Raw genomic sequence first — 70867 nt, 5'->3', positions numbered from 1 at the left:
GAAACACTTTGACAGTAGAAATATTATAGAAGAAGTGAGTATTTCAAATTTCTATACATCCCTGTAAATAGGGCACATGTAAATATGTTCAGAGGACAACCCTAAACAAGTCCAAAATCTAAAAATTAAAGTTGTACATGAAGTTATGAAAGAAAACAAGCACACTGTTGAGATCAGAAATGCTGCATTTCCTCAACAATCTATTCCAATCGACAATTGCGAAGTAAATAATATCCCTCCAGCCACAACTACCATATGCTATCGTGTTGCCACCGGATGGTTTCCGCAAGTGTTTTGCCTCCGCCATCCTGTGTTGTGTCCAACATGCCAACAGTCAAACAGACACACCAAGGCGGCGAAGCCATCAGTGGGCGTACCTCATAAGCAATGGAGTACAGTCAGTGGGACTTGTCTCCCTGTGCATACAAATGGTATCTGCCAGAAATGGTACAACCTGTTGGAAGAAATTCACTGAAATATTTCATACACAGAAAAACAATGGAATGGCTCGTTTACATCTTCGAATTTGCTGGAAGACACAACTTAGGATGATATTACACAGTAGACTTTACATAGCTTGTACCATCTAATAATAAATCAAGGTACAATAGTATGTGATAGATTTGATTGCAGGCATACACGCAATGTGCAGTGCGCTGATCACTACACCACACCAGCATGGTAGAGGGTGGGGCAGTATAACACAAGTCAACCTATTAAAAATCGAAATTTATAGGGGTTGATAATTTTGATATCGACCATGCTAGATTGCTAATAGCTTTACTTTCTGGTTTTCCAACCAAATAGAATCCATGTTAATGTAGTATCAAGAGAAAACCTCAGTATCGCGTGGTACACGTGATAAGCTACTCTCAAACAAAAAAACAAAAAGAGAAACCCTCAGTTTAGACCCCTTTAAAAAAATGCTGAGCATACTTTCGTACAATAGGACAAAGCATGACATGATGCAAATATCAAATTTTTAGGTTGAGCTACTCCTCCCGCACGCAAAGGTGTAAGTTGACAATAATACATGACAGAACTAACTGAATACAGAACTTGCTATACTATTCCTTTTTATACCTATACTATCACAAAGCTAATGCCTGCTATCTTGCAAAACTGGAAAGGAGAAAGCGGATGCTTTGGAAAGTTGAGAAAAACTCAGATTTCATTTTTCATACTTAAACAAATAAAGCCTAACTTCACATCTTTCACTGTTGGTGATTAATTAGAGTAAGCTGATGCTTTGGGAATGAATATGCATCAAAATGGAGGTAATGTTGTTTGCACAAAAACTCACCTTTAGCCTTTAGGAGAATACTTAGGAGGTACTGCTTGATAGGTGCTGTTGTGATACCTCTGATGTCATTTGAACTTGCACATTTGGGTTAGTGCTTGAAACAAAGCCCCAAAGATTTTGGTAAGGGGGGCTCATTCGATGGTCACAATTTTGTTCAGAGATCAGCATTAGTGGCAAAAAGCAAGCAGTTAACATTGGTAGAAAATAATTTCAGATCAAAAAAAGATATTGGAATAACTTGCCTCCAGCCATCATGGTTAACTTCCACTGCATTTGTCAGCCTAAAATGCCCTTTAATTCCACCAAGTTCTCTTGCAAAACCTAGAAGATGTGTTAATTATGGATAGGTCAAGATATAATTTACAAACATAATGTAACTTCAAGAATAAGAGATGCACTATTCACCATATAAAAAACTAAGCTAGCCGCATCATACGAAATAGTCTGGCCGTGTAATTATCTGTCCTTTAATATATATAAAAGTGTAGACAAAGAATAATTTGTTTACGCTCTATTCTTGAAACAAATATTTTATGAAAGCTGAAGGCATAAAAAAATCAAGGTTTGAAACGTGAGAAAATATAGGCGGGGCAGATTAGCTGATATCAAATACCATAGCATGTACACAAAAAATGTATCCAATCCAACTTCAAAAATAAATATCAGAAGGCACATTGCAAATACACCATAGCATAAGGGCATGTAAATGATTTCAAGATAAACACATGAGAATGATATGGTTTTCTCAATATAGCATATCTATATAACTCAATTACTAATACAACCATGTGTGAGCTCAGATCAAATTGTACATAGAACTTCTCACAAGAACTTAAGAACATGAGTGCATAGCTATGAATAAAGCCTGCGATAGAATAGAAGAGCATTGATAAACAAGCAAAGATGGTCGAAACCGGTAACATCATCTCATTGGATTAATTATTCCTAATTGATCGAAGAAACCATAAAATATACTAACAGTATCAGGACAAACCTTGGCAATGAATCGGGTGCACGACGAATGGGATCACGGACAACTTGCCGCCTAAACCAGAGCAGTCTTCTATCCTACGTCCATCCAGGAATAGATGGGAAAATAGGAGTTTCTTCTCGTGGGTGTAGAGTATACTGAAATTCAACTACATGAGTATTCCACAACACTGTCAGATCAACAGTGCCATCCATGGGAGGTGATGAAGACTTGGACTATGCAATAATATTTGCTAAACAGAGATTATGCAATAATCTACAAAAAACGAACATAAAAATGGAATGTGTTACAACTTAAATTCCCTTGCATTGGAAATCAGCCTGAAGTCCTGAACGTGAACTCGTGTCCTACAATATCCAATTGATACTATCCATCCATGGTGTTCAAATCGTGAACCTGTACCTATCTCGTACTAAAGGGCAAAATCAAAAGCATGTCTACACCTACGCAATATAGATCTTGATTTCATTAAAAAAAAATACATCTTCAATTGACAGGTAACATGTACGGTGTACCCAGACGGGGAAGCAGCCGGTGGCAGTCGACGACGTCGATGGCACGAGGGCGCCGGCGAACTGGTTGCAGGGACAGCAACTGGAGCCGAGAGGCATCGAGTAGGATCACTGATATGGGCGGCAAACCTGTGTCTAGACTCTAGAGTAGTGGCGACCTGGAAGTGGCCATCATGCTAAATTAAGTCACATGAAGCAGCAAAGGGTATGAGAAACCACGAGACTAAATTAAGTCCACAAGCTGACCAGCAAACTGGCGGTGATGTCGCTCGGGTACGCCTGAAAAATTGAGGGAGAGAGAAAGCTCACCGAGGCTGCGAGGAGAGCTGGAAAGCACGGTGCTTATTGCGAGCTGTTAGGTGAATAATTCCCCTATCCAACATATCAAAAAGAAAAAAAAGAAAAAAAAGGAACGCGCTCCAGGTCACTGCCCCGTCTCGTTCCCCTCGCGTCGCCCCCTCCAGGCGACCGAGGGGGCGAAACCCTAAGCGCGCCGCCGCCCGCCCCCTCCTCCTCCGCCCCTCCTTGTCGCCCCCAGAGGTGACGCCGGCCGAAGGCCGCGTCGCCGGTGAAGGGGGCGGCGGGGATTCCTTCCTCGGCCCGTCTCGTCCTCGCTCCGCGGCGCAGCAGCATGGGGGCTGGTTGCTGCGCGGCGGCCGCCATGGCTGGGGCGCTGCTCGGCGTATCCCTCCTCCACGACCTCGGCCGCGGATCCGGGGGCGGTGCGGCTGGTGGTGACCCCGGTGGGGATCTTTGGACACCGGAGCGGCGGCTCCGGATGGTGGCAACGGCGCTGTCTTCTACGCGGCGAGCGGCGGCCGTGGGTGGTGCGGGCCTGTGTCCTCGGCCGTGCGGGCGGCAGGGAGGCGGCGAACGTGTGGTGCGACGCTCGGGGCCCTCCGCCGGCCTGCGGCGTCAGATCTGGGGAGATCTCCGTCCCCGAACGATGAAGCTCGCAACTCTCGGCCAGATCTGCGGGTTTGTGGCCGGGTAGTTGGTGGTGGGGCTGGTCGGGACCGGGGGAAACCTCTGGCCGGCGGTGGCCACGACGTCGTCGACGCCCCCGGCGCCGATTCCCTCCTTGGAGGCTTCGTTGAGGTCCCTTCTTCCTCCCCACCCAACCCCCTGCCCAGGGTGAAAACCCTAGTCCCTGCGTGGGCGGTGGCGGCGTCCCGATGTCGTTCCCCTTCCTGAAGGCACCGTCCGGGGCTGCTGGGGTGGTTGGCAAGGTTCTTCTGTTGTCGGTGGTGGTTCTTGGCGGTGCTCCTTGCGCGGCGTCGAGCCAGGTATGGAGGTTGCTCCGTGATACGTCTCCGACGTATCGATAATTTCTTATGTTCCATGCCACATTATTGATGTTATCTACATGTTTTATGCACACTTTATGTCATATTCGTGCATTTTCTGGAACTAACCTATTAACAAGATGCCGAAGTGCCAGTTGCTGTTTTCTGCTGTTTTTGGTTTCAGAAATCCTAGTAAGGAAATATTCTCGGAATTGGACGAAATCGAAGACCAGGGGCCTATTTTCTCACGAAGCTTCCAGAAGTCCGAAGGAGAGACGAAGAGGGGCCACGGAGGGGCCACACCCTAGGGCGGCGCGGCCCCCCCCTTGGCCGCGCGGCCCTGTGGTGTGGGGCCCCCGTGCCGCCTCTTGACCTGCCCTTCCGCCTATAAAAAGTCTCCGTGACGAAACCCCCAGTACCGAGAGCCACGATACGGAAAACCTTCCAGAGACGCCGCCAACGCCGATCCCATCTCGGGGGATCCAGGAGATCGCCTCCGGCACCCTGCCGGAGAGGGGAATCATCTCCCGGAGGACTCTACGCCGCCATGGTCGCCTCCGGTGTGATGTGTGAGTAGTCTACCCCTGGACTATGGGTCCATAGCAGTAGCTAGATGGTTGTCTTCTCCCCATTGTGCTATCATTGTCGGATCTTGTGAGCTGCCTAACATGATCAAGATCATCTATCTGTAATTCTATATGTTGCGTTTGTTGGGATCCGATGAATAGAGAATACTTGTTATGTTGATTATCAAAGTTATGCTATGTGTTGTTTATGATCTTGCATGCTCTCCGTTACTAGTAGATGCTCTGGCCAAGTAGATGCTTGTAACTCCAAGAGGGAGTACTTATGCTCGATAGTGGGTTCATGCCTGCATTGACACAGGACGTGACGAAAGTTCTAAGGTTGTGTTGTCTTGTTGCCACTAGGGATAAAACATTAGTGCTATGTTCAAGGATGTAGTCACTAGTTACATTACGCACCATACTTAATGCAATTGTCTGTTGTTAGCAACTTAATACCGGAGGGGTTCGGATGATAACCTTGAAGGTGGACTTTTTAGGCATAGATGCAGTTGGATGACGGTCTATGTACTTTGTCGTAATGCCCAATTAAATCTCACTATACTCATCATGATATGTATGTGCATGGTCATGCTCTCTTTATTTGTCAATTGCCCAACTGTAATTTGTTCACCCAACATGCTGTTCGTCTTATGGGAGAGACACCTCTAGTGAACTGTGGACCCCGGTCCAATTCTCTTTCTTGAAATACAATCTCTTGCAATACTTGTTCTACTGTTTTCTGCAAACAATCATCTTCCACACAATACGGTTAACTCTTTGTTACAGCAAGCCGGTGAGATTGACAACCTCACTGTTTCGTTGGGGCAAAGTACTTTGGTTGTGTTGTGCAGGTTCCACGTTGGCGCCGGAATCACTGGTGTTGCGCCGCACTACATCTCGCCGCCATCAACCTTCAACGTGCTTCTTGACTCCTACTGGTCCAATTAAACCTTGGTTTCTTACTGAGGGAAACTTGCCGCTGTGCGCATCACACCTTCCTCTTGGGGTTCCCAACGGACGTGCCAACCACACGCATCAAGCAAATTTCTGGCGCCGTTGCCGGGGAGATCAAGACACGCTGCAAGGGGAGTCTCCACTTCTCAATCTCTTTACTTTGTTTTTGTCTTGCTTAGTTTTATTTACTACTTTGTTTGCTGCACTAAATCAAAATACAAAAAAAATAGTTGCTAGTTTTACTTTATTTGCTATCTTGTTTGCTATATCGAAAACACAAAAAAATTAGTTTACTTGCATTTACTTTATCTAGTTTGCTTTATTTACTGTTGCTAAAATGGCCAACGCTGAAAACACTAAGTTGTGTGACTTCACAACCACAAATAATAATGATTTCTTATGCACACCTATTGCTCCACCTGCTACTACAGTAGAATTCTTTGAAATTAAACCTGCTTTACTGAATCTTGTTATGCGAGAGCAATTTTCTGGTGTTAGTTCTGATGATGCTGCTGCCCATCTTAATAATTTCGTTGAATTATGTGAAATGCAAAAATATAAAGATGTAGATGGTGATATTATAAAATTAAAATTGTTCCCTTTCTCATTAAGAGGAAGAGCTAAAGATTGGTTGCTATCTCTGCCTAAGAATAGTATTGATTCATGGACTAAATGCAAGGATGTTTTTATTGGTAGATATTATCCCCCTGCTAAAATTATATCTTTGAGGAGTAGCATAATGAATTTTAAACAATTAGATACTGAACATGTTGCTCAAGCTTGGGAAAGAATGAAATCTTTGGTTAAAAATTGCCCAACCCATGGACTGACTACTTGGATGATCATCCAAACCTTCTATGCAGGACTAAATTTTTCTTCGCGGAATTTATTGGATTCAGCTGCTGGAGGTACCTTTATGTCCATCACTCTTGGTGAAGCAACAAAGCTTCTTGATAATATGATGATCAATTACTCTGAATGGCACACGGAAAGAGCTCCACAAGGTAAGAAGGTAAATTCTGTCGAAGAAACCTCTTCCTTGAGTGATAAGATTGATGCTATTATGTCTATGCTTGTGAATGATAGGACTAATATTGATCCTAATAATGTTCCGTTAGCTTCATTGGTTGCACAAGAAGAACACGTTGATGTAAACTTCATTAAAAATAATAATTTCAACAACAATGCTTACCGGAACAATTCTAGTAACAACTATAGACCATATCCTTATAATAATGGCAACGGGTATGGTAATTCTTATGGGAATTCTTACAACAATAATAGGAGTTCACCCCCTGGACTTGAAGCCATGCTTAAAGAATTTATTAGTACACAAACTGCTTTTAACAAATCTGTTGAAGAAAAGCTTGGGAAAATTGATATACTTGCTTCTAAAGTCGATAGTCTTGCTGCTGATGTTGATCTTTTAAAATCAAAAGTTTTGCCTAATGAGAATCATCATAATAAAATTGTTACTACAGCAAATGCCATTCAAGTTAGAATTAATGAGAATATAAGATTAATGGCTGAACTGCGTGCTAGGTGGGATAGAGAAGAAAATGAAAAACTAGCTAAAGAAAAGAATATAGCTAAAGTTTGGACTATTACCACCACTAGTAATGCTAATGCTACACATGTTGCTGCACCTCCTACTCATACTAATAAAAGAATTGGTGTTAGCAATGTTTCCACTTCTAATGCAAAGCGCGAAAAACTGCTCGAAAGCGCTAAAGCTGCTGAAAGCGCCTTTGATAAAGCTGCTGAAATTTTTTCCAACATTGGGGATGATGATCCCATTGCTTTAAATTATAATGGTTTGAATTTTGATGATTGCCACATCTCTGAAGTTATAAAGTTCTTGCAAAAACTTGCTAAAAGTCCTAATGCTAGTGCTATAAATTTGGCTTTTACACATCATATTACAAATGCTCTTATAAAAGCTAGAGAAGAGAAACTAGAGCGCGAAGCCTCTATTCCTAAAAAGCTAGAGGATGGTTGGGAGCCCATCATTAAGATGAAGGTTAAAGATTTTGATTGTAATGCTTTATGTGATCTTGGTGCAAGTATTTCTGTTATGCCTAAGAAAATTTATAATATGCTTGACTTGCCACCGCTGAAAAATTGTTATTTGGATGTTAATCTTGCTGATCATTCTACAAAGAAACCTTTGGGTAAAGTTGATAATGTTCGCATTACCGTTAACAATAACCTTGTTCCCGTTGATTTTGTTGTCTTGGATATTGAATGCAATGCATCTTGTCCCATTATATTGGGAAGACCTTTTCTTCGAACTGTTGGTGCTGTTATTGATATGAAGGAAGGTAATATAAAATATCAATTTCCTCTCAAGAAAGGTATGGAACACTTCCCTAGAAAGAGAATGAAGGTACCTTTTGATTCCATTATGAGAACAAATTATGATGTTGACACTTCGTCTCTTGATAATACTTGATACACACTTTCTGCGCCTAGCTGAAAGGCGTTAAAGAAAAGCGCTTATGGGAGACAACCCATGTTTTTACCTACAGTACTTTATTTTTATTTTATGTCTTGGAAGTTGTTTACTACTGTAGCAACCTCTCCTTATCTTAGTTTTGTGTTTTGTTGTGCCAAGTTAAGCCGTTGATAGAAAAGTAAGTACTAGATTTGGATTACTGCACAGTTCCAGATTTCTTTGCTGTCACGAATCTGAGTCCACCTCCCTGTAGGTAGCTCAGAAAATTAAGCCAATTTACGTGCATGATCCTCAGATATGTACACAACTTTCATTCAATTTGAGCATTTTCATTTGAGCAAGTCTGGTGCCATTTTAAAATTCGTCAATACGAACTGTTCTGTTTTGATAGATTCTGCCTTTTATTTCGCATTGCCTCTTTCGCTATGTTGGATGAATTTCTTTGATCCATTAATGTCCAGTAGCATTATGCAATGTCCAGAAGTGTTAAGAATGATTGTGTCACCTCTGAATATGTCAATTTATATTGTGCACTAACCCTCTAATGAGTTGTTTCGAGTTTGGTGTGGAGGAAGTTTTCAAGGATCAAGAGAGGAGTATGATGCAACATGATCAAGGAGAGTGAAAGCTCTAAGCTTGGGGATGCACCCGGTGGTTCACCCCTGCATATATCAAGAAGACTCAAGCGTCTAAGCTTGGGGATGCCCAAGGCATCCCCTTCTTCATCGACAACATTATCAGGTTCCTCCCCTGAAACTATATTTTTATTCCATCACATCTTATGTGCTTTTTCTTGGAGCGTCGGTTTGTTTTTGTTTTTGTTTTGTTTGAATAAAATGGATCCTAGCATTCACTTTATGGGAGAGAGACACGCTCCGCTGTAGCATATGGACAAGTATGTCCTTGGTTTCTACTCATAGTATTCATGGCGAAGTTTCTCCTTCGTTAAATTGTTATATGGTTGGAATTGGAAAATGATACATGTAGTAATTGCTATTAATGTCTTGGGTAATGTGATACTTGGCAATTGTTGTGCTCATGATTAAGCTCTTGCATCATATGCTTTGCACCCATTAATGAAGAAATACATAGAGCATGCTAAAATTTGGTTTGCATATTTGGTTTCTCTAAGGTCTAGATAATTTCTAGTATTGAGTTTGAACAACAAGGAAGATGGTGTAGAGTCTTATAATGTTTTCAATATGTCTTTTATGTGAGTTTTGCTGCACCGGTTCATCCTTGTGTTTGTTTCAAATAAACCTTGCTAGCCTAAACCTTGTATCGAGAGGGAATACTTCTCATGCATCCAAATACTTGAGCCAACCACTATGCCATTTGTGTCCACCATACCTACCTACTACATGGTATTTTCTGCCATTCCAAAGTATATTGCTTGAGTGCTACCTTTAAAATTCCATCATTCACCTTTGCAATATATAGCTCATGGGACAAATAGCTTAAAAACTATTGTGGTATTGAATATGTAATTATGCACTTTATCTCTTATTAAGTTGCTTGTTGTGCGATAACCATGTTCACTGGGGACGCCATCAACTATTCATTGTTGAATTTCATGTGAGTTGCTATGCATGTCCGTCTTGTCTGAAGTAAGAGAGATCTACCACCATATGGTTAAGCATGCATATGTTAGAGAAGAACATTGGGCCGCTAACTAAAGCCATGATCCATGGTGGAAGTTTCAGTTTTGGACAACAATCCTCAAATCTCAAATGAGAAAATTATTAATTGTTGGTATATGCTTATGCATAAAAGATGAGTCCATTATCTGTTGTCTATGTTGTCCCGGTATGGATGTCTAAGTTGAAGAATAATCAATAGCGAGAAATCCAATGCGAGCTTTCTCCTTAGACCTTTGTACAGGCGGCATAGAGGTACCCCTTTGTGACACTTGGTAAAAACAATGCATTGTGATGATCCGGTAGTCCAAGCTAATTAGGACAAGGTGCTGGCACTATTAGTACGCTATGCATGAGGCTTGCAACTTATAAGATATAATTTACATGATGCATATGCTTTATTACTACCGTTGACAAAATTGTTTCATGTTTTCAAAATCAAAGCTCTAGCACAAATATAGCAATCGATGCTTTTCCTCTATGGAGGACCATTCTTTTACTTTCAATGTTGAGTCAGTTCACCTATTTCTCTCCACCTCAAGAAGCAAACACTTGTGTGAACTGTGCATTGATTCCTACATACTTGCTTATTGCATCTATTATATTACTCTATGTTGACAATATCCATGAGATATACATGTTACAAGTTGAAAGCAACCGCTGAAACTTAATCTTCTTTTGTGTTGCTTCAATACCTTTACTTTGAATTATTGCTTTATGAGTTAACTCTTATGCAAGACTTATTGATGCTTGTCTTGAAGTGCTATTCATGAAAAGTCTTTGCTATATGATTCACTTGTTTACTCATGTCATATACATTGTTTCGATCGCTGCATTCACTACATATGCTTTACAAATAGTATGATCAAGATTATGATGGCATGTCACTCCAGAAATTATCTGTGTTATCGTTTTACCTGCTCGGGACGAGCAGAACTAAGCTTGGGGATGCTGATACGTCTCCGACGTATCGATAATTTCTTATGTTCCATGCCACATTATTGATGTTATCTACATGTTTTATGCACACTTTATGTCATATTCGTGCATTTTCTGGAACTAACCTATTAACAAGATGCCGAAGTGCCGATTCTTTGTTTTCTCGCTGTTTTTGGTTTCAGAAATCCTAGTAAGGAAATATTCTCGGAATTGACGAAATCAAAGCCCAGGGGCCTATTTTCTCACGAAGCTTCCAGAAGTCCGAAGGAGAGACGAAGAGGGGCCACGGAGGGGCCACACCCTAGGGCGGCGCGGCCCCCCCTTGGCCGCGCGGCCCTGTGGTGTGGGGCCCCCGTGCCGCCTCTTGACCTGCCCTTCCGCCTATAAAAAGTCTCCGTGACGAAACCCCCAGTACCGAGAACCACGATACGGAAAACCTTCCAGAGACGCCGCCAACGCCGATCCCATCTCGGGGGATCCAGGAGATCGCCTCCGGCACCCTGCCGGAGAGGGGAATCATCTCCCGGAGGACTCTACGCCGCCATGGTCGCCTCCGGTGTGATGTGTGAGTAGTCTACCCCTGGACTATGGGTCCATAGCAGTAGCTAGATGGTTGTCTTCTCCCCATTGTGCTATCATTGTCGGATCTTGTGAGCTGCCTAACATGATCAAGATCATCTATCTGTAATTCTATATGTTGCGTTTGTTGGGATCCGATGAATAGAGAATACTTGTTATGTTGATTATCAAAGTTATGCTATGTGTTGTTTATGATCTTGCATGCTCTCCGTTACTAGTAGATGCTCTGGCCAAGTAGATGCTTGTAACTCCAAGAGGGAGTACTTATGCTCGATAGTGGGTTCATGCCTGCATTGACACAGGGACGATGGCAGAAAGTTCTAAGGTTGTGTTGTGCTGTTGCCACTAGGGATAAAACATTAGTGCTATGTTCAAGGATGTAGTCACTAGTTACATTACGCACCATACTTAATGCAATTGTCTGTTGTTAGCAACTTAATACTGGAGGGGGTTCGGATGATAACCTGAAGGTGGACTTTTTAGGCATAGATGCAGTTGGATGACGGTCTATGTACTTTGTCGTAATGCCCAATTAAATCTCACTATACTCATCATGATATGTATGTGCATGGTCATGCTCTCTTTATTTGTCAATTGCCCAACTGTAATTTGTTCACCCAACATGCTGTTCGTCTTATGGGAGAGACACCTCTAGTGAACTGTGGACCCCGGTCCAATTCTCTTTACTGAAATACAATCTACTGCAATACTTGTTCTACTGTTTTCTGCAAACAATCATCTTCCACACAATACGGTTAACTCTTTGTTACAGCAAGCCGGTGAGATTGACAACCTCACTGTTTCGTTGGGGCAAAGTACTTTGGTTGTGTTGTGCAGGTTCCACGTTGGCGCCGGAATCACTGGTGTTGCGCCGCACTACATCTCGCCGCCATCAACCTTCAACGTGCTTCTTGACTCCTACTGGTCCGATTAAACCTTGGTTTCTTACTGAGGGAAACTTGCCGCTGTGCGCATCACACCTTCCTCTTGGGGTTCCCAACGGACGTGCCAACCACACGCATCACTCCGCAAGCTTGGGTCTGGTGGTGGTTGTTGCTTTTTGTCTGCCGATCCTCCTAGTGCGCCTTCGTTCATCAGCGTGCGTCCTCTGGACGGTGATGTGGGTGGCTGTGGCCGTGGCGTGGCTTCTGGTGCGGCGGCTGGTCTTGATCTCTCCTTTGAGCTTTGGGTAGTCTCAGCGATGGTGCGTTCTTGGGGGAACCTCTCTGCCTTTCGACGGTGCGGCGCCCTGCGATCCGGGGCGAGAGGGAAGGGATCCCTCTTCGGAGTCAGAGACCGTGTGCTGGCCTCCTTTCGTTCTTGTGGTAGAAATGCTTGCAATGTGCCTGCGGATGATGCTCCCTACTGCCCCTGCTTCTCCTGGTGTCGGCGTTCGTGAAGACGATGGACACGGCGTGTCAAGCGAAGCTCGTAGTTTTTATCCTTTGTTTGCTTGTGTTTCTGTGTCCTGTTCGCTGTGTTTGCTATGTATGCACCCTGTATCTGCCGGTTTCGCGGCTTTATTAATTTAAAGCAGGGCTTAGGCCTTATGTTTAAAAAAAAACATATCAAAAAGACCTAGGAACTTCTCGAAGAAACTTACCGGAATAAGAATGAAACATCCACCGATTGGCACCTTGAAACTGAGAACGACATTTAGAAGAACATTGAACAAAATAGAATCGCTGGGAGGAAGAGAGGACTGCTGGGCCCGAAAATCTACCCAAAATATGAACAATATATAGGCAGGAGTAAGCAGCGAGAACGAGACAGTAACGTATCTCCACAATCCGTGGCCGGTGCACCTCATCAAAATCCATTAAAGGCAATGAGAAACGGATGCTTTACTACTTCATCCGCGACGCGAGCGGAGGATGGTCGGCGGCGCAGGAGGTCGAAGGAGAAGGAAGAAGGAACGCAACCGGTAATTGCTGGAAGCCCAAGCCCGTTCAGTATTTTTTGGGCCCAATCAACGTCGTAAGGCCTAGAACAATCCTGGGAGTAGAAGCCCTACAACGAAACTTGGCCTTTAAAACGTTAAAAGGCTGTACAACAAAATCTGTAAGGCGTGAGTTCGCGAGATGGTACCGATTCGGTAAGGGCAAACATATGTAGACCATTAGATTGTTCGATCCAACGGCTCAAAACGTCCAAACGCTGTGGTAAGTTCCTGGTGGTTCCATTATACTGTTAACTAATTAAGGCATTGGAAGCTCCCTGCACTCCCAACGCTAGGGATGCACTGCCCTTTGCTCTTGGTGGTGGCTTCCAAAAATATAGTTTTCATAAATATAATGATAGAGATTGCATCTTGACTTTGGGATCTAACCTCTTTGATCCAAGGGCTTTTGGAAACCTCCAGAATCTTACTAGATTATCATCTCCATCCCCAAAATTTCACAAAGTCATGGCTTGGCTGAATCCATTATATATATGGCAGGATTGTAATCAATAATGTCACCAACTTTCGAAATCTCAAAACTACTTCTGAACTCTTTAGTAAAAACATGATTTTTAGAGCATGCGGGAGGGAGGGGCAGGAACTTCCCTCGCACCAAGGGCACGAATTTAAAATGCACAAAAAATAAATGCTTGTACATTAGAGCATCTCCACCGGCGCCCCATAGCGGTTCCGATAGTGTTTTGGGGGCCGGCAGCGAAAATGGGCTCACACCGGCGCGCTCCAAATAGCGTTAGTGCTTTTTCAAGCCAAATAGAAGCGTCGGCAACCCCGTGTTGGCCCCTTGGCGAAGAGTGCGAATCGGGCGCGCTGACGCCTCGCGAGGCGGAAAATTTTGGGCGTGGGAGCCGCCTGTCAGCCACACATCCCAAATGTCGACGCCAGCGGGGAGTGGCGGGGCCAACGGGTCAGCGGCACATTCAATTTTAACCTAACCGTCGCCTACCTCGCGATGGAAGTTATTGGCGCGCAGTGGAGGTGCAGTTTCCGCAGACGCGCAGCGAACCGTCTCGTCGCGTCTAGCTCTCTGTGCCGGCGTTAATGAGCCCCACCGCTCCCCCGCCTCTCTCCGGCCTATAAAAAGGGCGCTCTCGCATCGTCCCTCCCACACAAACTCTGGCGCCTCTCTCCCCAATCCTAGCCGCCACCATCTCAAGAGATGACGCCATGGCTGGTAGAGGCAGAGGCCAAGGCCAAGGTCGCGGCCGTGGTCGTAGTCGTGGCCGCGGCAAGCTGCACGCTCGTCGTCGCCTGCGACACGCCGTCGTCTTCGTCGTCGGACCTGCAGGAGGAGGAGCGGGAAGTGATGTTCGAGTTCGTCGTCATCCTCAAGGGCGACCCACTCGGCATCCAAAGGCTGCCGGACAAGTTCGCCGACTTCGTCCCCGACAACGAGCCGGCCACGCTGCATCTGCGAGAGTGTGGCTGCGACTGCTGCCGGTGGCCAGTGGACGTGCTTTTCGACAGGCGCGTCAAGATGTACCTGCACACCGGCTAGGAGAAGTTCGCGCGCTACCACGACCTCGAAGCTGGCTGCGTTCTCACATTCTCCTACCTTGGCGAGGTCGATATGAGCGTCAAGGTGTTCGACGAGACGCGCTGCCGCCGGCACTACCACGGTGGCACCGACGAGGAGGACGATTGAGTGTTGTTTCTTCGCAATGAAAATAGGCACGGAGGTTTCTGGATGTTCTTCCTCGAAAGGACCAACAGGGCTATCATCACCAGCTGAATTTTCCAGTTTGGGTGACTGAGAGTGTCTGGGAGTGTTCTTTCTTGGCAGCGAACACACGAAACCTGCGATGCCAACACTAGTTAGTTTTTCTTATTTTCTATTTTTTAATTTAATTGTGTCAACCATTGTCAACACCCGAATTTTTAAGTCCAGATGCCTATTATGCCATTCATCGCAATCCCTGGAATATTGTTTTTGCGAGACATAATAGATTGATATCACAACACATCATTCATTACAACACATAATCGTCTTACAACAAAGGATCACATGATCCAGTCTTAATACATCATAGGGGATCTAAGGATCCAATTACAAAACACACAGCGGAAGCGAAGTAGCGGTTGTGGTCCATCTGTTCCACAGGCAACTGTTGACGTCAGGAGTGGTCCTAGTTGTCGTAGACGTCCTGCTGTCCATCTTCCTCGTACTGTTGTTCCTCTTCATGGTCTGGCCATTTGAATAGCCGGAGACAAAGCCATGAGTACTTTAAAGTACTCGCAAACCAATACTAATGTAAGTACTATCAATTTTAGTAATGGGGTGCTAAGCTCTAAGTTTATTTGCATAAAGCCAATTTTATTTCACAAACATTCAGTAAAAGCCTCTTCACTTGCTAACTAACTCAAGTGGAAACATTAGTGTCATTCCCACAACTCTGTTGTAGTTCAAGTCAAATTCACCATTCACCTTTCAAGTTCAAGTCACAAGTCATATGTCACATTTTTGAAAATGGTCTGATGACGGAACAGTATGGCCTTTCCAACCGTCCATAACCGTGGACGCGGCTATTCGAATAGTTTTACACTCTACAGAGGTCGTACACCTGTGCCACAACATTTGCAATAATCCGTCAGGGTTAACTGGCCCTGATTTATCACACTCCGTGTGCGGACTACCAACCATAACCTTTCACTTACATACCCTAGTATAGGCACCTCTCCCCATGAGCTTGGCCTCCCAGTGAAGACAAACCGTCAGCCACAGGAAGCTGCAGGGCTTGGGCCGGACATTCACCTCATTTCACGTCATTTCACATCATTTCACCTGTAACGGAGGCAGCCTCGGCATAACCCCTATGACGCTTGTTTAGAGGGAACCCATACTAAGATACATAAACTTCCAGTTAAGCTCTTACCCATAATCAGGTATTGTGGGGGTACTTGCAAAATTGGAATGGTATCGCATCCGAACCCAACCATCAGTTTTTGTAAAGTTCACCATGTCATTCACAAGTCACATTCACCTTCAAAATCTTTCAATAGAATGACTCATCATTCCAAGGTTTTCAAAGTCATTTCATTTCACAAGTTCCCATCTAGAGTAGTCAATTTTATTTGTAAGCACTAGCAACTAGTCATGAGGGGTGCTAACTAGCTTATAGTTTTCTAGGCTAAGTTTGATGCTCTTGTTCTACTCTATATCTAGACCAAGTGAATCATGAATCAAAAATTAACTTTGATAAATAAAAATCAATAAAGCTTGTAAAATAAAAACTTGGGATAGGATCATTAAGCATAAAGTAAAATGTGGTGATGCCTTGCTCTTGTAGAGCTTTGCACTTTGCAAGAATATTAGCTTGCAACAATATTACTTGCATTAGTCTAGCTTGCAATAATATAGCTTGCCTTCAGTGGTATACTGATCAAAGTGATCTTCTTCTTCCTGTAAGTAGACCTCCTCCTCCTGGTACTCCTCGGTACTAGCGTCTAAAAATGAATACGATGTACACAATCACCAAACAAAACTTAAAGGCTAGACTAAGCACACACCTGAGTCACACAAGCTAGGCTAGCATCACAACCTTATTATTATTTTGGTTGACTTTGTTTTCTTGTTAAGAAAAATAATTTCCTCTCATTAAAAATATTGATTAGGGTTTCTATTTAATTCTTTGGAGAAATAATTTCCTCTCATTGAATCTTGTTAATATTTAATTTCCTCATATGATAATATATGAACTCATGTTGACTAAGGTCAACACTTCATAATGATCATTTGGGAAAATGATTTAAATGAGGTGAGGCACCTCATGCAATTTAATCCTAACATGGTAATGATTTAATGTCCTCAAATAATTCAATATGAAATCAATTAGACCATGGTCACTACTTCATATTGAATTACTTGAGACAAAGATTTAAATGAGAAGAATACCTCTCATATGATTTAATACATAGTTTTGAAAAATTTAAATACTACTATTGAAATGATTTAATATTCTCAAGAAGAACATATGGGGTCATGAAGACAAATATCATCACCTCACCTTGAATCAATTGAGAATGTGATTTAAATGAGGTGCTATACCTCATAGATTTAAAATCCTAAATTTGGAAAAAAATTAAATGGGCTAGTATTAACTACATAGCCAATTTTTGATTCTAACCCATGATCATACAAGGTAACCATGTGATATTTTTGCATAAACAATTAGAGTTTTTGAAATGTGAATTATGAGAATTTGAATCATCTCAAAATCATTTAGGGTTGATTTTATAAATTTATTTGAATTCTGAAAACTCTCTGACTTGTTATTTTTACTATTCAAATTCTACAATAGATCTTGATGTGAATCTAGTGGGGTTGGATATAACATTTCATGAGCTTTCCAAATATATAAGGTTCACGAAATTTGGTTCAGCCGATTTGAAACTATTTAAGTTTTAGCAAAGCATCTGCAAGCAATTCCACTAAAACCTAAATTTGAATTTGAATTACTGGGCTTCGGCGGGAAAGCTAAACAGGCCAGAACGAGTGAGAGGGAATTGGGCCCCCAGCTACGCTTGCGATGCTCGCGGGCCGCCTGACAGTGGGCTCCACTGTCAGCGCCACTTAACTCGCCGAAGCGGTAAGAGTGAAGGGGGCCGCACGATTAGAGAGGGATCGGACGGTGCCGGTGCACCATCGTCTCCGGCGAGAGGGGTTACTGCCACGGCGAGGCTAGGGGGTGGGCGAGCTAACCAGGGTCGGGCGAGCAGCGGCGTTGACGCGAGGCGACGTTGTCGACGACGGCGAGGCGAACGGTGGTCGTGGGAGCGGCGGAGGTGGACGAATTCGTCGGCTTGCCCTGCGACGGTTCCGCGGACTCCGGCGAGCAATTGGGCAGCTCTGGCGGCTAATGTGGAGCGGCGAGTGGACGAGGAGGTTGAGAAGAGAGAGGGGGTGCGATGGTGTGAAGAACTTGTCCAGGGGGCGTCGATATTTATAGGGTGGAGGGGTGCTGCGGGCCACGGCTATGGCAAGGACGGATGCGACGCCACGGTGACGGAGGGGCGTGGGCGAGGGTGCTGCAGTGTTGGCGATGTCGAGGCGGTCACGACGAGCGTCAGAGCGCTGAAAACGGAGCACGGGAGCGGGTTGTCGACGTCATGTACTGGCAGTACGGTGGTGGGTGATCGGCGACGATGTCATCGTCTACAGGGCACGGGCGGACCAATGGCGATATCCAGGAGGTTGCTGACGTCGAGGTGAGCAGGTGGGTGAAGGGAGAGGTCGAGAGGAGGACGGAATCGTCGGGGTGAGGAGATGTCCTGGCGCGTCCAGGGCGTCCTTGTGCGCGCGCTGGCGTGTCCTGGGCGTCGTGGGCGCGTCTAGGCACGTCGGTCCCTGGCCAGTGTCGACGTCTCCTCAACCCAGGGCTCGTACCAGCACATGTGTGGGAGTGAGGGAGAGTTACTGGACATGATGATAGGGACCAGGGGAGAATGTACTTGATGATGGCATGGTGATGTCCATTTGAGTGGCATGGTCATGTTTTTGATCATGTCACTCCTTGTACTGAGGTACTATGGTTTTGTTTTGATGCAGAGGTGTATGGAGAGGCCAATGAGGCTCATAGTTGGGCTGGTTTAGTCGAAAATCTGATGGGTAAAGGTATGTGTGGAGTTGGTGAATTGTTGCACACAATGTGTTTGATGATATGGCCGAAAGAAAGAAATTTTTGAATTTTGCAATTCTTTTTGGTGCAAGTGATTCAAATAATATTTGAGACATAATGGTGGTGGTGGTGTGTAAAATTGAGTTGATTTGCAAAATGCCAAATTGCATATGATCTTAAATCTGCCTCAAAGTCTCCACTTTGCTTGATCATATATTTGAATCCATAAAGAGTTTGCAGGGGTGTTCTTGAGAAAATTTGCTCACCTTGATGTTGTCTTGGATGAGGTGCAAAGAGTTGGCAAAGTTTAGTTGGAAAATCTTCCAAACCAGAGGCTCAAAGAGGGCATCAGGCTAAATTTTGCCAAATTGACCATTAGTGCATGTGAGCTTGTTTTGATTTCAAATTTGATTCAATTTGAGTTTCTTTGATTCCAAAAGTGGTAATAAGTGTTTATTAACCATTTCCAACCAATGGTGCAAGCCAAAATGGTCTAGGTTGAGGATTTGCAAAAATGGTCATATGTGTATGTGAGGGTTTTTGCAATTTTCCTTATTCTTCTATTTGGTTCCACTTGCTTTACTTGGGCATGGTCTAGGGTCCATTTAGGGTTAGATGCGGTTTAGTGATGGTTCCAAACCATTTGGGTAAGGTATGAGGGCATAGGTCAAGAATTGCCATTATGGCTATGTGCCACATATGCCTCTATGTATATTTTTCTTTTTTTTTCTTTTTATTTCACCTTAAATTGAGTTGGTAGATGATAGGTTGGGTTTGTTGAGGTGTTTCAAACCTTCTAATAAGATTAGAACATAGCATGGTTGATTATTTGCAATTATAGCCATAGTCTTACATATGCTTTTCTTTTAAATTTAAATTTTTTTTATTTATTTTATATTGGATGGTGACAAGAGGGGTGAGGTTTAGGGTTTTGGAATATTTCCAGGTAGTTCACATAAGCATCATGGTAATAACATAATTATCAAGCACAAGTATTATGCATAGCACGTTATTCAGAAAAGTTTTTGTTGGTTCTCATTTTTGGAAAAAGGGAAATTCATTTCCTCTTTGTTTTAAAATTTGGGATGTTACAACCATGGTTCAAACTATGTATTAGTTTGTGGAAACCATGTTCTAAACTATGTCTTAGTTTGTGTAAACCATGTTCCGAATTATGTATTATTTTGTGGAAAGTTCTTCCTCTTTATTTGAATTTCTGTGCTTTTATTTGGGATTCTAATTTAAATCATCTATCGGGGCCGTCGGTGTGGGAACAAGACCCCCAAATAGAGGATACAGTGCCGGTACCCCAATACAGCAGTGCTGGCGCCTCTGCCGGCGACTATTTAGGGCGTGACGGTGGAGATGGTGTTATGGCCTGTTTTACTGTATCGGCGGGTCACATTTCTTCCACAAAACACTAAAACAAAGGTTTTTTTAGGGTATGACACGTTACGGTTTTGCTCTGGATACTGAAATAGTGCAGACGAAGTAGACCCACTGACGTAATGCAGTCGCAGCCGTTGGTTTTGTTCAACTACACCCATCCAGTCATCCTCATGTCACGAGAGCTCAACACTGCCACATCATGTTTCCAGTTATTTTTTTAACTGAAGGCATGAAGTCCACTTTAAATTAATAAAGCCGTGCGGCCGAAACATATAAGAATGTTGAAACAGCTTACAACACAACGCCCAACTCCAACACACAAGATAAATCAGAAATGCAACTTGAGCCGACGAAGTCTTCCTCGCAAGAGCGCTAAGACAGTAGCAGTAACAACATCAGGTAAGCAATGGCATTCAGGGCAGCACACAGTGATCACCAACGGTATCAACGAAGGAACACCTTCCTCCTCCATCGCCGAAGAGAGTCCCAACCCTCTCGCCTTGGGTCGCAGGGCACCGTACCGTCGACGGTGGAGATGTTCACCCTAGAACAAGGAGAGCAACATTCCAGGAAAACCAACTGGGCAGACCACACAGACCACCTCGCCATGATAGGCACCCCCGGTGCAACAAACAGCTTCAACGAGGACACCCAGGAGACGGAAAAGCTTGGGAGCAGCTGTAGAACTCGAAGACGCAGCGGGGCCAAGCACCAGCAACGCCGCCAACAGAACAACACCGACCGTAGCATCGCTCGCCGCTGCACCACCAGGCCCCAAGACGGCGCCTCCAAGGAGGGAGCGATGCCCATGGCGCCGTCGCCATCCAATCCAAGCGGATTTTGGGCTTTCACCCGAGACGGGGGTAGGAGGTGAGGGGATGGGACATCAGTGGCGCCTCACCAGGTCATGTCGCCCCAAAGGCGTCGCCACCACTATAGTCAAAGACCGACGATTTCTCCCGTTCCCAGCACGCCACACCCGCTCCCCAGCCATTAGACACCGGCGCGAAGCTGACATCCAAGATCGACGGTGAGGGAGAGAGGACAGAGGACAGAGGGAAATTGAAGATGTAACCTTCGGGCTCTGGCGCGAGCAGACGAAACCGCCCACCCTTGGGCCGCACCCATCGTCGCCATGCCGCCCGCACGGACCAGGGCGTCGGTCACCAGCATCCACGAACGCGACTGGCCGCGCGTTCAGCGTCGTCTCGCTAGCCGAGGCCGTCTCCTCGATTCCGAAGCCCTCACCATGGAAGCCGTCGGACAAATCACCCTCGCCTAAGGCCCAGCCAGGGGCCAGCCATCGGAGAAAGCGGAGCCCGTCGAGCAGCCGCCATGGTCATGGTGATCCCGCGCGGAGCTCAGATCCCCTCCGCCCCCTTCACCGGCGTCGCGGGATTAGCCCAGCGGCCTCTCTAGGGGCGACGAGGAGGGGAGGAGGGGAGAGGAGCAATGGCATTGCGGCTAGGGTTTTGCCCCCTCGGTCACCTGGAGGGGGCGACCCGAGGAAAGTGAAGCGGTTTTGGGATGGTATCATCTCATGTTTCCGGTTACTCCTGAATTTCTTACTCACATGACATTACAGAAAAAAGTAAACATATAGTATATCTATCTGCTCAGTGAGATGCATCAACAGATCCATCCACTGGCATAATTCAAGAACACATCATGTTAATCCACATAGGAAAAATGGTTTACACGGTGAACTCAAAGCTGCCTAAGCCATCAACACAAAAAGGGGCCATTGTGTAATCATACTGAGAGATGACTTGGAGGCATGGAGCGCAGGCATTCTACTAGGTAACAAGTCCACATGGCATGGCGATTGCAACCTATGTGATCAAAACAAGAACGGATGAAACGACAATCAGCACAACGGATGCAGGCGCCGAGAGCGCACGGGCGCTCGTCCAGGCCGAGCTGGGCACCACCACCGGCCTCTGGCTCTGTGTGATCGGGGGCACGTCCACCTCCGCCGCCGGCGACGTCGCTGGCGGATCGACCGATGATACCGGGGGCAACGGTGCTGCAGAATCATGAAGTGTTTTGAGCACAATGTGGTAAGCAAGGGAAAGCTTTGGACGTCGGTATGGCATTGGTGTGTGAGGCTCTGACAAGAGGATTAAAGATACTTACGCAGAGGGGGAAGTGCCGGAGCAAACGCAATAGGCCCTGCAAGTTCATCGTTCAGTGTTAGTTTCAGTAATGTACAGTCAGTGTCATGGCAATCACAAGGTCCAAGTGTCATGGCAATCACAAGGTCCAAAAAAGGATAACTACGTTACCTGCAGCTGGGATTTGTACTGCTGTATCTGCGAATCAGAGAAATGGAACAGAGAGTACTTGATTGGTTAGTCGGAGATCAATCAGTTCGGTTTTTAAAAAAGAAATCAGAAATATGTAAGCAGAAACCGACCTCTGCACTTGAGGGGGACGGAGAGCGATTTGCAGATCCTGGTGAGGGAGATGGAGAGGGTGCGGTTGATGGGGAGGCCGAAGGGCACGTTGCCGGTGAGGATGAGGCACGCGCAGTCCTCGGCGGTGCGCACCACCCCGGCCACCGCCCTGCAGCACTGCTGCGTCGGCGAGCCCCCGCCGTTGGTGCTCCCCGTCACGAAGTTGAGGCACGGTGTGAACGTGCTGATCAGCGACGCCGTGCACGACGTCGCCACCGCCTGCCCCGATACCGACATCGCCACCGACGACAGCAACAGCACGGCCATGGCCACCACCGCCGCGCTCACCATCGCGCCGTCACGTCTCATGCCGCCAGACTGTGCGTTCTTGCCACTGCTTCGCGCTTCCATATATATATGTGCAGGTGCGTGATGGTGCGTCCAATGTGGACTGGTGTGGTTAAGAATGTTTCAGCTGGTAGATGAGTGTTTGGTCATGGTGGTTGCACGATCGAGAACCGCTTGGGTTGATGTGTTTAGGTGATCTGGACGTTCGTCAGGTCAGGTGGGATCTGTGTCCGTGACCAGATGAATAAACAAAAGGTTTGCAGGTGCGCTGCTCTCTCTGTATATCTGATTCCTCCGAGAAAATGGAGTCAACAGATTTGGCGAGAAGTTGACCGAACAATGGCGCTACCAGCCTAACTAGCTTGCTTCCATGGGTGTCATTCGACAGTGCGGTTCAACATGCCTTGATCTACCACGGACAAAACCAACTTGCTATAAGATCAGAACATACTTTTATGTGCATGGCAGTTGGCAGTTTGGCACACACTTAGCACGCGATCAATGGGAGCGGGTTACGACGTCGCTGCGCTTGGCCTTGGCCTGGCCCTGGTGGCAGCGCTGCTGGCGTGCCAGTGCGCGGCGCAGGGGCAGGCTCCAGCGCCGGCGCCGGAACCGGCAGGCAGCGGGGGCTCGGGCTGCATGCCGGAGCTCGTGAGCCTGTCGCCGTGCATGGGCTACATGTCGGGCAACGCAACGGCGCCCGGCGCGACGTGCTGCACGGCGGTGTCCGGCGTGCTGGGGTCGAGCCCGCGGTGCCTCTGCATGGTGCTCGGCGGCACAGCGGCGACGCTCGGCGTCGCCATGGACAGCGCTCGCGCGCTGCAGCTCCCCGCGGCGTGCCGGGTCCAGCCCCCGCCCGCCAGCCAGTGCGACTGTAAGTTCGCGTTGCATTATTGCATAATCAAAGTAGTTTTGGCAGGATTCCTAACTCTAAGTACACCGCTGTGTGCAGCCATGGGAGTTCCGGCGGCGTTCTCCTATCCAAGCATTGCTCCGGCAGGTACGTGCAAAACGTCTATCGCCTGACAATAACAGAACCACGGCACTGAAGACTGAACTAACCGGAGCATCCATTTTATATCTCTCAATCTGACGCAGAGTCTGGATCCAAGGCTACTCCGACGCTCCAATATTCCCACGGGAACGTCCACGAAGCAGGAAGAACTGTCGTCTTCGCTATTGGCGTCGCAGCAATCGCGCTGATTCGCGGCGCCTGACACTGACGCATACCTGGTGGTTGAAGCGGCCATGGCCTTAAAAAACACCAAAATGTACATTAGGTGTGACTAGTTCTTAGTTGATTGTTCTCAGTCACATCACGTCATCAAATGCATCAAATTTTAGTTGGAACCCCTGCTTATTACTAGCACAAATCATGAAGTAAATCTTACGATCTGGATCATTTTTCTTAGTTGCATTTTCACTTATAACCGAAAAAATCTAAGTTGCAACCTTACTTGCAGCTAAAAAAAACTAAGTTCCAACCTAACTTGCAACTTATATGCACGAATCACGATGCAATCGAACAGTGTTGAACTTTACTAAACACTAAATTAGTTCCCAGCTAGCCCAACATTGCAAAGATAACTCATACCACGTTCTCATTGACATGATTTAAATTTGTTTGGTTCCCATTTGACAAGAGTACGTGGAGGCAGGTTTGACAATCATTGTCTCTTTTTGTTTAACTAGCACAGGGACCCTTGCAAATGCGAGGGCATCACCTTTAGTATTTTAAGTTTATTTATTATTTATTTCTTGATTCTACAAACTCTTTTCGTCCCATTTACTTCCTTTGTCATTAAAAACACATGATTTTTAGATATGGATATATTCCTAAATGGTTAACTTCCAAACTATTATATTGCTCATGGTTGTATTTCTAAGAAATAGCAAATAATTATGATACAATAATTTGACGAAAATAATATATTATTTTACCATGAAACATCTTCACCTTATTGATCATTATTCATATAGTCATATCGAGCATGTCCGCCAGATAGCTGGAAAAAGCAAAGTAATCAGCTATTCAAGCCCGCTGCCAAGCTAGGCATGCAAATATACACAATGGAATCGTCCATCCTTATAGACTTAGTACATGCAAGAACAACATTATGTGTTAACCTATTTCATTCGTTGGCCATGGTCTAGCTAGGTACTTACATACATGACAGAATCACCTGATTGCTAGGATAGATACATACACGCGAGAGGACATCGCCGGTGGACAGACTGGGTACAGTCAAGTAGCATGGGAGAGATCGGTATGGACATGAAAATAATATTTTAATTATGTCTAGGCAAATGAGAGGGTTTTCGGTATAGTAGGAATATGAGATCTTAGAAGAGATCCTCTACCAATAAGAAGATATTTTGCGAGAGGATGAGAGATATGTCAAATAGTGTGATCAATATGTACATATTCAAATATTCTTGTAGAAGGAAACAAATCATGTCATACAACCAACAAAAAATACAAACATTTAAAATCGTTGAGTACTTCTTTAAGAAATATTTGAATTCATGTTCACGTCTACTGAATTGCTGAGGTTTATTTTGTTTACAACCATCTAAGATTAGTAGAAGGAAAAACAATCATGTTATACAACCAAATTATTTGAGAAACATTTGAATAGTTGACTTACTTGTTCGAGAAACGTTCGAATTTATGTTCACAGCTCCTGACGCGCTGAGGTTTACTTTGTTTACAACTATATAAGGTTAGGTATTTTTACATAATGATAATATATGCAAATGTTCTTGTAGAAGTAAAAGAAAATCATTTTATACAATCAATTTTTTTGACAAATGATCTGAATCGCGAACTAACTTCTTTGGGAAAAGTTTTAATTTCCGTTCACATCTACTGACTCTCTCTCTAAGGTTTATTTTGTTTATCATTTAAGATTAGTAGAAGGAAAAAAAAGCTCACATGATATACAACCAATTTTTTTTGAAAAACTTGTTTGAATCGCTGACTAACTTCATTCAGAAATGTTTGAATTTATGTTCGCAGGTGCTGACTCGGTGAGCTTTATTTTGTTTACAACTATTTGAGATCCAGTTTTTCTTACATAAAGATACTACTATATAACTTTCGCAGTGGCACACAACTTAGTTCACACGTTATAAAACAATTTTTTAAACAAACGTTTGAATCACTGACTTACTTCTTTGAGAAACGTTTAAATTTATGTTCGTAAGTGCTAACTCGCTGAGGTTTATTTTGTTGACAACTATTTAAGATCATTATTTTATGTAAAGATACTTTATAACTTTCATGGAATTATGGTGGTACACAACTTAAATAGGTAAGTATTGGGCTGGTTTCTTCTCGTGCATGTGTTTCTTGCGTAAAAAATATGAATATGAGTTAAAAGGAAAGGATGTGATGTCACATATTTATATGTACGTACGGTTCTTCTTTATTTTTTTTCTTTCCTATGGATGGTCGCATGTACGTGACATATTCTATATGTCTATAAATTGTGCCCTTACATGTTACGTAAAATCCTTAAATCTTAGCCATTAAACTTACAGATCTAACGACTAAAATAATTCTAATGATGTGGATCAACATGATGTCTCTATTTTAGACCATGTATGTGAATATGAGTTAAAAGGAAAGGATGTGATGTCACATATTTATATGTACGTACGGTTCTTCTTTATTTTTTTTCTTTCCTATGGATGGTCGCATGTACGTGACATATTCTATATGTCTATAAATTGTGCCCTTACATGTTACGTAAAATCCTTAAATCTTAGCCATTAAACTTACAGATCTAACGACTAAAATAATTCTAATGATGTGGATCAACATGATGTCTCTATTTTAGACCATGTATCTTGCTTTTAGTATATAATAAATGTGGTTATTGACACCTTGGATTTAAGAGAGATTTTAATGGTCATAAGACAATTTACTTGAGTAAACAGACTTTCTGAGCCTACATAGGAAAAGCTAGATCTTGTACATTGATTGGGAATCTAAATTCTCTCTATGGTCTCCATTTTTTTCCAAATGGGGGAAATATCGCCCCAGCTTCTGCATCTAAAGGATGCACACGGCTTTTTTTTATTAGATTATTCACAACACCTTACAAGAGCAATACAAAAGATCAACAACTCGAAGCCACCTCGCTAAACCTACAGAGGGATGAAGGGGGTGACAGTTCACCAACTCATATCATCCAAAAACCAAATGCCTTCCCAGACCGCCCAATAGCAGATGAGAAGCACATCCAGTTAAGCAGACTCTCAGCATACGCCAACGCCGACGCCGTAGAAGTTGCTACCATCGTCTTCCTCGACTCCATCTTCAGGAGAGATCATCGCATCGACCATGCCAGGCCTGTCATCGATGCCGCCATGGCGCCAAACGACTCCACCATCCTGCGCGTGTCCATCACACTGCATCCGTCCCGAGACAGCACTGCACCATACCTTGGCGACTCGATGACGCCGACACAGCAAAAGCACACCGCCATCAGTTGTCTGCTCCAAAAACGATACCCCCAACGGGGAGAACGGCGTTGCGCGCCGCCATCGTTCGATCCGGGAGACCCGAGTCTGGGGTTTCCCGCGGAGCATCCCAGACGAATGTAGCTGCAGGAACAATGCCTTCAACAAGGATGCGACGAACATGCGCCGCCATCATCCGCCATGACTGCAGTCAAGGCCGGTTTTCACCGGCAGCCACGTCTCGCCGTTGGGGCCTAGATGACGAATCGCGAGAACCGCCAAAATAGCCACGAAACTGGCCGATCCCCTCCGACGAAAGAGGAGACCGCCACCGCCCAAGCTTCCACATGCTGCAGATCAGACCCAGGAGCACCGCCGACAACCAACAGGGACGCCAGAGATGCAGGTATACTGAAAGATCATATCTCATTTTATATGTGTTTTGGTGTTGATGACAATGATAATATATGAACATTTCGGTTATAAGATTTGTAGGTTATTACATTCTCTAGATGCTTAAAGTGTGAAGAGTATACAAGAAATGAGAAGAAGAAGAGAAAGAGATACGAAAGAAGAAAGAAAGAATTATGAAGAAGAAGAGAGAAGCAAAGGAAAAAGAAGAAGGAGCGGGGGCCCTGGGCGGTACCGCCGGCCTGGCCACGGCCGGAGGCTCCGGCCTTGGTACCGCCCTTGGTACCGGGGAAGGGGGGGGCGCCTCAGTGAAGTTCCAGGGAGGTTGGGGCACCCGGCGGTACCACGGCCGGTACCCCGGGCCGGAGGCTCCGGCCTCCCCCCCCGGGCCGAACCCTCCTGGCCACGTGGCCGCCCCCGGCTGGCCTCGCGCGCGCGCCTAAGTCCGGTAGTACCGGCCCAAACTCACCGGTACTACCGGCCACCCTTCCCCAAGTCTCCAACGGCCGGATCAGCTGCCCCTTTTTAAGGGTTTCTTCTCCATTGAGCTAGGGTTGCTCATTCCCCTTCTAAAAAAGAGATACACCATTGTTGAGCCACCAAGAACATCAAATCCATCGGATCTCCTTCCTCAACCATCCAAATCCCTTGTGCTTTGGAGAATCGACGGAGAAGACCCCGATCTACATCCTCACCGAAGCGTTTTTCATTTCCCCCTCTTATGCTTGAGGGCCCCCTTGCTAGTGTTCCTCTTTGGATCCCTAGTGATTGTTGTTGATGTATGCTTGTTGATTTGTTGTGTTGTAACAGATTTGGGAGCCTCCAATTTGGTTGTGGATGTGTGCCCCAAGAACCTTGTAAAGGCCCGGTTTCCGCCTCGAGGAAATCCCTTAGTGGAAGTGGGCTAGGCCTTCGTGGCGTTGCTCACCGGAGATCTGAGTGAAGCCTTCGTGGCTGTTGGTTTGGCTTTCGTAGCAACCACACTCCTCCAAACGTAGACGTACCTTCTTGCAAAGGAAGGGAACTACGGGAATCATCTCCGTGTCATCGCGTGCTCCACGCTCGGTTACCTCTATCCCACTCTATCTCTATATTGCTTAGATATATCTTGCTTAGTTGTTAGCCTTGTCATATAGGTAAATTCACTTAGTTGCATATCTAGAGAATTTACCTTTTGTGTCAAGCCTAAATTGAAAAAGAACTAAAAATTGGTTAGCACCTATTCACCCCCCCCTCTAGGTGCGGCATACGATCCTTTCAATTGGTATCAGAGCCTCGGCTCTTATTTCGGGCTTAACCGCCTAAGAGTATGCCGGACGAGGAGTCCTCGGAAGGGGCCGCCAAGATGGTCTCCGTGGAAGACTTCAATTCGTTGAAGTCCTCCATGGAAGCCCAAATGGAAAGCATGAAAAATATGATTGCCGAGCTTTTGGCTCCGGCCCTTCCCAAGGCTCCTAGTGTAGAGGTTAAAGACACGGGTGTGTTACATGAGGGAGAGGCTTCGGACTTACCCTCATCTACCAAACCCGTGGAAGGTGATAACTTAAACACTATCAAATCCCCCATTGCATCTCCCAAGGGAACTAGTGAAAGTGAGAGCTACAATCGAGTACCTCCACCTTTCCAATCACCCGATATACCGGTTCCCATGCCTCATTTGAACATTAGGGGCGACCCACCTAAGTTTTCTATTGAGGATTTCGATACTTGGCAATTTGAGTTCCGCTCTCATGTTTGTAGTGCCTCCAATGAATTATGGAGAATCATCAAGGTGGGCTTCAAGCCATACAACCCCGACAATTTGACTAGAAGAGAAGCCATTGATAGTCAACTCAACAACACCGCCTTGCACATGATTCAATCAAGTGTGGGGACAAAGGAATTGCATCGTGTCCGGAACTACACCACCGCCAAGGAAGCTTGGGATGGTTTGACCGCGAGTTGCATTGGAAGTGAGAGCACAAGGAGGAACAAGTATAATGCTCTCAAGAATAAAGCCGAAGGGTTCTTGAGGCTACCGGATGAAGATCATGAAGATATGTATGGAAGACTTCTCACCGTTGCCGATGCCTTCCGGCTTATTGGTGCCACCCACATAAATGACTCTTGGATCAAGGAGAAGTACATTGAATGCATGATGCCATTTGTACCCATCGATGTCAAGACTCTTGTGGGGAGGGAATGCTATTCCTCTCTCACCTCTCAACAAGTCGTGCACGAGATGCAAGCTCTCAAGGTGCTTGAGGAAGCCTCTCATGATTCTCGCAATCGTGCTCTTGGGATGGCAAAAGGTTCCAACCTTGCCTTGGTGGTCAACTCCGTCGATGAAGTGACCCCTCAAGAATCTTATAGGGCATCTTGGAGCATGACCTATCCGGAAGATTTGCAATGCCACTACCATGACCACATGGCCTTCCATGCAAAGTCGTTTTGGATTGATCCCTCCAAGGCCAAGGAAGACAACATCAAGAGGAACAACAAAAGTGGGTTCACAAGCTTTGGTCCAAAGACAAGATCATGCTACAATTGTGATGACAAGCGCCACTTCATTGCCGAATGCCCCTATGAGAATAGAGAGCTTCATAATGGGAGGCTCATTCCCAAGGACAAGAGCAAAGATTCAAAGGGCAAATATTCAAAGCCCCTCAACAAGAAGTTCTACAACAACAAGACCAAGAAGGGCAAGAGGCCCTCAAGAGTTGTGCTAGTAACAAGGGAAGAATATTCTACCGATGAAGTTGAAAGTTCTAGTGGTGATGAAGATGAAGAAAGCTCAAAGGAATTGGCCGCCATCGCCACCACCAACACACCCTCTTCATCTCTCTTTGAATCTCCCAATGAGAACCCTCATATCAAGAATGCACATTGCTTCATGGCAAGGTCCTCCTTGGACACACCTATTGTGCTATCAACTCAAGAAGAGTACACCTCCGGAGATGATGATGTTGATGATGAAGAAGATGCAACCTCTAATGGATTGGTCGCTCTTGCCTCCCTCTCCACTAACTCTTCATCACCAAGTGAATCCCCCAATGAGGTCATTCATGTGGAGGAAGAAAGTTGCCTTATGGCTAAATCCTCCGAGGTATCATCCCCTAACCCCTCTATGCCTAACTTATCTAGTGATCTAGGGGTTGATGATGATAGTCTAAAAGTGAAACAAGAAATGCTAGAGTTTGATGATTTCATTCTTAACCTACAAGGTAACACTAAGAAGCATGTTTCTAGCCTCATGGTTCGTATAGCTCAACAAGGTGATATGCTTGAGAAAAAGGGTCAAATAGAGAGAGAAGACTCTCTTGAAATCCATGCTCTTAAAAATGCTCTTGAGGAAAGTCAAGAAACTATAGCCTCTCTTGAGGAGAGGCTAGAAACTCTTGAAGAGCCTCAAGATAAAATTAACAAGCTCACAAAAGCTAGAGATCTTGCTAGGGCTAAGTCTAAAGTGCTTAAAAAGGAAAAGGCCCAATTTGAGGTTGATCATGAGAAACTTGTGAAAGGTCTAGATGAACTAGACAAAGCTCACAAAGCTTTGAAGAGTGAATACACTCTCTTATCCAAGTCTTATGAGCAACTTCAAATTAGGCTTGCCTCATATGATGTGCCTAGCTCCTCTACTCCTTCATGTGATCATGCAAATGTTATTGAGGAAAATGCTAGGTTGAAAGATGAACTTGCTAGGACCTCCTCTCCCCAAAGTAAACTTTCCTTGGATGATCTTTTGAGTAAGCAAAGGTCAAACAATGGGAAGGAGGGACTTGGTTTCAATGCCAAGGCTAAAAAGGCAAACAAGAAAAGACCAAGCCCGCACATGAGAAAGCTAATGGTGAACCCGAAAGGGCAACACCATTAATGATGATGGTGCGGGAATAGATAATCCTCACTATGTTCTCTTTAAAGATTATTATGGTGATGTTTATGCTAAGTATGTTGGTCCATATGATGGTTATGTTGCTTGGTCTATTTGGGTCCCAAAGACCCTTGTTGCTAACAAAAGAGGACCCATTGAAAAATGGGTACCTAAATCCAAGAATTGATCTCATGTAGGACTATGCCGCCGGAGGTTCAAAATGGGTACTTGATAGTGGATGTACAAGTCATATGACCGGCGGCAAGAACCTCGTCAAGGAGTTGAGGCCTAACATAAATGATATCACCGTCTCCTTTGGCGATAATTCTACATCCGAGGTATTGGGTTTTGGCAAGGTTGTGGTTGCACACAACATTACTCTTGTGGATGTCATGCTTGTCAAAACCCTTGGTTACAATTTACTTTCCGTTTCCGCCCTTGGCAAGATGGGTTTCGCCGTCTTTATTGATTATGATATTGTGGTCCTCTTGTGGAGCAAGACTCTAAAAGTCGCATTCGTTGGGTATCGCGAACACAACTTGTATGTGGTGGACTTTTCGGGGACCACCACGTCAAGTGCGATGTGCCTATTCGGAAAGGCGGATGTGGGTTGGTTGTGGCATCGCCGCCTAGCCCATGTCAACATGAGAACTTTGCAAAGTCTTCACAAGGGGAACCATATTGTGGGACTAATGGAAAATGTGTCTTTTGCCAAAGATCGTGTTTGTAGGGCTTGTGTTGAAGGCAAAATGCATGACTCTCCGCATCCAAGCAAGACCATCATCTCTTCCAAGAGGATCTTGGAGCTCCTTCATGTGGATCTTTTTGGTCCCGTTACTCATGCAAGTCTTGGTGCGAAGAAACATTGCTTGGTGATTGTCGATGACTACTCAAGATACACTTGGGTCTACTTTCTCAAGACGAAAGATGAGACTCAACAAATATTCATTGACTTTGCTACCGAGGTGCAACGCCAACACAACCTCCTCATTATGGCAATAAGAAGTGACAACGGCTCCGAGTTCAAGAACTACACACTCAATGATTTTCTTAGTGATGAGGGGATTCGTCATCAATATTCCGCTGCTTACACCCCTCAACAAAATGGTGTTGCGGAGAGGAAGAACCGGACTCTTATGGATATGGCAAGGTCTATGATGGCGGAGTATAAATCCCGCTATAACTTTTGGGCCGAAGCCATCTCCACCGCTTGTCACTCCTCCAACCGGCTCTATCTCCGCAAGGGCTTGAACAAGACTCCATATGAAATACTCACCGGGAACAAGCCTAATATCTCATACTTCAAGGTGTTCGGGTGTAAGTGTTTCTACAAAATCAAAGGAGTTCGTTTGTCTAAATTTGCTCCTAAAGCTTTGGAGGGTATATTTGTTGGTTACGGTGCCGAATCTCACACTTATAGAATCTTTGATGTATCCTCCGGGATTATCATTGAATCTTGTAGTGTGAAGTTCGAAGAAAATGATGGCTCCCAAGTGGGGCAAGTTGATGTTTGTGCAGGTGATGAAATACCTCAAGATGCCATAGTAAGAATGGGTGTGGGATTTTTCCGCCCCATTGAGGGACACGGTGTGGCGTCTCGGGAAGGACTATGCTCTACCACGGTGGAGCCCTCATCTTCTCAACATCAACAAACCCCATCAAGTGAAGCAAATGATGCACCAACCCAAGAACAAGAACAAAACCCTTCCTCTAGTGTGCAAGATCAAGGACAAGATCAAGGACAAGATCAAGGACAAGATCAAGAACAAGATCAAGGTCGTGATCAACCAAGAATTCATGATGGTTCCGACGAGTATCCATTTGATATTTGCTCCGCACCAAATGATGTCCAAGATCAAGCACATGATGTTGAGCACCCACAAGAGATTGTAGTTGCTCAAGTTGAAGGTCAAGACGGGGACCCAAATGATCAAGTTGATCAAGTGACACCTCCAAGGCCAAGAAGAACCAAGGAGGAGATCGAGGTCCGTCGTTTGGCAAGAAGAGAAAGGACCCTTGAAATTCGTGGACACACTCATGATAAGGTCCTAGGTGATGTTCGAGCAAAAGTCTCCACAAGAAGGCAATTGGCTAACTTTAGCAATCATCATGCCTATATCTCCGTAGTGGAACCCAAGAAAGTGTTTGAAGCTCTTGAAGATTCGGATTGGGTGGAAGCTATGCATGAGGAACTCAACAACTTCAAGCGCAACAAAGTGTGGACCCTAGTAGAAAAGCCAAAGGAGTGCCGCAATGTTATAGGCACTAAATGGATATTCAAGAACAAGCAAGATGAGTTTGGAAATATTGTGAGGAACAAGGCAAGATTGGTGGCTCAAGGTTTCTCTCAAGTTGAAGGGATTGACTTTGGAGAGACCTATGCTCCCGTGGCTCGTCTTGAGTCCATCCGTATCCTTCTTGCTTATGCATCGCATCATAACTTTGAGTTACAACAAATGGATGTGAAAAGTGCATTTCTTAATGGTCCTTTACATGAAGAGGTTTATGTTAAGCAACCCCCGGGATTCGAGGATCTCAACTTTCCTAACCATGTCTACAAGCTCGATAAAGCTCTTTATGGTCTCAAACAAGCTCCTAGAGCTTGGTATGAGCACCTTAAGGAATTGTTGGTAGACCGTGGGTTTGATGTTGGGCTAATCGACCCCACTCTTTTTACTAAGAGAGTCAATGGGGAGCTTTTCGTTTGCCAATTATATGTTGATGATATTATATTTGGCTCTACTAACAAAGCTTTCAATGATGAATTCTCAAAGCTTATGACCGATAGGTTTGAGATGTCTATGATGGGAGAGATGAAGTTTTTCCTTGGTTTTGAGATCAAGCAATTGAGAGAAGGAACCTTCATCAACCAAGCAAAATATCTCCAAGACATGCTCAAGAGGTTCAAGATGACCGAGTTGAAGGGTGTGGCCACTCCTATGGTTACCAAATGTCATCTTGCACTAGATCCCAATGGTAAAGAAGTGGATCAAAAGGTATATCGCTCCATGATTGGATCCTTGCTTTACCTTTGCGCATCTAGACCGGACATAGTGTTGAGTGTTGGTGTGTGTGCAAGGTATCAAGCTTCTCCTAAGGAGAGCCACATGATGGCTCTCAAAAGAATCTTTCGATATTTGGTTGATACCCCAAGATATGGTATTTGGTACCCCAAAGGCTCAAGTTTTATTCTCAATGGATATACCGATGCGGATTGGGCGGGTGACAAGGATGATAGGAAATCAACTTCCGGGGCTTGCCAATTCCTTGGTAGGTCCTTGGTGTGTTGGTCTTCTAAGAAGCAAAATTGCATATCTCTCTCCACCGCCGAAGCCGAATATGTTGCCGCCGCAAGTGGATGCACTCAATTGTTATGGATGAGGCAAACTTTAAAGGAATACGGTGTCATTTGTGACAAAGTGCCTCTATTATGTGACAATGAAAGTGCTATCAAGATTGCCTATAATCCGGTGCAACATTCAAGAACGAAGCATATTGAGATCCGGAATCATTTCATTAGGGATCATGTTGCCCGGGGTGATATTGAGCTTATCTATGTTCCTACCAAGGATCAACTTGCCGATATATTCACGAAGCCTCTTGATGAAGCAAGGTTCACTTATTTGAGGAATGAGCTAAATATCATCGATTCAAGGAGTATAGCTTGACCATCTTGCAAACACACCTACGTCTCAAAACTTTATTTGGTTTAGATGTGGGCATGGAAATAGGGGGAGTGCGGTTTAAATTATTGAGCTATCCCTCCCCCCATAATGCCAACATTAAGAAATCATTCTCTTTATATCATATGATTATATGTGAGCTTCAATGATGAGTAGTGGTTTTTGGGCCCAAGATATATCTTCGCGGCGCCATGCCATAACACTCATATATGGTGGCCTAGGCCACCACACTCTTCTCTATGAAGAGTTGGAGTAATTTGGATCTTTATTGGACTTCATTTGCCTATCTTTTGTTTTTAGGGGAATTGGCTCAATGTTTGGTTTCTATTGATTTGCTCCTTGCAAACTTGAGTTCATATTACCTTACCTCTCTTTGTGTCCAACCTAAGCCATTCTCTCACCTCTAAAACATTCTATATCTTGCACAAGCTCGTCTCAAAAAAAAAATGCATATCAAAATTGTTTGTTTTAAAGAGAGTGTCTTTATAAAAAAAAAGGGGGAGGATTTTGTTAAAAACAGCCTAAAAAAAGGGGGAGGATTTTGTTTAAAACAGCCTACAAAAAAAAGGGGAGGATTTTGTTTAAAACAGCCTACAAAAAAAAAAAAAAAAAATCGGGGGCGGAGGCTGGCCGACCCGGGCCTGACCAGGCCGGTAGTACCGCCTGGGGCCTGGCCGGTACTACCGCCGGCCTCGGGCCGGTGCCTCCTTGTGCGGGCGGGTCGAGCCACGCTCCCCACCCTCCCCACTCGCCCCCTCCTCCCTGCTCCCAATCTCATCAGCCGCCCGGCCGTCCCTGCCGGCTCCCTTGCTCCCCCGGCCACTCTCCGGCCATCTCCGGCCGGATCGGCTCCGTGGGAGCCTTCCCCCACCCCTCCTCCTCCATGGCTCCCGGTATTAGCCTCTCCCCCCATGTTTTTTGCTCGCATTTTTGGCTCACATGTGTGGTGGTTAGTGGTTCTACATGCTTAGATTTTTGGCTAAATCTTACTCTTAGAGGTTGTATCTATTGCTGATCTATGCCCTCTAGTATGTAGCACCGTTAACCTCTACTTTGTAGCATTTTTTTTACCCATTGTGTGTGGCCTTATTTTTTTCTCATCATGCATGTGTATTTTGGGTCACAATTTTGTTAAGTTGAGATGAGCTTGTGCCCTTGTCCCAAATTTCCCTCGGCTCTGTTCGTCCATTTCACAGGTGCTAGTCGGAAGAGGAGAGGGGATCCGCCCCTTGAGGATGATTTTGTTGAACAAGATGAAGTGTTACCCCGTGCCACTACTGCGCGTGGTGCTTCTTTGGCAAATAAGAAGAAAGGGAAAAAGGCTATTGAGTTCTATGGCAGCGTCCGCCTTCATGCATACATGGCTATTCGCACCGCTAACCCCTATTTGGGGCCTCGGTCTTCTCGCACCCACAACCGCCACTTCTACACCGAGGTGCAAGAACGCATATTCAATGAAGTCTATCCTCCCAACAAGGTGAAGGTGGTTGATCAACGGTATATCAACATTGACCATTTGAAGAAGGATGCCTACTTTCATGAAGCTCTTGGTATTTGCGAGGAGTTTGGGTTGCTTCCCATTATGACTTTCCAATGCAACTATGATCCTTACCTTGTGACTCAGTTCTTTGCCACAGTTTATTTTCATGAGGATGATGCTCGCTCCATCACTTGGATGACTCGTGATGTGGTACTCACTACCACTTGGAGCACATTTGGACAGATTCTTGGCTATCCTCTTCCGGAAGATTGTGAACATGACACTGATAGTGGTTGGAGGTTTCATGGGCAGACTAATGCAAGCACCAAAGATGTTCTTGAGCCGCTCTATATGCCCGGTCGATGCAAGCTTGGATTCACTTCCGGTCTCCAACCCGTCTATGATATTATGCTTCGCATCTACCGTGAGACTGTTGCCGTCAAAGTGGGTAATGTTGATGAGATCCATTCTTTTGTCATTGACTTGATGCTTCAAACTCATCTCCGCAAGGGCAAGGGTGTGAAGATGGATGTCATGGATTGCCTGTGGAACCAGATTTTCCTGCGTATGGTTGAGAAGAGGTCTCCTGCCTTTGGTCCTTTCATTATGAAGCTTATTTCTGAGGTGTGGCGTCAGAAGTTTGAGGGTGCCATTCTGGAACCATTTTCCACACTCACTGTTCATAAACGCAAGAACCTTCTTATCAAAGATCATGAGCTCCTAGCCTCTACCTCAGCCCCTGCAGCTCCTTCTGCCTCAGCAGCACCTTCTGCCTCAGCACCTCCTCCAGCAGGTCCTGCAGATCCTCGCGCTGATCGCCGGTTTGCTCACATTAGACTCATTGATGGTTTTACTCCTCATATGGCCCTTGGGGGGCCTCCGGCTCACTCCGCATATGATCCCATGCTCGAGCCCTCTTGGTACACCAAACTCAAGATCAAGGTAAAGAAGACCTTCTGTCTCCAGCTGGATATTCAGGAGCGCATGTATGACGCCTATGTGGCAGAGAAGAAAGCTCGACGCCGTCAGAAGAGCATCATGGCAAAGCTTGGTGTGGAAGTGTCTCCTCCAGGATCTGAAGAGAATATCCTTCCGAAGCCTCAGTGGATTTCTGCTCATAGCCAGTGGTCTGATGGCGAGGATGGTCCCTCCTATGATGTCGACTCCGATGTTGCCGAGGACTTCCTTGATGGCTAGGGACGGTAGCATCGCTCTTCAACCTTTTTGGCATCTTGATGTCAAAGGGGGAGAAGAGTTCTATTAGGTTCGGGATTTGCATGGGAAGTCACAAGCTTGCGTTTTCCTTGACTTTTTATGCTTGTGACTTATGGTTATCTATTGTTGAGAACTACTTATCTTGTTTTATGCACCTTATCTATGTGTGTGAGACATAGGGGCTATCTATTTATGTATGAGACATTATCTATCTATCTATCTATGGTAAAGACTAAGTGAACTTCATGTGGTATGATCTCTAAACTCAACACTAGTCTTTACTCACATATGGTTGTCTCTCCTCTCTTCAAGTGATGAATTTATTTGCTTACTAAGCATCTTTGCACTTGTTGGTGATTCATATTTTCTTGAGTAGTTTGATCCTAGATTATGTGCCTATCATTCATATGTTAATTCTATTAGATGCACATGTCTAGGGGGAGCCTTTTATGCATATCTTATATTTTCTCTGCTCATATACTCTCTTCTTTTGCAAATCTTATATTGTCATCAAGAAACCAAAAAGGGGGAGATTGAAAGATCATATCTCATTTTATATGTGTTTTGGTGTTGATGACAATGATAATATATGAACATTTCGGTTATAAGATTTGTAGGTTATTACATTCTCTAGATGCTTAAAGTGTGAAGAGTATACAAGAAATGAGAAGAAGAAGAGAAAGAGATAAGAAAGAAGAAAGAAAGAATTATGAAGAAGAAGAGAGAAGCAAAGGAAAAAGAAGAAGGAGCGGGGGCCCTGGGCGGTACCGCCGGCCTGGCCACGGCCGGAGGCTCCGGCCTTGGTACCGCCCTTGGTACCGGGGAAGGGGGGGGGGCGCCTCAGTGAAGTTCCAGGGAGGTTGGGGCACCCGGCGGTACCACGGCCGGTACCCCGGGCCGGAGGCTCCGGCCTCCCCCCCCGGGCCGAACCCTCCTGGCCACGTGGCCGCCCCCGGCTGGCCTCGCGCGCGCGCCTAAGTCCGGTAGTACCGGCCCAAACTCGCCGGTACTACCGGCCACCCTTCCCCAAGTCTCCAACGGCCGGATCAGCTGCCCCTTTTTAAGGGTTTCTTCTCCATTGAGCTAGGGTTGCTCATTCCCCTTCTAAAAAAGAGATACACCATTGTTGAGCCACCAAGAACATCAAATCCATCGGATCTCCTTCCTCAACCATCCAAATCCCTTGTGCTTTGGAGAATCGACGGAGAAGACCCCGATCTACATCCTCACCGAAGCGTTTTTCATTTCCCCCTCTTATGCTTGAGGGCCCCCTTGCTAGTGTTCCTCTTTGGATCCCTAGTGATTGTTGTTGATGTATGCTTGTTGATTTGTTGTGTTGTAACAGATTTGGGAGCCTCCAATTTGGTTGTGGATGTGTGCCCCAAGAACCTTGTAAAGGCCCGGTTTCCGCCTCGAGGAAATCCCTTAGTGGAAGTGGGCTAGGCCTTCGTGGCGTTGCTCACCGGAGATCTGAGTGAAGCCTTCGTGGCTGTTGGTTTGGCTTTCGTAGCAACCACACTCCTCCAAACGTAGACGTACCTTCTTGCAAAGGAAGGGAACTACGGGAATCATCTCCGTGTCATCGCGTGCTCCACGCTCGGTTACCTCTATCCCACTCTATCTCTATATTGCTTAGATATATCTTGCTTAGTTGTTAGCCTTGTCATATAGGTAAATTCACTTAGTTGCATATCTAGAGAATTTACCTTTTGTGTCAAGCCTAAATTGAAAAAGAACTAAAAATTGGTTAGCACCTATTCACCCCCCCCCTCTAGGTGCGGCATACGATCCTTTCATATACCCAGCCCGACCAAGCCCAGATGGGCTCAGATCTGGCCCGCCTACCCGCAGCCATGGCCATCCGCCGTCGGAGATCGCCGAGGGGCCCTGGCCGCCACCGCCGTCTGCAGCAGTGCCTTCTAAAATGTATTGTTGGTTTGTCGAACCATGCTCCCATCTTGTTGACCACCGGATTGCCTAGACCATAGTCTACTCGCTGGTTCAAGTTCGAACTTGGATGGTTACATCGGAAAGGCTTTTACGACATGGTCAAAAAGATTTAGGAAAGACCTGCTGACGGTGACCTTCAATACAGAGGTGGAATAATAAAATACATGTTTTACTCAATCACCTATCTAGATGAGCTCCTCAAACAACAAACTTACTTAAAAACGAGAAGCAACGACTTTCGTCTATTATAGATGACCTCGGGCTTTAGCTGAAGTTCCTCTGCTGACCGCACATGAAATTGAGCTACCAATCAAATGCAGAGATAGCAAAAAAAATAGTATGCGAGAGGAGAAGCTTAAGTGGTACCACTGGTCTAAATCTTAATTCATTCTTGAAGGTGATTCGAATACAACATACTTTTATAGTATTACCAATGCCACACACATGTATAAACTTATTCCTTCTCTAGTTCATGATGATGGCATGATTGAAGCCTATGAGCAACTGAAGTCGTACATTACTAATTACTACAAAGATTTGTTCGGCGCACCCGAGGAAGGTAACTTATCTATGGATAAGTATAAAACAGATGATATTCACATGATTTCTGATGAGGACAATAGGTTACTTACGGCACCTTATATTGAGGATGAAGTAAGAAAAACAGTTTTCCAAACGGAAAACAACAAAGCCCCTAGTCTTGATGGCTTCCCGACTGAGTTTTATCGGTGTTCTTGGGAGGTCATCAAGTTCGACCTGCTAGTTTTGTTCGATTTTCTTCATACGAGACAACTAGAAATGTTCCGCCTGAATGTTGGTGAGATAATTTTATTTTCTAAGACTAATGCAGCAGAAAGGATCCAACAATATTAACTCATATGCCTCCTTAATGTTAGCTTTTAAATTTTCACTAGTTAAGGTTGCTACCCTAAGGCTGACCACGTGGTTTGTCCCTCACAAAATGCTTTTATGCAAAGACGTAACATCCTTGATGGGGTGGTTATCCTTCATGAAACGGTTTGCGAACAACATCGCAAAAACTTGAATAGAGTGATATAAAAAATCTACTATGAAAAGGTCTACGATAATATTAAGTGGTCTTTCCTTTAGCAGACTCTCAGAATGGATGGTTTTTCTGATGAGTGGTGTACGTGCTTTAATTCATAGCTCCGTTTCAAGAGAAAGTGTTTCCATTAATGTCAATGATGATGACATTTGCAATTACTTCTAGACCAAGAAGGGGCTTAGGCAAAGCAACCCATTATCACCAATGTTATTTAACATTGTGGATAATATGCTTGCCATGATGATTGAGCGCGCAAAATCTGATGGACAAATCGAAGGTGTGGTTCCTCATATAGTTGATGAAGGATTATCCATTCTTCAATATGCCGATGATACAATCCTTTTCATGGAACATCACACCGAAAAAACAAGAAACCTGGGAGTTAATTATGCCAGCTTTCGAGAAACTATTGGGTCTAAGATAAACTTCCATAAGAGTAACTTATTTTGTTTTGGTGAGGCTCAAGACGAAGCCAACCTGTATACCTATAATTTGGCTGCTGGCAAGGCTTGTTTCCTATTAGGTATTTGGATATTTTGATTCATTATCGGTTACTTACGAACACTGAATGGAAAATGGTGGATGAACGATTGCAAGTTAGATTAAGTAACTCGAAAGGCAAATTACTATCATTGTGAGGAAGATTAGTTCTTATCAACTCACTGTAAGCAACATGATGCTATATATGATATCATTCTTCGAACTTCCAAAAGGAGTCTTAAAAATATTAGATTATTTCCGATCAGGATTCTTCTGGTAAGGTGATAGTGAGAAAAAGAAGTATTTACTGACTTAATGGAGTGTGGTATGCCACCCTAAAGATCAAGAGGGTCTTGGAATTCCATACCTTGAGGTAAAAAATAGTGCCCTCCTTGGTAAATGGTTGTTCAAGTTGCTATCTAAGGATGGGATTTGGTAAACCCTCCGTAAGAAAAAAGTATGTTGGCCGAAATATGTTGTCTTAGGTTTGTTGGAAACGTGGGTATTCTCATTTCTGGGTTGGTCTTATGGTGGCGGAACAATTTCTTCTTTCCATATGTGGCTTTCTCTATCAGAGATGGATCTGAAATTAGATTCTGGAAGGATAAGTGGTTAGGGGCTGCCACGCTTTGAGAACAATACTTCAATCCATCCTGAGGTACCAGTTGATAACAATAAGAGATTTTGTAAGATGAAGATCTCGTTTATAACTAACGTGTTTGCATGGTGTCTTCATCGAGGGGGTAATTCTTACAAAAGATAACCTTGCAAAATGTAATTGACGAGGAAGTAAAACGTGTGTATTTTATCATCATGACGAGATTATAAAACACCTATTCCTCCAGTATAAATTTGCTATATCTATATGATCAGCTATCTAAATAAGTTTTACCTTGTACGCACTACGTAGCGTTGGATCTTAGTTTAAAACTAACTATTAAGGTGGAAACGATTGCTAATATTTGGTCGCTTTAGCTATGTAAAAAAGACAAGGTTTTTAACAATAAAAATTATTCGCTTATGCAGGTTATTTACCGGTGCAGGTCTACATTCCATTTGTGGTCGTCACTACAGCTTGGTCATCGATTCGAACCTATTGGTTCCAAGGTATCTACACATTTAGAGATGAGTCATATACATTTTTGGTACCACAACTTGTACTGGATGTGCAATTTAGTACCACAACTTGCAAAACGAGCATATGAAGTACCACAACTTGCACCAAGCGAGCAAATAGGTCCATGGTCAATCAAAAGTGGACACGTGGCATCGTAATTCTTGCAAAAAAACACCCTTTATATTTTCTCTCGCAAATGTGACCTTCTTGCTTTCTTCCATGCGGGTCCCACATATCAGAATATATAAACAATTAAAAACGAAATAGAGCTTGGTGGGATTCGAACTGGCGACGTGAAGCAACCTCAAAACAAAACTTCCACGGAGCCAGACAACACTTCGGTAATACGTTCCTGGACTTCATTTTATTATACCTTGCTGGACGCTCCGGCATATCCAAATAAGTTTAAACACATATACAGAGGATATTTACATTGTTCTAGCTAAATAAGCTACTTCCTTCAATCCATATTACTTAGAGCATCTCCAACAGGCGCGACACGCGTGCTAAAAAAACCGCCAGTTTGCCGCGCGCGAGCGCCCGCGCGAAAAAGAGGCGTGCGCTAAAAAGTTTACCGCGCCCGCGCTTTTGTGTTATCCCGCGCGGGAAACTTGTCGCTTCGGCTGCCGCGTGCGCTATAAACACCATGCGCGCGTGCACGCCAACTGTCCTGAAGTTTCACTCTCCGCCGCGTGTCGCTCCGCCTCTGCCTCTCTCTCGCCGCTCTGCCTCCCACGCCGCGCCCGCGCCGAAGCCCCGTCTCCGACAAGATGCCTCCACGCCGCCGCTCCGCCTCCGGCTACCGCGGCCGCTTCGACGCGGAGATTCGCTCCGGCGATAGCGCATCCGCCTCGGGACCTTCGGGCAGGAAAATGACGTTCTACTTAGAACCCCACGACACAAAGGAGCACAACGTAGAATGAGGTGTGAATCGCGGACGCCGCCATGTCCACAATATGGTGCCGGACTGGCACCGCCGAGGCGCCGACCGCCACGATGTGGTGCCTGTCTAGGAGTGGAGCACGAAGAATAGGATGACAACAAAAATCCACACAAATCACCGAGAGGAGCACCTCATCGAGTACCACGGAAGCAACAATGGTCTCTAGTCAGAGGACGATCTAGGAGAGATCGATCATCCGCGGTAGTTAGTATAAGTGTCCATGCTGCTGGCTGTAAGCTATGACTACAAGACGCTATGCATGTTCTCGCCTCATCATCTCATCTCCTTGTGCGTGTGCAGACTTATCTGATATATTAGCTAGAATCTCCATAATAATCAGCGTCTCACCCGGAAAAAAAAGCCGTAGCAAACAGTCTAATTAGTAATTAGTGTCTCTAACTTTGAATCGAGGCCAAAAGGAAGAATAAAAACGTAACCACTCGTTACGATAGATTGAGGTTGGTGCAGTGGTAAGGTATTAAAGAGGACACAGTTTGTGGCTGGTCGCGTGTTCGAAACCGTAGACAAGCAAATGTTTTTGATTATTTCTCGTGCAACTGATATGGTGGGGCCCGCATGGAAGACAACACAATGCTTAGATGCGCCAGGAAAAAATGTACAGGGTGCTTTTGCAAAAACTATAATGCCACGTGTCAACTAGATAGTGATTTTGGACCTATTTGTTCACTGGGTACAAGTTGTGGTACCTCTAGTGCTCGTTTTGCAAGTTGTGGTACTAAACTGCACATCCGATGCAAGTTGTGGTACCAAAAGTGTATATTACTCTTTAGAGATACGGCGATGGATATATTTTCGCAACATGATGTCAGCCTCGTGATCTTCACCTTATGTTCCTTTTTTATTTTCTACTCCAGTTTTTGTGGTGAACTTCATATTTTTATATTTATGTAGCCGATGGCCCTACGCCCTGACAGCCACCTTCATAGCTCCTTCCTCCGACCTTCGCCTCTCGCCATCATCACCGTCACTTGCTTGTCATTTTCTCATCTGTCGTTGCCACTCGCCAGGTACTTTCAGCTAGCAGCAAACTTGGTCATCAAGATCCCCAAAGCCACAGTAGGTCAACTAGTGCGTGATGCGGTCAAACAGAGCAGGCGCTTGCTCTGCCTGACCGATCCGGCCGCCTATAAACACGGAAACCCACACTGGCAAGGTAGCAGCACACAGAGAAATGGAGCAGTCAACCGGCCAAGGAGCGCAGCCAGCCGTGGAGGTGACGCTCCGCCGGTTCACGCTCGCCGACGTGGACGCCATGATGGCGTGGGCGTCGGACCCGCTGGCGGCCGCCCCGTGCCGCTGGGAGCCCTACACCTCCACGGAGCTCCTGCTCGCCTACCTCCGCGACGCCGTGCTCCCGCACCCCTGGTTCCGCGCCATCTGCCTCGCCGGCGACGACCGCCCCGTCGGCGCCATCTCCGTGTCGCCCACGGAGGACGGCTGCCGCGCGGAGCTCGGGTACGTGCTGGCGCGCGCGCACTGGGGCAAGGGCGTGGCCACGGCGGCCGTGCGGCGGGCGTTGGCCCAGGTGTTCGGCGAGGTGGAGGGGCTGCTTCGCGTGGAGGCGCTGGTGGACGTGCCCAACGCGGCGTCGCAGCGGGTGCTGCAGAAGGCCGGGTTCACAAGGGAGGCCGTGCTGCGGCGGTACTGCGTGCTCAAGGGCAAGGTCAAGGACATGGTCATCCACAGCTTCATCTCTACCGACGCGGTGCTGCTCGACTGACCGATGCCTATGGATGCCAAAGAGAAATTTGGTGGCAACTTGTGATGTATTACCTCGGTTTTAAAATATAAATCTTTTTAAAAAGCTAAATTTGCTTTTTTAAAAGCTTATAGCAGAGCATAGCTCATGGTTAGTTGTAAGAGTTTTAATTTTGCGTCTTTGTTCAGGTCCACTGTTTTTTCTAGTTGTTTCATTCTTGTGGGTATGAACTAAAAGTCAATGATTCCATTGGAGTGGAAATTGTAAATTCATCTTTACTTTTCTATATTTAAATTTGTGGCATTCACGAGTAAACTTAGAGCATGTATGATGGTTAATACAACGGTTTTAGCTTAGATATTGCATGATGTTTAGAGAAGACAAAAGAACTTGTCATACGAATACCATGGATTTGTTGGCACATGTGTACAACCCAGGAAGGAGTCCTGGGGGCTACACGTATCAGGCAGAAGCTCGATGGTGAGGAATCGAGCCAGCAACCGCCCCCAAAGAAGATGTACTTCCCCGTCCCATCTCTGGAGGAGTGCCTAGGGGTGGAAACACTTCGCAGGCTGAGAGAAGAGGAGGAACACCATGGCAAGCTGCCAGGGGAAGTAATCCAAGACAGAACTGAGGAAGAGGAAAGCAAAAGGTCTCTCGAAGTGTTCACAGGGGAGGAACCAAGGAAAGCTCAGAAGGATGATGGGGCTGAGGAGGACAAGCAACTGGAGGCAGCCAGCCATGGGGCCGCTGGCCAACTGACCGGTGCGAAGGAGCGCACCGGTCAGGAGCCATGATACTCCTGAGTTGGAATTGTCGCGGTTTAGGCCGGGCTGCGACAGTTCAAGAATTAGAGCGGCTGATGCGTGTTCACCAACCTAAAATCCTTTTTCTTTCTGAAACTCGCCAGAATAAACAGTATGTAGAAAACCTTAGATGGAGATTAGGCCTTAAAAATGTCATAACCTTCAAGGAGGAAGGAAAAGGGGGAGGCCTAGCTCTGTTTTGGGATGAGAGTATTCAGGTGCATCTGTTTAAGTTGGGTACCAATCACATTGATGTAACCATTTGTAATAAGCCCAATGATATGAAATGGAGATGTACCTTTGTGTATGGAGAACCCCGCCCTCATGAAAGGCATAACATGTGGAGCCTCCTTCGCAGGATCAAACCACTCCTGCCTGGCCCGTGGGCGATGATGGGTGACTTTAACGAGTGCTTGACACAAAGTGAACACTGGTCTAGAAGGAAAAGAAATGAAAGGCAAATGGCTCAGTTTAGAGAGGCTTTGTCCTTCTGTGATCTGCATGACTTAGGCTTTAAAGGTAGGCCTTGGACCTTTGATAACAAGCAAGATGGAAGAAATAACATCAGAGTCAGACTCGATAGAGTGGTTGCTTGCCCCGATTGGATAAACCATTTCAAAAACCATCAGGTTATGCATCTCACTTCCTCTAGATCTGATCATTGCCCTATTATTTTAATTCTGGATACTTCCACTACTATGACCAGGCATGTTCCTGAACGCAGGTACGAAACATATTGGGAAAGAGAAGCAAGTCTGAATGAAGAAATTTCTTGTGCCTGGGAAATGCATAAAAAGCCTAGAGATCTTGGAGATATTATGAACAATCTCCAGGGAGTTATGGACCACCTTCAGAAGTGGAGCAAGAAAACCATTGGCAATGTATCAAAACAAATTGACAAGAAGAAGAAACAACTTGATCAAATCCTCAAGAGAGATGACAGCAACAGTAAGAAAAGGGCCAATATTCTGTGCAGAGAAATAGATGAACTCCTGGAAAAAGAGGAGCTCAGGTGGAGACAAAGGTCCCGGGTTAATTGGCTTCAAGCTGGTGATCGTAACACTAGCTACTTTCACCGCAAAGCCACCTGGAGAGCTAAAAAGAATAAAATCACAGAGCTGGTTAACAATAAGGGAGTGATTACCCAGGACGACAAAGAGATGAATACTATTGCTACTGAGTTTTTTATGGAGCTGTACAAGGTTGACAACACAGTGCAACCTGACCTGGTCACCAGACACCTCCAGAATGTAATATCCGATGAGATGAATGAAAACCTTTGTATGCAATTCTCTGATGATGAAATAAGCTTCGCACTATTCCAGATTGGTCCGACCAAAGCCCCTGGCCCTGACGGCTTTCCTGCCTGCTTCTACCAAAGAAATTGGGGAACCCTCAAGACTGATATTATTCAAGCAGTGAGGAAGTTTTTTGAGCTAGGGTCCATGCCGGATGGTGTAAATGATACTGCTATTGTGCTCATCCCAAAGATCAAGAATCCTACCAATCTGAAAGACTATAGACCAATTAGTCTCTGTAATGTGGTGTACAAAGTGGTGGTGAAATGTCTGGTCAATAGACTAAGACCTCTGCTGAAAAGCATCGTAGCTGAAACTCAAAGTGCCTTTGTCCCAGAAAGAATGATCACTGACAATGCAATCATTGCCTTCGAGTGCTTTCATTCCATCCATAATGGCAACAAAAGTTCCGGGAGTTTCTGCGCATACAAGCTAGACCTCACAAAGGCTTATGACCGGGTCGATTGGAAATTTCTAGAGGAAGCGCTCAGAACCATGGGCTTCGCAGAACAATGGATAAAATGGATTATGACGTGTGTCAAAACGGTACGCTTCTCGGTCAAGTTCAATGGCAAGCTTCTGGAAAAATTCTACCCATCAAGAGGGCTGAGGCAAGGAGACCCTCTTTCGCCTTACTTATTCCTCCTCGTTGGGGAAAGCCTGTCTGCCCTGATAAACAGAAATATCAACCATAATCTCCTTCAGGAACTCAAGATCAGCAGGAACTGCCCGGGCATTTCTCACCTTATGTTCGCTGACGACAGTCTTCTTTTCTTCCGTGCAAACACCGATCAGGCAAGCCGCATCAAAGAGATCCTCAGACAGTATGAGAAGGGCACTGGACAGCTTCTTAGTTCTGACAAATGCTCCATCATGTTCGGGCAACATGTGCCTGATATTGACATGCAGTCTGTCGCCTATATCCTCGAGGTTAACAAGATGACAATGGAAGATAAATACCTTGGTCTTCCAATTCCAGAAGGCTCCATGAAACAAGGAAAGCTGATCTCATCCAAGGACAAGCTAAGGAAGAAATGCTCCGATTGGAACGAAAAATACATGTCTGGGGCTGCCAAGGAAGCTCTGATCAAGTCGGTGGCCCAATCCATCTCTAACTATGCCATGAGTGTCTTCAAATTCCCTATGGGGCTATGTGACGATATGAGTCAAATAATAAGAGAGTTCTGGTGGGGAGATGAAGATAATAAGAGGAAAGTACACTGGCTGAGCTGGGATAAAATCACAAAATCAAAAAACATGGGGGGAATGGGCTTCAAAGACCTACGGATGTTCAACCAAGCACTGTTGGCGAGGCAAGCCTGGCGCCTCATTCAGTTCCCCGAAAGCCTCTGTGCGAGACTGTTAAAAGCTAAGTATTACCCCTCTGGCCAACTCATTGATACTGCCTTCTCCAAGAGTGTGTCACCGTGCTGGCAGGGTATCTCTTATGGCCTTGAGTTACTGAAAAAAGGTATAATATGGCGCATTGGTGACGGGACAAACATTAGAATTTGGAGAGACAATTGGATTCCTAGAGGAAACCACAAGGTCATTGGGAAGGCAAGCAACCAAAGACTGAAATGGGTATCAGACCTCATAAACCAAACAACTAAAACCTGGGATGAACCAACCATCAGATCCCTGTTTTTCCCTCCAGATGCTGAAGAGATCCTAAAAATTAATCTCCCCTCGAGCAACGCCCGGGACACCATCGCCTGGGCTCATGAAAGCAACGGTATCTTCACCGTGAGAAGTGCTTACAGATTGGGTAGGAGCCTCCAAAGCAATGAAAAAAATACTGCCTCTAGCTCTAGGCCAGATGGAGAAAGGCCTTTGTGGAATCTGATTTGGAGCACTAAGGTACCCCCCAAACTGAAGACTTTCTGTTGGAAACTTGCAACTAACTCGTTGGGTGTCCAGACCCTCAGATGCAATAGGAATATGGATATCCTTCCAACCTGCAGCATTTGCGGATGCGAACCAGAAGATGCCTATCATGCTGTTATGACCTGCACTAAGGCCAACGCCCTCAGACATTGCCTGAGAGATGTCTGGGAGTTACCGGCTGAAAACCTGCTGAGATTTTCCGGAGATAACTGGGTTCTTGTTCTCCTCGACCAATGCAACGAAGACATGAGAGCTAAACTGATTTTCTTGTGGTGGAGGTCTTGGCACATGAGGAACAATGTCATTTATGGTGACGGTAAATGTGGGGTAAAACAGTCGGCCCTTTTCATCACTTCTTACCTCGATTCCTTCTTGCAGGCCCAGAATGCATCTCACACTTCTGATGTTAAAGGAAAGAAAGTTATGAACTGCCATAGCATGGACTCGTCGAAGGCCAAGGAGATTCCAAAACCGTGGAACGCCCCGAATCTTGGTTGGCACAAATTAAATATTGACGCTGGCTTTATCGACGACCTCAACATGGGATCCTGGGGAGCAATCCTAAGAGACCATAATGGTATCGTCGCTGCTTCGGCATGGGGTACCCTGCCCCACTGCCCAAATGCTGCTACTGCTGAAGGCCTTGCAATCCTGAAAGGGGCTAAAGCTATCGTCAACTATGCCACTACCCAGGTGATTATAGAATCGGATAATGCGGCTATTGTTCAGGAGATTAATAGGGCTACAACCAGTAGATCACAACTATGTTACCTTGCTACTGACATCAAAGAAGTGCTGAGCCTAATTCCAGGATATGTGGTGAACAAAATTAACAGGGCTGGTAATACTGCTGCTCACTGTTTAGCGAATTATGCGTTGAGAATGAGAAACGAGGGTGTTTTACTTAATGCTGTGCCTCCCTGCGTGGAGGATCTGATCAATCTTGACTGTAATAGGTGCTGTAACTCTGCAACCTGTGCCTAGCTTTATATATTTACCCGTTCAAAAAAAAGAAACAAAAAATGTCCCCCACCTGCATGCTGCGCCCCCTCCTGGTTTCGCAGAGCCTCGTTTCACAGGTGCAGGGTGCCCCAACGTATTTTTTATTCACCCGGCCAAAAATGTAATTTTGAACCAATTTCACCACTTGGATAATGGATAACGTTTCGGGTGTACGGACACCCTTGGGCGTTTGGTGTGGCGATTTTGGTGGCGATTTCGGGGCGGATGGCGCACCGCCGCTCCCACCGGAGCTGCCGACGATGCCGCCGCTGGCCGACGCTGAGAGGAGGCAGGGGCACTCCTCTGCGCCGGCAGCTACGCGGCCCGGGGGGAGATTCTGGGTCCTTTCTTCGGACTCGGAGGCGGACGGCGAGGAGGCCTGCTCGGGCCCTGGGGAGGGCTCGGAGCCCTCTGATGCGGAGTTCCGGCGGCGTCCCAGGCCGGCCACGCTAGCGAGCTTCATCTCGTTAGCGGAGGAGCAGGGAGGAACTCTCCGGCATGGCAGGCGGCGTGCGTTTGCGCCAGGGGGCAAAGGGTCCCGCTTCTCCGGTGGTTTGGCGCCGCGCTTCCGACGTCTGGGAGATGCCGGAGGTCTGGGGAGACGGGCGAGCGGCGCCCGGATCCCTCCCCAGCGGGGACCGGAGCGGACGACTCCGGGGCAGGTGCGCCTGGCGGTGGCGGCGCGCCACGGCGGCTTCCGGGAGGAGCGGCGGCCGCCAGATCCGGATGGGGAGGAGGCTCCCGTGCTGGAGGCCGCGGTTGGGCCGGCCCATCCACTGCTGCTGCTACTTCCGGAGGCGCGGCCTAGCAGGCCTCAGCTGATGGGCCTTCCTCGGGTGGCCGAGCCCATCCAGCTGTCCAGCTTTCCCTCGGGCTTGGAGGGAGGTCTCCTGGAACGGGCCCGGCCCATCGAACCTGGGTCGGTCCGGTGGCGGGGGTCTAAATGGTTGTGGATGCCGAAAGGGTGCACTGATCCATCTCTAGGGTTCCCAGCGAGCGAGTCTGAGTCGAGGCGGCGCATCTTCCGCACTCTCAGACGCTTTCCTTCCCCAACCCCTCTCTCTAGATCTTACGCGGCGGCGGTGGTGATGGGGCGTGACGGGCGCGACGGCCGGGAGGGGAGAGATGGCTACGGGGACGGGAGGAACAAGCGCAGGATGGACGGGTACGAGGAAGGTGCATCGTGGAGGCAGGACGGTGGCGGCCGAGGCGGCCGGTACCAGGAGGAGGGTTACCAGCGGTTTCCGGACCAGGGTCGGGAGGACTGGGGTTCGCCACCGCCCTGGTGGCGGGAACGTGAAGAGGAGAAGGAGCGCGAGCGCGCTAGGAAGAAAAAGACGGCGGAGGCTGCAAGGGCACGGGGCCAGAACCAGCAGCAAGGTCGCCGGGGCGGAGGAGCAGGCGGCCAGGGAGGCAAGGCCAAAGCTCCTGCCCAGGGCGGCGGTGGCTCGTCCGGGGCGCAGCAGCCCCCAAAGGAGAAGGGCAAGGGCAAGCTTGGGTCGGCAGGGACTGCGACCGGCGGGGAATGTTTCCGGTGTGGCCGGGAGGACCACTTCCAGTCGGAGTGTACCTTCGATCCCATCTGCGTCCTTTGCAGCAACGAGGGGCACAACTCTGCCAACTGCCCTACAAGGGGCAAGCCCTTGATCCTCCAAACCATGGGTCACGCTATCACTGGGGGTGGCTTCTTCAACATCGACGTTGAGCCACTCCAACAGAAGAGCAATTCGGGGCAGTTCGCGGCGGTCATTCGGTTTGATGAAAAGCCCCTGACTGAGGCGCAGCTGTCCAATGAGCTGAAGAATCTGCTTGATGACCTTTGGGATTGGCAGGTGGTCAATCTTTCGGACTCGGAGTTTTCGGTCCACTTCCCCTCGCGGGAGACGCTCCTCATGTGGACTCGCAGCGGAAGGCTCTTTCTTCCCCTCAGCGAGTCCAACACCTCCATCCGCGAGGCGTTTCTCGGGCCGAGGCCGTCCAAGGCACTGCCTACGGTGTGGGTTCAACTGACTGGGCTGCCGAGTGACATGATCGAGAAGGAACGGCTCATGGCGGGTACTACGATGATCGGGAGGCCGGTGGATGTGGATGAGCTCTCTCTGAAGAAACACTTGACAGAGCCGGTGCGGATCCGCTATCAATGCCGGTACCCGGAGAGGATCAAGGGGTCCGTCCAACTCTTCGTCAATGGGGAGCCTTTTACCATTGGCGTCCAAGCGGAGCTGGGACATGGTACTGGTGGCTCCGGGGGCTCTCCGCCTCCCAAGCTGTCGGGGGGAAGACCCCGGGTAGGGCAATGGACGCGGAGCAGCCGGCTAGAGGTTGGCCAGCTCGCGGCAAAGGCCGGCTGAGGAGCAGCCGGCTGGAGCCGTGGCCGGCTGCCTCGGAAGCCGGCTGGCTCTAAGTCCTAGTCGGCCTGGCTACGGCCATCCGCGCTGTGGCGGGGCCGGCTTCTACAAGCCATATCCGACTGGGGTTTGTACCTCAGACCGACTCGAGGCTGGCTAGTCTTGCACGGGAAAGAACTGGGTAGGTGGTCCGGGTTCAAAGGTCCACGCTGACCCCACTTACCGTAAAGCACGGGGCACTGTAGAGCAACAGTGCCACGCGGCAGACAGGCCATCATCGCCTACGACGGTCCGTACCGGCTACAGGGCATGATGGCGACAGGGACATCTCCTCGCCATGCCGCTGACCTCCTCTGGCGGACGGGACAGGCCACTACGCCTCAACAGCTCCATGACGTCAACGCCTCGGGAAGGAGCGGAAGCCGGAGCCGGCCAAGCCGGCCCGTAGATCATAGGGACTTCTATGTAAAGTGCCAGCGCCTATATAAGCTGGGCTACCCCCCTCGTGCGGGGGACGATCGATCATTCTTACTTCACTCTAGACTTAGCGCTGCCCTGAGAGAGAGACCTTCGTCTACCTTAGCCTCCCAGGAGCAGCCGGATACAGCTATAGGAGCACCATTGTACTGTGATATCCTCATATACACACATAGCAGGAGTAGAGGTGTTACCTCCATCGGAGGGCCTCGAACCTGGGTACGTCGCCGTGTCGCTCGTGCCCATACCCGCATCCGGATACCGCCGTGAGTCCATTAGGAACCACCTCGATTAGCCACCCTATGGCATATGCCGTGACGATACCACGACATTTGGCGCCCACCGTGGGGCCTTCAGCGTCCGCGGCCGGTGTCTTCATCCGGACGGGCCTCACCATCACCACCGGCGAGCGGGTCGCTTCAGGCTTGATCTGGAGATTCGGCTCCCTCGACTGCATCAGCGACAACGCTGGCTGCTTCGCCGACCGGCCGTTCCCTGCCGGCGGCAACATCATCAGCTTCGGCGGCTTCGACGTCTACGTCGCCACCGTTGCACCACCGCGTTATCCGCACCAGATCCTGCGCTGCGCAAGCCCTCCCCCTGGAGTCGGCGCCAGCCTCACCGCCGCCAGTCCCTGAGTCATGCACGAGGTCATGGCAGCCGGCGACGAGCAGCCCGCCAAGTCCACGCGCGTTCGCGGCCCCGACCTGGAGCGCAACGTCGGCGGGCATGCATCCGCTTCAGGCGCAAAGCCGCCACCACCACCATCCCGGCTGGAAGAAGTCCGGGCAAAGCTGAGCACTCCGCTCACCACCGGTGCCGGCACCGACGCCGCCACCGTCGAGGCGGACCTGGAGGCGCACCGCGTGCTCCTCCTCAAGCAGACTGAGGAGCTGGTTGCTGCTAAGCGCCAGTGGGACATCACCCAGCGCGAGTACAACCGCGCCCACGGCCTCACCCCAGGCGGCGACAACCCCAGCCGAGCCGGCCAGATCCGCCGCAGAGGCCGCGACCTAGGCGCCGAGATCGACCGCGACGGCGCGGACGCACCAGCTCCATCAATGGAGCTGCCCATCTACAACACCCCCGACAAGAACATGCTCGCCGCGCAAGCCGCCGCAGAGGAGCTGCGCGGCCTTGAAGGCGAAGAGTTACGCCGCCAGACCACACGGGTGACTGAGTTGCTGAAGGCTGCCAACCGGCAGTCGAAAGACCCCAGGTACGCCCAAGACCCTAGAGCTTCTCATGCTCGTGGTGCCGCAGGCAACGCCAGGGACACGGCCGAGTCCATCTCCCCAGCGCCAAGCCGGCGCAACGACTCTCGCGCCACACACGCGAGCTCAAGCCGGCCGAGCCGCCAGCCAGGCGGCGGCAGCAGCCGCAGCCGGGCCCCACCAAGACGAAACCAGGAGCAAGACTCCGAGCCTCGACGCCCACACCGGCCGGCTCCAGAAGCCAGCGGCGCTCGCCAGCCGGCACATACCCGGCTGGGCCCGCGCATCGAGCCGACAGACGCCCGAGATCGCCTCGACCGGCTGGTCGAATCCCGCATTGCGGAAGAAGAGGGGCCAGCTGGCCCAAAGTGCTTCGGGCCCCACATCGCCAACGAGCCCATGATCGACGGCTTCCAGCTCCCGCGTGACACGCCCAAGTATGACGGCACCGCCAAGCCGGAGGACTGGCTGCTGGACTACTCCACCGCAGTCGGCATCGCCCGAGGCAACAAACGCTGGGCGGTACGCTATTCCCCCCTGATGCTGGTCGGCTCCGCCCGCACCTGGCTCAACAACCTGCCAGCCGGCAGCATCAACGGCTGGCTGGATTTCGAAGAGGCCTTCATCAGCAACTTCACCGGCACCTATCGCCAGCCGGGTCGCCCTCAACAGCTTGAGATGTGCAAGCAGGGCCCGGACGAGACTGACCGCGCATACCTGACGCGCTGGTGCGAGATGCGCAACTCCTGCGAGGGTGTGCATGAGATCCAAGCCATCAGCTTCTTCATGGGAGGCTGTCGGCCCAACACCATGCTGTGGCACAAGCTACGCCGCAGCGACCCCAAGTCGATGGCCGCCTTAATGGCCATCGCCGACAAGTACGCGCTGGCTGAGGAAGCCGGCAAGGCGCCGGCTGATATTTCACCGGCCCCAGCAAGACGGGACAACAACAAGCCGGCCGAGCACAAGCCGGCCGAGGGCGGCTCGCATGGCAGCCGGCGGGATAATTACCGCGGCAAGCGGCACAGCGACCAGCCGGACCGCCGGTACGGTTCCGCCCATGTGGCAGCCGTGTCGGACCATGCGGCACCAGGCGGCAGCCGGCGCCAGAAGCAAGACCGGCAATGGAAGCCGAAGTACACCTTCGAGCAGATGCTCGACTCGCCGTGCAAGTATCATAGCGGCAAGAACCCCTCCAACCACACCACCCGCGACTGCCACTTCTTGAAGCGGCTGACAAGCGGTGAACCCCTCCCGCCCCCACCCCCGCCTCCTCCAGCCGGCGGGCCGGGTGGCCAAGGCGGCGCAGAGAACGCCAACCTCGAGCACCACGAGGCTAACCAAGTGCAACATGGCCGCTACCTGGCCGAGGATGCCGCCTACATCATCTTCACCTCCGAGCCCGAGGACAAGACGAGCCAGCAGAGCCGTTCCCTCGAGGTCAACGCGATCATCCCGCCGGTCCCCCAGTACCTAAACTGGTCAGAGCAGGCCATCACATTTGATCGCCGCGACACACCGGCTGTCCTGCCGAAGCCGGGCAGCTACGCCATGGTCCTCGACCCCACCATCGGCACGACTCGGCGCAGCGTGCGCTTCTCGCGCGTCCTCATCGATGGGGGCAGCAGCATCAACATCCTCTACCGCGACACCGCCCGCAAGCTAGGCATCCAAGAAGCCGAGCTGCGTCCCACCCCCACCGTCTTCCATGGCATCGTGCCAGGCCACTGCTGCCAGCCGATCGGCCGGATCACGCTGGAGGTGATGTTCGGGAAGCCGGATCACTTCCGCACCGAAAGGATCGAGTTCGAGGTTGTGGACCTCGTGAGTCCCTACCACGCGCTCCTGGGCAGGCCAGCCCTGACCAAGTTCATGGCGGTGCCCCACTACGGGTACCTGAAGATGAAGCTGCCTGGCCCTAAAGGGGTCATCACCGTAGCCGGCGACTACCGCCGCTCCATGGATTGCGCCACGTAGAGCTCCAAGATGGCCCAGACGCTGGTCATCGCCACCGAGAAGCAGCTCATCCACGACGCCGTCGCCCTGGCTAAGGCCGCGCAGGCGGACATGCCGGCTGTGGGCAACCCGGCTGGAACGACCCACTTCCAGCCGGCCGACAACACCAAGAAGATCCTGCTCGACCCGGCGCAGCTGGACAAGTTCGTCACCATCGGTGCCGGCTTGAGCAGGAAATAGGAAAGCGAGCTCACCAGCTTCCTCCGTGAGAATCGGGACATCTTCGCATGGTCTCCAAGGGACATGCCGGGTGTGCCGAGGGAGTTGGCTGAGCACCACCTCCACGTCAGGCCTGAAGCCAAGCCGGTGAAGCAGCCCCTCAGGCGCTTCGCCGAAGAAAGAAGGAAGGCCATCGGTGAAGAAATCGCCCGGCTCCTCGCAGCCGGCTTCATCATGGAAGTGCTGCACCCGGACTGGTTAGCAAACCCAGTCCTGGTTTTGAAGAAGAACGGCTCCTGGCGCATGTGTATCGACTACACCAGCCTCAACAAGGCGTGCCCGAAGGATCCCTTCCCCCTGCCGCGCATAGATCAAGTTATAGACTCGACTGCCGGCTGTGAACTATTGTCTTTTCTAGATGCCTATTCAGGCTACCACTAGATTCCTTTGAATCCGGCTGATCAAATAAAGACTTCGTTCATTACCCCGTATGGGGCTTACTGCTACACGACTATGCCATTCGGCTTGAAAAATGCAGGCGCCACCTACCAAAGGTGCATGCAAAAGTGTTTGCAGGATCAAATTGGCAGAAATGTTCACGCATATGTGGATGATGTCGTTGTAAAAACCAAGGAGATGCCTACCCTCCTTGATGACCTGAGAGAAACCTTCACCAATCTGCGAAGATTCCGGATGAAGCTCAACCCGGCCAAGTGCACGTTCGGCGTGCCAGCCGGCCAACTCCTGGGCTACCTCGTCTCTCAGCGAGGAATCGAAGCCAACCCAGAGAAGATCAGTGCCATTGAGAAGATGGAACTGCCGCAGTGCCTCAAGGACGTCCAGAAGTTCACCGGATGCCTGGCCTCCTTGAGCCGCTTCGTCAGCCGGCTGGGAGAGAAGGCACTGCCCTTGTACCAGTTACTGAAGAAATCGGACAAATTCGTCTGGTCACCACAGGCGGATGAAGCCTTCCGTGACTTAAAGCGCGTGCTCTCAACCGCGCCCATCCTCGCATCGCCGGCTTCAATGGAGCCGATGCTGTTGTACATCGCTGCCACCAATCGTGTGGTTAGCGTCGTCCTGGTGGTGGAATGCAAGGAAGCCAGCAAGGAAGCCGGCAAGGAGCAGTCGGTCCAGCGCCCAGTCTACTACCTTAGCGAAGTGCTGTCCCAGTCGAAGCAAAACTACCCCCACTACCAGAAGGTCACCTACGGCGTATACATGGCAGCCAAGAAGCTCAAGCACTACTTCCAAGAGCATCCCATCAAGGTGGTGGCCACAGCACCCTTGGCGGAAATCATTGGCAGCAAGGACGCCAATGGCCGGGTTGCCAAGTGGGCCCTGGAGCTAGCCGCCCACACCATCATCTACGAGCCGCGCACAGCCATCAAGTCGCAGATCCTCGCGGACTTCTTCGTCGACTGGGCCGAGATGCAATACCTGCCACCTGTGCCTGACTCCACGCACTGGAAGCTGCACTTCGACGGCTCGAAGATGTGAAACGGCTTGGGAGCCGGCATCGTCGTCACTTCCCCCAAGGGAGATCGGCTGGACTACGTCCTACAGATCCACTTCGCCGCATCCAATAATGTGGCGGAGTACGAGGCGCTCATTCATGGGCTGAAGCTGGCCAAGGAGATAGGCGTGCGTCGCATCCTCTGCTTCGGCGACTCCGACTTGGTTATACAGCAAGCATCGGGCGACTGGGACGCGAAGGACGCCAACATGGCCTCGTACCGTTTCCACGTCCAGCAGCTATCCGGCTTCTTTGATGGCTGTGAATTCCATCATGTGCCACGAGCAAACAACGAGGCGGCAGACGCCCTATCCAAGATTGTCTCAACCCGGCAAGCTATTCCGCCGGGCGTCGCCTTGGCGGTCCTCAAGAAACCGTCCATCATACCGTCACCGGACTCGGATTCGATATTCGTGCCGGCTGACCCGGGGGCTTCTCAGCCAAACCCGGGGGCTTCATCGCCCAAGTCGGGGGGCTTATCAGCCGAACCCACCGGCTCCACAGCCGAACCCGGGGGCTTCTCAGTCCAACGCGGGGGCTTCTCAGCCAAACTCGGGGGCTTCTCAGCCGAACCCGCCGGCTTCACAGCCGGACCCGGCGACCATGCAGTCGAAGCCGGAAGCTCCGAAGATGGAGGCCTTGGTGGTCAGCGTATTTGAAATAAAATGCGTACCATCATGGGCACAAGATTTCCTCTCCTACCTCACCGATGGTGTGCTGCCCAATGACAGGGTTCAAGCCAGGCAGATTGAGAGAAGGGCCAAGGCCTATACAATCATCAACCACGAGCTGTACAAACGCAACGTAAGTGGGGTGCTCCAGCGGTGCGTCGAGCCGGCTGAAGGGATTGAACTCCTACGGGAAATCCATCAGGGTGAGTGCGGCCACCACGCCTCCTCCAGAGCCATAGTGGCCAAAGCCTTCCGGCATGGTTTTTACTGGCCGACTGCGCTCAGAGACGCAGAAGAACTGGTGAAGAAGTGCAACGGCTGCCAACGCTTTGCCAAGCAAAAGCACACGCCGGCTTCCGCCTTGAAGACCATCCCCATTACCTGGCCATTTGCCGTATGGGGCTTGGATATGGTGGGCCCATTCAAAATAGCCCGAGGCGGCATGACTCATCTCTTGGTGATGATTGACAAATTCACTAAGTGGATAGAAGCCAAGCCAATCAAGAAGCTGGACGGCTCCACAGCCATCACATTCCTCAAGGAAATAATCGTGAGATACGGCTACCCCCATAGCATCATCACCGACAACGGCAGCAACTTCGCCGAGGGCATTTTCAAACGCTATTGCGGGGAGATGGGGATCCGAATGGACCTATCGTCCGTGGCACACCCGGAGTCAAACGGCCAAGTGGAGAAAGCAAACGGCTTGATCCTAGCCGGCATCCGGCCCCGGCTGGTGGAACCGCTTGAGCGCTCAGCCGGCTGCTGGATCGAAGAGCTGCCCAACGTGCTGTGGAGCCTGCGCACGACGCCAAACCGCTCAGTCGGCTTCACCCCCTTTTTCCTCGTATACGGGGCCGAAGCCGTCCTGCCGACTGATATCGAGCACGACGCGCCAAGGATCAAGCTCTACACAGAAGCTGAAGCCAAAGAAGCTCGTGAAGATGGAGTCGACCTGGTGGAAGAGGTCCGGCTGATGGCCGAGTCCAGGTCCACCGTATATCAGCAAAGCCTCCGACGCTATCACAGCCGGAAGGTCCAGTCCTTAGCATTCCGAGAAGGAGACCTAGTGCTCCGGCTGATCCAACGGACAGTCGGACAGCATAAGCTGTCATCCCCATGGGAGGGTCCCTTCATCGTGAGCAAGGCAGTAGGCAATGATTCCTACTATCTCATAGATGCCCAAGAGGCTAAGAAAAACAAGGCAAACAAAACTGACGAGGAGACTAAACGTCCCTGGAATGTCAGGTTGCTTCGACCATTTTATACTTGAGAGCAGGAATGTATGTATCCCTTGTACCCCTTTTGTAAGCTATGAAAAAGTAAGCGCCAAGAGGGCCGATTTCGACAAGTTTTTCGCGTACTCTATTGTTTTCGCCAATTGGCTAACACCCTCTCACGCGGCCGGCTTAGTAACGTGATTCGGTTTCCGACAGCCGGCTTCCGACCAGCTACAGACCGCAACCCGGCTGTCCGGCTGGCGGGAGTAAGTGCCTAGGGAGCCGGCACGCGAAATATGGCTAAGGGAAAGAGTGAAAGCGAATGGTTTCTTGCACAACTTTTCATAAAAGTGCCGGACTGCCAAACTCGACTCGTTCGACTGAAATACTATCGGCCTCACCCAGCGGCACGCTCTTGATCCGGCGACGGACCGCAAGTCGGACGTACGATCGGCAAGGGCACAGCCAAAGAGTGGGGCGGATGGGAAAAAGCGAACAAGTTGGAAGAAAGCAAGCCGGCACACAAATGATTAAACAAACACATTAAAAGTATGCTTTAATAAAAGGATAATAATATTGTCTTACATATGCACCCGGCATCCCGGGGATTTAACAAGCTGTCTTGCAAAAGCATAAGGATAGCAGGTACAAAACTAAACACCGGCTGGATCAGGACCAGTCGGGGGAGCATCAGCAGAACCGGCTGCCGGGTCATCCTCAAGCACGTCGTCCGCCTCATCCTCAGCCTCCTCCTCCTCGTCGTCAGACGGCGGGTTCGGGTCCGCGATGAAGATGGCCTTGTCGACGAAGTCGGCAATGGCGCAGGCACGGGCGAGCCGGGCGGTTTTGTTCTCCGGCGGGAGCTTGTCCTCCACGTCGGCGCGCCGGTACTCCAACTGCTCGAGGCTAACCTCGTTATACCAGGAGAGTACAAACGACAGCGCCATGTCAGCTCCGGTGCGCGCAGCCGACTCCTTCCAGTCCAGGAAGCGGTCGGGAGCCCTGTCCAGCCAGGTGATGAGATTGGAGAGATCCTGCGGCAGCGTCTCCGTCGGCCATAGCAGCCGGATCAGCTCTTCCGCCGCCTTCCGCAGCTCCCAACCAAGCTTGGTGATTGGCTCCACCCGGGCAGCCATGGATGACAAATAGTCATCCATGGTGAAGCACTCAGAGCTCTGCTCCCCAGTGGCCTGCCGGCGCTCCTCCCGTGCCTTGCCAACAGCCGCTAACGCCGCATCCTGCGCCTCAGGGAAGGACGCTGCAAAGAAGAAACACGTCAGAAATCCGTTGAAGCCGGAAATAGCCGAAAAACACAAATTTCCGAAGTCCTAAAGTAAGCCTGGCGGCAGCCGGCAAGAACCGACTGCCCCCAGCCTGAAGATAGAGATTCCGAAGCTCTCAAAAGTAAGCCTGGCGGCAGCCGGCAAGAACCGACTGCCCCCAGCCTGAAGATGGAGATTCCGAAGCTCTCAAAAGTAAGCCTGGCGGCAGCCGGCAAGAACCGACTGCCCCCAGCCTGAAGATGGAGATTTCGAAGTAAAAAAGAAAAAAAGCCTGGCAGCAGCCGGCAAGAACCGACTGCCCCCAGCCCGAAGATGGAGATATCGGAAAAATCAAAGTTTCTACCGCCGGCTGCCAGCCTAAGCCGGCAGCCGACGGCCGAAAGCCGGCAAAGGGGAAGGCATAAGCTAAAAGACTCACCCGCCAAGCCGCGGTCGAGCGCGCTAAGTTCCTCCAACCACCGCTTGGCGGTGGCCGACAGCTCGTTGGACTTGGTGGTCACCTCTTCACGAAGCGCAAGCCGCTGCTTCTCCACCTCCTCCAGCCGCTTGGTCAGGCCCGCCAGCTTCTCCTCCCCGTCCTTCTTGAGGGCGGCAAGCTCCTTGAGATGGTTTGCCTCAAGCTGGCGCAGCCGTTTCAGCTCCCCGTCAGCCACCTTCAGCTTGGCGGCAGCGGCCCGGTTCGCCTCCTCGCTTGTGACGCATTGGGCGCGGGCGACTCGGAGGTCCGACTCCAGCTGCGGGATCCGGGCGGCCTCAGCTGCAAGCCGGCAAAAACAAAGCCGTCAGTAAAAAAGAAACTCAACAGAAAAGAGCAAGTCAAAAGAGAGAAGGCCTTACCCTTGACAGCCTCCAGCTCGCGGGCCAAGCCGGCCCGCTCGATCTTGGCCTTGTGGTAGCTAGTCACCACCTTGTTGTACAAAACGGTGCGTCGCTCCGCAACCACCTGAAAGAAACAATCAGATATCCAGACGAAACCCGGACCGGCTCCAAACAGCCGGCCCATGCCTCGGAGGGCTACCAGGATAATAACAGAATTGCAAAAACGAGAAGCCACCTAACTTGTCAGCATCCTCCAGCGTTGCTAGCTAGGCAAGGGCCTCGGCGGCCTTGTTCTTAAGGCTGGCCCGGTAGCCAGAGAAAAGCATCTTCATGGGCGCCGCACCAGGCTGCCCCTCCCGGCTGAACACCTCGCAAGAATCCGCCTGGTGCCACACCTTCTCCATCGTGCCAGCCGAGCCAAGGCTGGAGTCGGACGCAGACGGCACATGCAGCAGCCGGGCCCCCTTGGCCACATGAAGGCCCTTAGAGGGGTCCGACGGGCCCTCCGTCCTCACCAGCGCCCGGGAGTCGGCGCCCTTCGAGCGCGCTGGCTCCTCCCTTGCCGGCTCCTTCCTGGCCGACTCCCTCCTCGTCGGCTCCGAAGCTGGAGGCGGCGCGGTCGAAGCAGTCGGCCCGGTGGGACCCGTCGTCTCCGGCGCCTGGGGCGCTCCTTCCGGACTGCTCTCCAGCACCACAACGTTGGGCGCGGGCCCGCCGACTCCAGTCGCAGGCGGCGCAGCCCCGCCAACTCCAGTTCCGGCCGCAGGCGGCATGCCCCTGCCGGCTCCGGCCGCCTGCTCCACAAATGGGGCGCGGCGCGGAAACATATCATCTATGGTCGGCCGGCGCGCCGACTGACCCTGGACTCCGCCGCCAGGCGCCGCAGGAGGCGTGGCTGAAGAAGACGCCCCCGCAGAAGGTGGCGTGGCCGCAGGCGGCACGTTGGCCGCAGGCGGCGTGCGCGCGCATGCCGAAGGCTGCGGGGTTGGCTCCCTCTGCCGCCAAAGCGGTGACGTGACGGGAGGAGCTTGCCGAGAGCCGCCTCCCTGGGTGAACTTTATTGGAGCCCTAGTTGAACAAGCAAGAAAAGATAAGTACAGAAAGAAAGGAAAGAAAAGGAATCAAACAACAGAGAAAAAAGAACTCACCCGGCTTGCTCCGGAACCCTCTTGGGCGCCTGCCGACGCTGCTTCTTGGCCTTCGCCTCCACCGCAGCCGTGGACCCGCCGATGGCCCGCTTCCTCCCCTTCGGCGTGGAAGTTGCCGTGCTCGCAGGCGGCACCTCGCGCAGAGGCACCGCAGGGATTGGCCCCGTGCCGGATTCCGCCGGCTCCGCCTGCGGCTGCTCCTGCTCATGCTCAGGCAAGGGCGGCGGATTATGCTCCCCCTGGCTGCCTTGCTCCGGCACCACCGGCAGATCGTCGTCGCCGGCTTGGTCGCCGGCTGGGTCGTCCGGATCGACGTGATCCGGCGTCCAGACCTTCGTCGCCAAGTCGCCATCCTCGATGCCTTGGCGGGTGAAAAGCTGAAAACAAGAAGACAAATATCAAGTCGGCCATGCAGCTGCAAGCCGGAAGACGGCCAAAAACATCAAACTTACCAGTTCAAGCAGCTGCGCCCGGTCGTAGGGTGGCAGCCCCCAATCCCAGTTGTCCGGCATGTTGGCCTTGGTGATGTTGTTCACCCGGCGAGCTACCTGGAACTTGGAGAGCTCCGCCTTCGACGTCCGAGTCGGGTCGAGCCGGCCGGACATATGACCGATCTTGTGAACGCGCCACTGGAGCGGTATCACCCGGCGCATGACATAGGTGCAGAGGAGGTCCTCGGCGCTTAGCCAGCCTTCCGTGACGCACTCCCCCAGGAAGTCCCACAGGAGGTTCACCTCCGCGTCCGGGTCCGAGGACTTGGCGTTGTGGCCCCAGTTGAGCCGGCCGACTGGCGGAGCCGGGTTGTATTCCGGCAGGTTGAGCCGGTCGAAAGCCGGGCTCTCGTTCCGCACGTAAAAGAAGGACATCTGCCAATTCTTCACAGAATCGACAGTTGGAATCCGCGGGAAAGACGTACCCGTGCGCGGATAGATGGAGGCGGCGCCGCAGGTCCTCAGACGGTCTTCAGTCGTCTGCGCCTTGATATAGTAGAGCCGGCTCCAAAACTCCACATCCGGCCACAAGCCGGCGTAGCCTTCCATGAAGACCACATAGCAGCTGAGGAGGATCATGGCGTTGGCCGGCAGGTGGTGCGGCTGCAGGCCGAAGTAGTCGAGGAACCGGCGGAAGAAGTTGGAGGCCGACAGGCCCAACCCGCGGTCGAGGTGCGCGCCGAAGACCACGCGTTCGCCGGGTTCCGGCTGGGGCTCCATCTCCGCGCCCGGCGCCCTCGTAATCACCCCCGCCGGGATGCGGCGGAGGCGCACGAGCCGCGCGATGTCATCTTCTCGCATGTACGAGCCCCTCCAGGAACCGCTCGGTTGAGCCATGGAGGACGAGGAAGAAGAAGAGGTCCACGAGAGACGGAAGGGCGAAGAAGAGCCGCTCCTCGCCGGAGGAGATCGCGGTGGAGAAGAGCGCGCCGTCGACGCGCGCGGCCCCGTGGCGCCGGATTGGCGGAGTTGCTCGGCGGAGGAATGTCGGGGCAATCGCTCGCCAAAGTTCGCCAGGGGAACGGAGGAAAAACTGCGCCGGAGCAGCGCAGAGCTCGAGCGGAGAGAAGGAGCGAAGCGGGAGCGCGAGGAGGAAGAAAGGGGCAAGTGCCGCCTCGATGCCTCCCCCGCGGCATTTATAGCCTCCAGCCGTGGGCGGTTGGCCTCCAAGTGGCGAACGTGGGCCACGCCCCCGGATTTACTGCGCCATGACTCCTCCCACGACCGCAACGGTTACTGGAAACGGCCACACCACTTCCCCCACGACCGTAGCGGATCCGGCGGAGACATTGATGTGACCAGACGAAACGGCAAACAGGAGCCAGCCGTCAGACCTGTCAAGTCGGGCGCAAGTCCCAAGGCAGCGGAAACTCCGGCGCGCCCAAGTCGGAGCCGGACATAAAATTCAGTCCGGCCCCAAACTCTCCTGGCAAGGCGGAGACATCGCCAAGACTTGTAAAAAAGCAAAAGCTGAAGAAGCGAAAATAACGGCCGGCTAGAAGCAGCCAGACGGGGCAAGCCGGATGAGGGCGCAGCCGGCTGAAGGGAAATTCTCAGTCGGCCCCTCCGAGGGCCGCCCAACGTATTCAGAAGATCTAAGAGCCAGGGAAACCTGCCTAGGTCCCTCTTAGCGCAGGACCTTGCCAGCTTCGGGGGCTAATGTCGGGGGGAAGACCCCGGGTACGGCAATGGACGCGGAGCAGCCGGCTAGAGGTTGGCCGGCTCGCGGCAAAGGCCGGCTGAGGAGCAGCCGGCTGGAGCCGTGGCCGGCTGCCTCGGAAGCCGGCTGGCTCTAAGTCCTAGTCGGCCTGGCTACGGCCATCCGCGCTGTGGCGGGGCCGGCTTCTACAAGCCATATCTGACTGGGGTTTGTACCTCAGACCGACTCGAGGCTGGCGAGTCTTGCACGGGAAGGAACTTGGTAGGTGGTCCGGGTTCAAAGGTCCACGCTGACCCCACTTACCGTAAAGCACGGGGCACTGTAGAGCAACAGTGCCACGCGGCAGACAGGCCATCATCGCCTACGACGGTCCGTACCGGCTACAGGGCATGATGGCAACAGGGACATCTCCTCGCCATGCCGCTGACCTCCTCTGGCGGACGGGACAGACCACTACGCCTCAACGGCTCCATGACGTCAACGCCTCGGGAAGGAGCGGAAGCCGGAGCCGGCCAAGCCGGCCCGTAGATCATAGGGACTTCTATGTAAAGTGCCAGCGCCTATATAAGCTGGGCTACCCCCCTCGTGCGGGGGACGATCGATCATTCTTACTTCACTCTAGACTTAGCGCTGCCCTGAGAGAGAGACATTCGTCTACCTTAGCCTCCCAGGAGCAGCCGGATACAGCTCTAGGAGCACCATTGTACTGTGATATCCTCATATACACACATAGCAGGAGTAGAGGTGTTACCTCCATCGGAGGGCCTCGAACCTGGGTACGTCGCCGTGTCGCTCGTGCCCATACCCGCATCCGGATACCGCCGTGAGTCCATTAGGAACCACCTCGATTAGCCACCCTATGGCATATGCCGTGACGATACCACGACACAAGCCCCCGGCTAGGCACGATGATCCGGAGGATGCTGACTCGGAGGAGGAGGAATGTGAGCCTTGGAACCGCCACAGTACGAAGAACAAGGACCAACAAGGCAAGGACAAAGACTCGAACCGCCCAGCCGCCGAGGGTGGTGGCAAGGGGGTTTCCACGCTCGCGGCGGTGCTCGGCTCCTTCAGTGCCCCACAGCTGAGCAAGGGCAGCGGATGTGGTTTCAACCAGTATGGGTCCAATTTGGACGCCATGCAGCTGGGGCCGATCGAGGACGCTCGTGGCCCGCCGCCGGTCGTCTCCGGGCAGGTGGGTGCCATGGAGGTGGAGGGGTTGCGGTCTGCCTGCAGGGTTCGGACGCTGAGTTGGTGTCTGGGGACACGGTGACCCAAGTCACCGACCCAGTCTCCTCTTGGCTACTGGATAGCCCAACTAAGGGGGTGACTGGGAGTCCCTCGCTGCTGTCTGCCGGGGCGGTGACAGAGGTGAGTGTGTTAACTGATGATCTTGGCGACAAGGAGGACGCGACCATGGACCAGGGCCTGCAGGCGGACTACGGCAAGACCGGCGACACCTTGCGCAGGGAGGTGACGACGTCGCTGTCGATGGCGAAGGGCAAGCGGACCAAGGTGGTGGTGGTCGGGGTGGACAACGGAAGATCGGGGGTGCGCAAGAGCGAGAGGTTCAAGGGGGCGGCAGCCGGTGCAACCACCCTGGAGAGGGCACAACGCTTGACAGCGGAGAGGAACCTGGAGACTCCGTCCAATTCCGGTAAGTCCGATGACTTTTCTGTTCTAGATGTTCTTCCAGACGTGCATCTCTCTTCTGTTATCAAGGATAGATGCGTGGTTTTCACCCCCGGTGCGGGCTCGCCGACAGAGGCTCTTTCGCTGCTTCGAGCTGAGGAGGAGGCTCGGGCGGCCATCGCCGCCAAGGCCTTGCAAATCCAACGGCAGGCCGAGGAACTGGCGGCCAGGGAGGCTGCGGAGCTAGCGGCCAGGGAGGCTGCTGCTCCTGTCGTCGACACCGGGGCTGCGCACCCGGTAGTGGATACGGATGTGGACTCGGTGTTACCACTGGAGCCCTCGTGCGGCTCTGGGAGAGCTGGCTCGGATCCGGTTCCCGTTGGGACGGGGCAGAACCAGGCAGGCCAACGGGAGGTCCTACCAGGTTTGGTGCCGCCCGCCACAAGGGGCCGGCCACGACGTGCTAAGAGCTCGTCGCTCTCGGTGAGGAAGGGGAGCACCAAACGTAAGACGGCTAAATGAGAGCCCTCATTTATAATATACGTGGGTTCGGACAATTGGGACGCCGAACTCAGCTAAAGGATTATATTAGGGATAACCGGCTAGATATCATTGGGCTCCAAGAGACCATACGGCCCGACTTTTCCACGGCCGAGCTTCGGTCCTTGGAGTTTGGCGGTCAGTTCATGTGGAACTGGCTGCCGGCGGATGGGCGTTCAGGGGGAATGCTTCTGGGTTTCCGCGATGACAGCTTTGATGTGGGTGCCTGGAAGATGGGGACTTTCTTCATTAGTGCTTCCATATTGCAACGTAATAACAGGATGAAGTGGTGTTTCATCCTTTTGTACGGCCCGGCAGATCATGGGAGATCTGACGAGTTTCTCGGGGAACTGGCTAGGGAGGTGGACGCCAGCCCCTTCCCGGTGGTCCTAGCTGGAGACTTCAATCTCATCCGCGGCGCCAGCGATAAAAACAATTCCAACATCTACTGGACTCGGGTCCGGAGGTTTAATGATGCGATCGCCGCTATGTCCTTGCGGGAGGTTGCTAGGGTCGGGGCCCGGTACACCTGGACCAACAAACAACTTAATCCGATACGCTGTGTCTTGGATCGGGTTTTTGTTTCACCTACCTGGGAGGCGGCGTTCCCGCTATGTTCGCTTTCGGCCATCACACGGATTGGATCGGATCACAACCCCTTGCTGCTGAGCAGCGAGGAAGATACCCCTACGCGTCAGTCGAGATTCTTTTTCCAATCGTGGTGGTTCCAGGTGCCTGGCTTTGGGGATAGCCTCGCCGGAAAACTCTCGGACTTCCTGTCTAACTATGGGCCACATATGGGGAGCATTGATCTGTGGCAATTCGTTGCTAGACATGCCCGTACCTTCTTGAAGGGCTGGGGAGCCAACCTGGGGAAGGAGAGACGGGAGTTCAAGGCCAACCTCCTGGCTCAGGTCGCAGACCTGGACAAGCTGGCAGACCAGTCAGGCCTAGATGAGGAGGGGTGGGCCCTTCGCTATCATCTGGAGGATCAGCTTGTGGATGGCGTGTAAGCACACGTCCGTTGAAAAGCCCAAGAGGAAGGTGTGATGCGTACAGCAGCAAGTTTTCCCTCAGAAAGTGTAGTGAACCTGCATACCACTGCATGTTGTAGTATGCTAGTCGTTGATATAACATTCACGAAGTACCATTCCGCAAATATTACATCCCTCAGAGTAGTACAACAGAACATAGCAGGTCCATAACTCATTCACTTATTATTACAAGCATAATACACATATCGTCTCGGAGCTCCTCTTGGGTCCAAAGAGGGATACTCCTGGGTTCGAGGCGAACCCAACTTAGCTTACAATATAGAAGTCTCATTAAGTTATACATTTATTCTCTCGAGCAGCTAAGTATGAAGAGTTCGTGCTGCTCGGCTACTACTACTACTCGATGCTTCTAGGCTTGATCTCCTCCGGAAGCCTCCCCGGTTCCGTAGACTATGAGGTAGTCTACACCTTCAATACCTCCAGAGAGGTCTGGTTCTTCATAGCCGATGATCTCGGCTCCTTCAGGGTTGTCGTAGTCCTCCTCCAGACGATTCAGACAATCTAAGCAAGGGATTTAAGAGTGGGATGAGTACGAGCGTACTCAACAAGTTCATTATAGAAAAGAGGTGTTTAATGCACTAGCTACACCATTAGACCAGAAGTCTAATACCAATGCAGGTTTTGATAAACATTTCTTCAAGAGATTGCTTTTATTTCAAAGAGCTATGTCCGTCAGCCTTCACCGGTTTACTAGAACTTCATGGAGCTCCTTTCCGGCCGTGTTCGTAGTTCCATATCCCGGAACAGGGAGTGACTGGTCACAGTTCTTTACACTCTGCAGAGGTGTGTTGCTTTATCCATAAGAGATCTTAACCTTGGTGCCAACCGGGTAGCTTTCCCATCCACAGTTCCTTTGGTGTGAGGCCCGGTATAAGGTCTAGCCAATCATGTTCCTCCGCTACCTCAAACACCCACCCTTTGTTGCATACCCCGACCCTGGGTCCTCGTCGGTCCCATTATTCCCACTCACGGGTGGACCCCGACCACGACAACAATTTGGGACTCGTTAACCAAACTCCTTCGCCGGTAGCTGCAACCCATCATAGACCGCAATACCGTGGGGACTTAAGGCTTCCCCAGCCTACCGCTTGTTCTTCGAGCGACAAGTGTCTACGGACTATGCCATGGGGACTTAAGGCTTCCCCAGCCTACCGCTTGCCCTGACAGATACAAGTGTCGACGGTAAAGCGCATCCGTTGATGAACGAGAGGTGGAAACACTTTTGACTACTCCGTCCCACTCCGGATCTTATGGTTAACGCGGGTATTACGGCACAAGAATCACTGGACGACATTTGTTGTTAATCCTAGATGGATATTAACCCTTGCAATGGAACCTCCACCATATCAACACAATCCATGGTTCCATTGCCAACCACATAGTCATATTCATAGTTATGAAAGTAGTGGTTTTGGTTTTTATGCAATAGTGGTAATCATAGTACTTTGCAAGTAATTTGATAAAGATACTCAAATGACATGAGCAAGCGATGAACTTTCCTGAACACTGCAAAGTTTTGCAGTTGGATGGTGTGGACTGACCCTTGTCCTCTGGTTCTGAAAAATAGCATCATTCTCCGATAAGGGCAATGGTTAAAGAAGCGATTATGCATGGTTCCAGTTTTAGGGTTTGTCCCCCCTTCCGATGTCGTTATTATTTCATGTAAGAGGTTAATACTAAGAATAATTTGGGGATACTTGATTTAAAGTAATATACAACCTTGAAATGTTGTCAAGGTGTTTTTAAAGTCCAAATGCATTAATGGACTTATTTTTATTATTGAAAATTATATGTGTGATTTAAATGATTATTTAAATCATCAAATGAAGACTTATTCTTAATTGTCTTCAAAAATTCTCCTTTGTATTTTATTATGATAGAGAATTTTATGCTGATGTATTTTCATATTTTTAATTATTTTTTAGAGCTATTAAACATTTCTTATATAATTTCAAAGTTTATGTATTTATTGGAATTATGAAATGACTGAATTGCCCCTGGGCCCACCTGTCAGTGCGGCCCTGCGGGTTAACCCTAACCCGAGCCACTCGTGGCTCGGCCGGTCGCACCGACCCTTTCTCCCCCACTCGCGCACGAACCCTAGCCCTCACGGGCTCTGGCGATCCCCGCGTCGTCGCCCCCTTCACCGAATTACCCCGGCCAACTCCGGCCGTCGCCGCCGGTGAGGTTAGGTGGATCTGAACCGCCTCTCGACGGCGGACACGGTGGTCCGCGTCGATCTGACGCTCGCGTTCCCGTTCGCTCGACCTCGACCCTCGAGTGCGCCAGGCTCTTCGGCGTTCATCGCCGCCG

At 49.5% G+C, this 70867-nt stretch overlaps 4 protein-coding genes across 4 annotated transcripts; 3 read left to right on the top strand and 1 right to left on the bottom strand.

Annotated features, from left to right (window-relative positions):
- Positions 1-21765: 21765 nt before the first annotated feature.
- LOC127292443 (non-specific lipid transfer protein GPI-anchored 16) lies at positions 21766-22951 on the bottom strand. Its single transcript, XM_051321833.2, has 4 exons — positions 22603-22951; positions 22472-22498; positions 22323-22358; positions 21766-22212 (listed from the first exon to the last, which is right to left on the bottom strand). The coding sequence occupies exons 1-4, from the start codon at positions 22949-22951 to the stop codon at positions 22019-22021; spliced, it is 606 nt and encodes a 201-aa protein (XP_051177793.1). The 3' UTR covers positions 21766-22018.
- A 416-nt stretch (positions 22952-23367) lies between these two features.
- Positions 23368-24341, top strand: LOC127292444 (non-specific lipid transfer protein GPI-anchored 12). Its single transcript, XM_051321834.2, has 3 exons — positions 23368-23804; positions 23883-23930; positions 24029-24341. Exons 1-3 carry the CDS (start codon positions 23432-23434, stop codon positions 24145-24147), a joined length of 540 nt encoding a protein of 179 aa, XP_051177794.1. The 5' UTR covers positions 23368-23431; the 3' UTR covers positions 24148-24341.
- A 20325-nt stretch (positions 24342-44666) lies between these two features.
- LOC127292442 (uncharacterized) lies at positions 44667-45584 on the top strand. Its single transcript, XM_051321832.2, has one exon. It carries the CDS (start codon positions 44785-44787, stop codon positions 45331-45333), a length of 549 nt encoding a protein of 182 aa, XP_051177792.1. The 5' UTR covers positions 44667-44784; the 3' UTR covers positions 45334-45584.
- Positions 45585-67477: 21893 nt separating this feature from the next.
- Positions 67478-68512, top strand: LOC139838931 (uncharacterized). The gene has a single exon (XM_071828946.1). It carries the CDS (start codon positions 67478-67480, stop codon positions 68510-68512), a length of 1035 nt encoding a protein of 344 aa, XP_071685047.1.
- The last annotated feature ends 2355 nt before the right edge of the window (positions 68513-70867 follow it).

The sequence above is a fragment of the Lolium perenne genome, chromosome 4 (assembly GCF_019359855.2).
Source record: "Lolium perenne isolate Kyuss_39 chromosome 4, Kyuss_2.0, whole genome shotgun sequence".
Lineage (NCBI taxonomy): Eukaryota > Viridiplantae > Streptophyta > Magnoliopsida > Poales > Poaceae > Lolium > Lolium perenne.
Note: the sequence above shows the minus strand (reverse complement) of the source record. Positions and strands in the feature narration are given on the sequence as shown.

What these genes read in the sequence shown, in the direction of transcription:
- LOC139838931 (XM_071828946.1), top strand. Translation starts at nt 67,478, where the DNA reads ATGAGAGCCCTCATTTATAATATACGTGGGTTCGGACAATTGGGACGC.
- LOC127292443 (XM_051321833.2), bottom strand. Translation starts at nt 22,951, where the DNA reads ATGAGACGTGACGGCGCGATGGTGAGCGCGGCGGTGGTGGCCATGGCC. An exon ending in AGTACAAATCCCAGCTGCAG is followed by an intron (nt 22,359 to 22,471) that starts GTAACGTAGTTA and finishes ATGAACTTGCAG; the next exon opens with GGCCTATTGCGTTTGCTCCG. An exon ending in TCCGGCACTTCCCCCTCTGC is followed by an intron (nt 22,213 to 22,322) that starts GTAAGTATCTTT and finishes ATGATTCTGCAG; the next exon opens with CACCGTTGCCCCCGGTATCA.
- LOC127292442 (XM_051321832.2), top strand. Translation starts at nt 44,785, where the DNA reads ATGGAGCAGTCAACCGGCCAAGGAGCGCAGCCAGCCGTGGAGGTGACG.
- LOC127292444 (XM_051321834.2), top strand. Translation starts at nt 23,432, where the DNA reads ATGGGAGCGGGTTACGACGTCGCTGCGCTTGGCCTTGGCCTGGCCCTG. An exon ending in GCCCGCCAGCCAGTGCGACT is followed by an intron (nt 23,805 to 23,882) that starts GTAAGTTCGCGT and finishes CGCTGTGTGCAG; the next exon opens with CCATGGGAGTTCCGGCGGCG. An exon ending in TCCAAGCATTGCTCCGGCAG is followed by an intron (nt 23,931 to 24,028) that starts GTACGTGCAAAA and finishes AATCTGACGCAG; the next exon opens with AGTCTGGATCCAAGGCTACT.